The sequence below is a fragment of the Nicotiana tabacum genome, chromosome 24 (genome assembly GCF_000715075.1).
Source record: "Nicotiana tabacum cultivar K326 chromosome 24, ASM71507v2, whole genome shotgun sequence".
In the NCBI taxonomy this organism is placed as follows: domain Eukaryota; kingdom Viridiplantae; phylum Streptophyta; class Magnoliopsida; order Solanales; family Solanaceae; genus Nicotiana; species Nicotiana tabacum.
In genome coordinates, this window is record NC_134103.1 from 29,990,264 (window position 1) to 30,062,352 (window position 72,089).

Genomic DNA, 72,089 nt, shown 5'->3' on the forward strand with positions numbered 1-72,089 from the left:
GGCTAGATGATTTACCTGGTTACAGTTAGGGTGAAGCTGTTCTAGGTTACATGTATAGGTAGATGTGTCGGGCGTGCATGGGAACCCAGAGAGACGTTGCCAGATTTGTACCGCTGCTGCAAGTGAAAATATAGTCAATTCTTTTCATGATTATAACATAAATAGTAAAAATTATACCTTAAATTTGACGTCTACAATATGTGTTGTTTTTACTCATGATTTTTGTGTTTAATAAATAGTTCGTATGGAGGCCATACAACGACGCGCTCATAGCTGGTTTGCCCGATTATTGCTCCCGCGGCCGAGCTATGTGGAGCTCTTCCGTCCCACTGATATGTCTCGATATAGTCTAGAATCATGCCACCGAGCGAGTCCTTCACCAGTTTGGTCGACCATAACTTGTACCTATTCCGCCCACTTGTGTTAGGATACATTACCAGCGAGATGACCGTTGCAGGGATGAAGAGACATACTTGGCCTAGCTAGAGGCCCAGTTTGAGGTTTGGGACCAGGGATATGACCTGATTCCTCCACACCCTCAACCTGAGTGTACAAATGGCGAGCATGAGTATATGAGTTAGTATCACAGATTTACCCGCTTTTCCTCGAGAATCCCGTTCATCGCGCTGGTGGTCGGTGCATTCCATACGCTAGGAGGCATGAGGCACTGGTATGTTATTTGTTATACTTACTAATAAAGTTACATTATCATTTCGTAATTAATATTTTACATGTTATGCAGGCTATTGGCTTACATTAGTTCTACTAATTGGGAGTGCAGATGCTGCAGCATACTGGCGAGGGAGCGGCATCTTTGCATGTGTTTGGCCGTCGGGTTACTAAACTTGCTTCTGAGGCATTGAGACGTGCCCGAGATGATGAGCTCTTAGGATACGAGGCTGCATATGTGCCTATAGAGGAGCTTGGACATGGTAGACGTGGCAGGCGTGGCCAGAGATGAAGGGGTGTCCCACGAGGTTATGGTGGTCGGCAAGGACAGGGTCCCCAGCAAGCGGTGTTGAGGCACTTGTGGAGGATATTAGAGATGATCAGTCGGGTGACCACCCTGAGTCACACGATGCTCATTATGATACGCCATCATTCAGCCTTCAGATGTTGCCAAGGACTTCGCAGGTGACCCCGTCAACTCCATTGTTGATCAAGGGCACGACCATTACACGACAAGAGTGGGATCAGTATTTTATTGATCCCCTAGAGCCATTGACGGTTGCTAATGATCGTCCAACACGAGAGGTGCATAGTGGGTGACGGCTGAGTTATGGCTCATGACTGAGGGATGCTGATGATCTTTCACATACTTCATCTACTCTAGTGCACCTCGATGTTCCGACAGAGCCTTGTGGCGCTACTTAGGCGCATGCTTGTTTGTATTACTATTATTTCTATTTTTTTATCTCATTGATTAGTCAGTAATATCTTAAGTGTTCTTAGTTTTTCTAATGACATCATCATCGCCCGTCATGGAGGCCACATTGTGCGATACTGACATGCCGGAGACAGATGATCTTATTTAGGAGCCCGCTGAGACCATGGTATGACCACTAAAAGTTTTTTGCTAACACGTACGTTAGTAATTTATATTTCATAGTAGGTTACTGCTGGCCCGACGACCGCTTCTACCGAGTCTGCCAGCCTTACTAACGATCATGCTACAGCGCATCCTCTGATAAAGAGACGACGTGATGAGGATGATCCTGATAGCTTAGCCGGGGGGGGATGAGATGTGCCTCAAATTAAAAATAATGCATGACACATACAACATAAAAATTAAATACTACACTCAACGCATCAATGTGTTTGTTTAGTCACTATTGCCCATTATTTTGTGCTTCAACCACTTAAATTTCTCTTCCAACCTATTTGTTTTCTTCTTCTGCCTTTTTTAGTTTCTCCTGCAATGCCACACGTTGTTCTTGTAGTTTTACGATCTAGAGTTCGTATTCACCGGTCAGATTCCAAATGTTTAGCAAATATGATTTGAGAATATGGAAGGCATTTTTGTAAACAACTATTTTTCTTAAATATTATGCAATGCATTATAGTTTTAATATACCACACCAAACAACAACAACAACAACAACAACAACAACCCAGTATAATCCCACTAGTGGGGTCTGGGGAGGGTAGTGTGTACGTAGACCTTACCCCTACCCTGGGGTAGAGAGGCTGTTTCCGATAGACCCTTGGCTCCCTCCCTCCAAGAACTCCCCACCTTGCTCTTGTGGGTGACTCGAACTCACAACCTCTTGGTTGGAAGTGGAGGGTGCTCACCACTAAAGCAACCCACTCTTGTCCAATGAGAGAAGAACACAAGACTATTAATTAACATATTTTATATAAAGTATTAACAAACATTTCTTCCAAACTTAATAACTTACAACTTGTCTGATACCAACTTGTCACGAGCCCAAATCCACTTGTCGTGATGGATCTAACCCAACCCGCTAGGTAAGCCAACTAGTAACTATCCAATTCCAATGATATTAACAAGTAGTAATTTACTGAATTTTATACATTTCTCATGGACTGGTAGTACAAATCACGAGCTTCTAAGAATAGAGTTTACAAAACTGAAATAAAATACATAGTCTGTTTGAAAAGTACATAAACATGGTTTTATAGATCTAAGGCTACCACTAACAAGAGGCAGCTACAATCGGGACGCAGGTACATCTTCAATCCAGCTCCCATCGGACACAGCAACATCAACAACCAACATCTGCATGCAAGGTGTAGAAGTGTAGTATGAGTACAATCGACCCCATGTACTCAATAAATAACAAACCTAATCTTAGGTTGAAAGTAGTGACGAACTAACACAAGGTTGGGTCAAATACCAATATTGCACAACAGTTCATAACAACATAATACAAGTAATAAAAGATGTATCTCAGAAGTAAAATGCTCAGCTCGTTCACAGTTCCAAAAAATAGTCATGTTTTTCAAATATCCTAGTGAAAACTCAAATCATTTACCGAAAAAGCGAAAATACGAGTAAGTTTGAAAACTGTAATTTTGCCCAAATCTTGGAATTTATACATCACTGACCATCAGTCACTTAGTACCGAGGAAGGCCAATCCGGTCCCATGGAGAAGATCCATCTCCATGTATATAAATGCTTCAGACAAGATCCATGTTTAGGGAAGATCCACCCCTCAATATAATCAACCACGCTCACTGGGGGTGTACAGACTCCGGAGGAGCTCCTACAACCCAAGCGCTATAATCCTCACGGACAACTCACATGCTATAATATCAATATTTGGATCCTTACGGACAACTCATGTGCTGCACAGACAACTCACGTGCTATAGTATCAATATCCTCACATACAGACCCCCAGCCTCACTCAATCATCAATCTCTCCAGTCTCACTAACGGGCTCACAATGTGATGAAACTAGCCCGACAACACTAATATGATGTATCAATAAATAACAAATGAGATTGAGATATGATATGAATGCATGTATATGACTGAGTACGAAATATCAATGAAATGACACCAAGAAACAACCACTATGGGTCCTAACAGTATCGGCATAAAGCCTAAACATGATATCTAGCATGATTGACAACTTATTTACTTTATCGCATGGTGAAAACACATATATTAACAAAACATGAGTACTATACAGTGCCATGAAAATAACAAAGTCCCAAATCACTTGGTGCACGCCCACATGCCTGTCACCTAGCATGTGTTTCACCTCAATACCAATCATATAACACGTATTTTGGGGTTTCATGCAAATCAATACTAAGTTTAGAAGAGTTACTTACCTCGAACGGGACACTACCAATACCGAGCAATCCAAGCGATGCTCCAAAGATGACATCATGCGTGTTGTGATCTCCGAACGGCTCGAAACTAACCAAAAATAACTCAAGTACGACATTGCTAAAGGGACCAATCCCGATCGAAAAAGATCAAATCTTGAATCAAAACATAAAATTGGCCAAAATCTCAACCTGGGACCGCACTTCGAAACCCGACAAAATTTACAAAATCCAACGACACATTCAATTACGAGTCCAACCATACTAGTTTCACTCAGATCCGACTCCAATTCGATGTTCAAAACTTAAAAATTCGCATTATGAAACCTTAGACAAAAACCTTCAATTTCCTCTTTAAAATTCACAATTCAATTACCAAAAACGAAGATAGATTAATGTAATATAACCAAGACCGAGTAGAGAATACTTACCCCAATTCATATGGTAAAAATTGCTTCAAGAATCACCTCAATCTGAGCTTCATTGCTCCCTAAATTTAAAAATGGTTGAAACCCTCGAAATAGAGTACTTTATACTTCTGCCCAGGCATCCTCTTACGCGAACGCGATAGAAGGCTCGCGTTCGCGAAGCAAAAACCCACACTGCCTCACTTTGCACTACGCGTTCGCGGCAAAACCCTCGCGAACGCGATGAAACACACTACCAGACTTCCGTGATCGCAGACAGCTCACTGCGAACGCGATGAAGAATCCATATATACTGACCACCCCCGCTCAACACTACGCGAATGCATAGCCATGGACGCGGACGCGAAGACTACAATCTTCAATCCAGTGCGAACGCGACCTCAGAAGTGCGAACGCGAAGAACAAATAGCTCCACTGACCAAACACCTTTCGCGATCGCGGACAAGCTTTCGCGATTGCGAAGAATGTCAGAAGCAACATGTAACAGCAGAAAAACCAGCAGTGCAAAAACCATTTGAAGTGATCTGAACTACGTCCGAAACTCACCCGAGTCCCTCGGGACCCCGTCCAAATATACTAACAAGTCCCGTAACATAATACGAACCTACTCGAGGCCTCAAATCACATATAACAACATCAAAATGATGATTCGCACCTCAAATAAAAATCTATGGACTTTGAAACTTCTAACTTTCACAACCGATGCCGAAGCCTATCAAATCACGTCCGATTGACCTCAAATTTTGTACACAAGTCACATTTGACTTTACGGACCCGCTCCAACTTCCGGAATCGTAATCTGGCCCTGATATAAAAAATCCCACTCCCGGTCAAACTTTTTAAAATTTCAACTTTCACCATTTCGAGCCAAATTCAACCACAGACCTCCAAATCACAATCCGGACGCGCTCCTAAGTCCAAAATTACTCAACGGAGCTAATTGAACCATCAAAATTCTAATATGATATGAAATGCTAAAAAGTCAAACTTGGTCAAGTCTTTCGAATTTAAAACTCCCTAGTTGAGAATCATTCTTCCAAATCAGTCCCAAATAACCTGAAAACTAAAACCGATAATTCACATAAGTCATAATACATCATACGGAGTTACTCATGCCCATAAACTACCGAGCGAAGTGCAAATGCTCAAAACGACCGTTTGGGTCGTTACAAATAGATCATAGAAATATATTTCAAAATTACAAACCTTTACAAAATTTTGGAATTTACATTAAATAAATGGATCAAAGTAGAAATGCTCTCCTTTACTTTTCAATCGACTTCTTAATATGAAAGTTAGACTATATAATTTTCGTTTTAATTTGTCAGTTTTTAAAATTATAAATTATAGGTATTAGAGAAATAAGTAGTTAATAAATAAAAATAATATGCATTATAATATTTTTTGTAACAGATTGATATATGTTATTCTAATTGATTTTAAATTTTTTAATAATATTAGAACTTCAAACATAGTTTAAATTAAGAAATACTTAATAAATTTGAAAATTTTATTTGATTTCAAAGGGTGAACATTTTAATACATTACAACACTATTTTTCCTACGAATTGTTAAGTATTTGTAATATTAATCTTTGTAATTGTGATAAAAATTTATCTGTAAAATATTATTTTAGAGAAAAAGAAAGGATGTTGTCAATACAATTATTTAATTTGAGTGAATCTAAAATATTTATTTTGTATTTTATTTTTAGTTTTGAAATTGAACAAGAAGGTAAAGGGCGAAACAAAAAACAGTCAAAGACTAATATTACTCTTCCTTTTTCTCTTTAAAAATTGTTATTATTTTTATTTTTCATTTTTGTTATATTACACATAGTTCAACTAGGTAAGGTTTTGGTACACAAAATAGTTAATTTTGAGTCTTAAATATTAGAACAATAATTAAATTACTATTACTAAATATTAGGAAAATAATTAAAAGGACTATTTTGTCCGGTGTAATTTTTTTTTAAAGAAAAAAAAAATGCGAACGACATTTCGCTAAAGAGTTTCGTGCTAATATAGTACTAGTCAAAGGGTATAGTTCTTTCTTTCGTGCTAATCTGATGTACTGCAACGGTTATAGCGCATTAGATTGTCAAATATGAATTAGTTCTATTTATCAAAATTAAAGGTATAAAAAAGAATATTTGATATGTATAAAAAATGAAATAACTGTATATTGTGAAATTTTATTCTCAGTTCAAATTCAGCGACAGTTATGTCCATTTTGATCAAACTAAACGAGAAGAAATTAGGCATGCTTTGCTTGAGGAATGTGTAACTTTTGTGCGACCAAAGTGTAGATTCCTACTTTAATAAAATCTTGAAAAGTAGGTCTCTATCCTCTGCATCCTAACTGTAACGCTCAAGCAAGTTAGGCGTCTCGCTTTTAACCTGCTAAATGCTTTGCTTGGCCCCGTACCACAAGAAAGGAACAATTTTCTCATCAACAACAATACCATCTCTTTCAACTTCAAAAGTGAATCAATTAGAAAGTACTCCTGCCTGATTTAAATAAATTAGTCTGGTAAAAAAGTAGGTTTAAAAATATCTTTGGGTAATAAAACAAAAAGTAGGTTTCTTAAAAATGATAAATGTTAATCTTGGAATTTATACATCACTGACCATCAGTCACTTAGTACCGAGGAAGGCCAATCCGATCCCATGGAGAAGATCCATCTCCATGTATATAAATGCTTCAGACAAGATCCATATTTAGGGAAGATCCACCCCTCAATATAATCAACCACGCTCACTGGGGGTGTACAGACTCCGGAGGAGCTCCTACAACCCAAGCGCTATAATCCTCACGGACAACTCACGTGCTATAATATCAATATTTGGATCCTTACGGACAACTCATGTGCTGCACAGACAACTCACGTGCTATAGTATCAATATCCTCACATACAGACCCCCAGCCTCACTCAATCATCAATCTCTCCAGTCTCACTAACGGGCTCACAATGTGATGAAACTAGCCCGACAACACTAATATGATGTATCAATAAATAACAAATGAGATTGAGATATGATATGAATGCATGTATATGACTGAGTACGAAATATCAATGAAATGACACCAAGAAACAACCACTATGGGTCCTAACAGTATCGGCATAAAGCCTAAACATGATATCTAGCATGATTGACAACTTATTTACTTTATCGCATGGTGAAAACACATATATTAACAAAACATGAGTACTATACAGTGCCATGAAAATAACAAAGTCCCAAATCACTTGGTGCACGCCCACATGCCTGTCACCTAGCATGTGTTTCACCTCAATACCAATCACATAACACGTATTTCGGGGTTTCATGCAAATCAATACTATGTTTAGAAGAGTTACTTACTTCGAACGGGCCACTACCAATACCGAGCAATCCAAGCGATGCTCCAACGATGACATCATGCGTGTTGTGATCTCCGAACGGCTCGAAACTAACCAAAAACAACTCAAGTACGACATTGCTAAAGGAACCAATCCCGATCGAAAAAGATCAAATCTTTAATCAAAACATAAAATTGGCCAAAATCTCAACCTGGGATCGCACTTTGAAACCCGACAAAATTTACAAAATCCAACGACACATTCAATTACGAGTCCAACCATACTAGTTTCACTCAGATCCGACTCTAATTCGATGTTCAAAACTTAAAAATTCACATTATGAAACCTTAGACAAAAACCTTCAATTTCCTCTTTAAAATTCACAATTCAATTACCAAAAACGAAGATAGATTAATGTAATATAACCAAGACCGAGTAGAGAACACTTACCCCAATTCATATGGTAAAAATTGCTTCAAGAATCACCTCAATCCGAGCTTCATTGCTCCCTAAATGTAAAAATGGTTGAAACCCTCGAAATAGAGTACTTTATACTTCTGCCCTGGCATCCTCTTACGCGAACGCGATAGAAGGCTCGCGTTCGCGAAGCAAAAACCCACACTGCCTCACTTTGCACTACGCGTTCGCGGCAAAACCCTCGCGAACGCGATGAAACACACTACCAGACTTCCGTGATCGCAGACAGCTCACTGCGAACGCGATGAAGAATCCATATATACTGACCACCCCCGCTCAACACTACGCGAATGCATAGCCATGGACGCGGACGCGAAGACTACAATCTTCAATCCAGTGCGAACGCGAAGAACAAATAGCTCCACTGACCAAACACCTTTCGCGATCGCGGACAAGCTTTCGCGATTGCGAAGAACGTCAGAAGCAACATGTAACAGCAGAAAAACCAGCAGTGCAAAAACCATTTGAAGTGATCTGAACTACGTCCGAAACTCACCCGAGTCCCTCGGGACCCCGTCCAAATATACCAACAAGTCCCATAACATAATACGAACCTACTCGAGGCCTCAAATCACACATAACAACATCAAAATGATGATTTGCACCTCAAATAAAAATCTATGGACTTTGAAACTTCTAACTTCCACAACCGATGCCGAAGCCTACAAATCACGTCCGATTGACCTCAAATTTTATACATAAGTCACATTTGACTTTACGGACCCGCTCCAACTTCCGGAATCGTAATCTGGCCCTGATATAAAAAATCTCACTCCCGGTCAAACTTTTCAAAATTTTAACTTTCACCATTTCGAGCCAAATTCAACCACAGACCTCCAAATCACAATCCGGACGCGCTCCTAAGTCCAAAATTACTCAACGGAGCTAATTGAACCATCAAAATTCTAATATGATATGAAATGCTAAAAAGTCAAACTTGGTCAAGTCTTTCGAATTTAAAACTCCCTAGTTGAGAATCATTCTTCCAAATCAGTCCCAAATAACCTGAAAACTAAAACCGATAATTGACATAAGCCATAATACATCATACGGAGTTACTCATGCCCATAAACTACCGAGCGAAGTGCAAATGCTCAAAACGACCGTTTGGGTCGTTACAAATAGATCATAGAAATATATTTCAAAATTACAAACCTTTACAAAATTTTGGAATTTACATTAAATAAATGGATCAAAGTAGAAATGCTCTCCTTTACTTTTCAATCGACTTCCTAATATGAAAGTTAGACTATATAATTTTCGTTTTAATTTGTCAGTTTTTAAAATTATAAATTATAGGTATTAGAGAAATAAGTAGTTAATAAATAAAAATAATATGCATTATAATATTTTTTGTAACAGATTGATATATGTTATTCTAATTGATTTTAAATTTTTTAATAATATTAGAACTTCAAACATAGTTTAAATTAAGAAATACTTAATAAATTTGAAAATTTTATTTGATTTCAAAGGGTGAACATTTTAATACATTACAACACTATTATTCCTACGAATTGTTAAGTATTTGTAATATTAATCTTTGTAATTGTGATAAAAATTTAACTGTAAAATATTATTTTAGAGAAAAAGAAAGGATGTTGTCAATACAATTATTTAATTTGAGTGAATCTAAAATATTTATTTTGTATTTTATTTTTAGTTTTGAAATTGAACAAGAAGGTAAAGGGCGAAACAAAAAACAGTCAAAGACTAATGTTACTCTTCCTTTTCTCTTTAAAAATTATTATTATTTTTATTTTTCATTTTTGTTATATTACACATAGTTCAACTAGGTAAGGTTTTGGTACACAAAATAGTTAATTTTGAGTCTTAAATATTAGAACAATAATTAAATTACTATTACTAAATATTAAAAAAATAATTAAAAGGACTATTTTGTCCGGTGTAATTTTTTTTTAAAGAATAAAAAATGCGAACAATCTGATGTACTGCAACGGTTATAGCGCATTAGATTGTCAAATATGAATTAGTTCTATTTATCAAAATTAAAGGTATAAAAAAGAATATTTGATATGTATAAAAAATGAAATAACTGTATATTGTGAAATTTTATTCTCAGTTCAAATTCAGCGACAGTTATGTCCATTTTGATCAAACTAAAAGAGAAGAAATTAGGCATGCTTTGCTTGAGGAATGTGTAACTTTTGTGCGACCAAAGTGTAGATTCCTACTTTAATAAAATCTTGAAAAGTAGGTCTCTATCAAAAAGTCCACTTCCCCAAAGATATTTTTAAACCTACTTTTTTACCAGACTAATTTATTTAAATCAGGCAGGAGTACTTTCTAATTGATTCACTTTTGAAGTTGAAAGAGATGGAAGTGGAATTTTTGGAGATTTTGACCGGAAGTGAACTTTTTGATATCGGGGTCGGATTCTGATTCCGAAAGTTGGACTAGGTCCATAATGTTGAATATGACTTGTGTACAAAATTTGAGGTCAATCGGACGTGGTTTGAAAGATTTCGGTATCAGTTGTAAAAGTTTGAAGTTTCAAAGTTCATTAAGTTGAATTGGAGGGTGATTCATGTTTTTAGTATAGTTTGATATGATTTGAGGACTCGATTAAGTTCGTATGGTGTTTTAGGTCTGATTGGTATGGTTGGTTGAGGTCCTGGAGGCCTCGAGTGAATTTCGGATACTTAACGGATCAAAATATTTGGTCGGATATTTGGGACTTGCGGTGGGATGACCGCAGGTGCGGACACACACGTGTGAGAGGCCAAGCGCAGAAACGAGATTGAGGAGATGGCCAGGGGTCGCAGGTACGAGAGAATTTCCGTATCTGCGAGCCCGCAGATGCGCTTGAAGTGCCGCAGATGCAGAGAGTGAGCTGGAAGGGGAGACCGCAGAAGCGGACCATTGTCCGCAGGTGCACACACGCAGGTGAGACCACCTGATCACAGAAGCGGTCCCAGTCACCTTAAGCCATTTCCGCAACTACGATGGAAATTCCGCAAGTGCGGTGTCGCAGGTGCGACTGGTTGTCCGTAGGTGCGCGATCGCTGGGCAGAAAAGAAGAAATCTCGAGGGTTTGGTCTCATTTTCATTTTAGAACTTTGAGTGTTAGGATTTGGGCGATAATGTCACGACCCAAAATACCAACCTGCCGTGATGGCGCCTATCTCGATACTAGGCAAACTGAAAATCTCGATAAACTATAATTTCTCTTAAGTTTGAAAATACCATAATTTAATACAATACAGAATCCCATAAATACTAACAGGAACACTCCCCAAAATTTGGTGTCACTGAGTACATGAGCATCTAATATGGATACAAATCAGGAACATAAGGTCTATAATAGTCTAAGACCAAAGTACAATAAACAATGAGATAGGTAAAGAGAAACAAGGTCTGCGAAACACGACAGCTACCTCTGCATCTCTTGAAAATCAACTGCGCGAAATGATCAACACCCGCTATGTCCGGGAATACCTGTATTTGCACACGAAGTGCAGGTGTAGTATGAGTACAACCAACTCAGCAAGTAACAATAATAACTAAGGAACTGAATATAATGACGAGCTACACAGTTACAGTTCACTTTTAATAATTCCGGCAAAGAATATCATGCTTTCAAATCCGACAGTTTAAGTCAAATCAATTTTATACAGTTCGATTTCATGATATCCGGATATAAAATCTTTCAGAGATTTCACAACAATGACAGATAAAAATCAAGTGCAATAACAAATGCAAAGCAAGTACAGCCTCTCAGGCAACAGTCACTCAACTCATCACTCGGCTCTCAGCCTCAGCACTCACACTCAATGGGTACCCGCGCTCACTGGGGGTGTATAGACTCCGGAGGGGCTCCTATATCCCAAGCGCCATAATCTGCACGGACAACTCACGTGCTATAATATCATGCGCGGACAACTCACGTGCCATAATATCCTTACCTCACCGATAGGCCCTCGGCCTTACTCAGTCCTCAACCTCTTTAATCTCTCGGGCTCTCAGAAATCACAAAGATCAGCCCAAACAAAGATAACATAATGCATCAACAAATATCAAGAAAGACTGAGATATGATACGCAAGTAAAATCATGACTGAGCACAAGATAGAAATTAGCAATTAATTCAATACGTATGTGCCCTCTGTGTTCCCAACAATACTATCACTTAGCCTAAACATGATTTCTAACATGATTTATAGTCAAATTTCTTCAACTCATAGAGAGCATATAGCTAACAACAAATTATTCAACTTTATAGTTTCACGGGACGGACCAAGTCACAATCCCCTCGGTGCACGCTCACACGCCCGTCACCTAGCATGTGCGTCACCTCCAAAATAATCACATGACACAAAATTCTGGGGTTTCATACCCTCAGGACCAGATTTAAAACTGTTACTTACCTCAGAACGTGAAATTCTTTACTCGGCTATGCCTTTGCCTCACAAATCGGCCTCCGAATGCCTCGAATCTAGTTACAAATAATTCATTTCAGTCAATAAAATTTATTGAAATTAAATCCATAAGAAAATGCTAATTTTTCATAAAAATCTGAATTTTAGCTCAAAACTCGCCTGTGGGGCCCACGTCTCGGAACTCGACAAAAGTTAAAAAAATCTGAAAGCTCATTCCATCACGAGTCTACCCATTTAAATTTTACCAAAATCCGACCTCAACTCGACCTCCAAATCTTCAAATATTATTTTTAAATCCCTAAGTTCAAACCCCCAATTTGCACCTCAAAAACATATTATCTAATCGGATTATTCGATGATAATTCAATATTATGGAGTAGAAATGATCACAAGGTACTTACCTCAAGTTTTCCCGTGAAAACCTTGCTAAATATAGCTCAACTCGAGCTTGAAATGCCCAAAAATGGCAAAAGCTCGGAACCCCTCTGTTTTTGTATTGCCCAGGGGTTTTCGCACCTGCGACAACTTGGCTGCTTCTGCGCCAACCGCATGTGCCGAAAAACTCCCGCATGTGCGCCTTTGCCCGCATGTGCGCGCCTGTGTGCGCTTCTGTGCAAGCCGCTTCTGCACGCGTCCTTCCGCATATGCGCTCATGCAGGTGCGGAATTTCCCTCGCACCTATGACCACCGTCCCACAGTCCATTTTTGCATCTTCGCTTGCCAGGCTCGCTTCTGCAAGCTCGCACCTGCGATAGAATTTCCGCAGGTGCGATTGCATCAGAGGGTAGAAACTTCAGCTTTTTTTTCTTCCAAGTCCGAATTGATCCGTTAACCATCGAAAACTCACCCGAGCCCCTCGGAACCTCAAACAAATATACCAACAAGTACTAAAATATCATACGAACTTAGTCGAACCCTCAAATCACCTCAAACAACGGTAAAACCTGGAATTACACTCCAATTCAAGCCTAATGAACTTTGAAATTTCTACTTTCTACCAACGACTCCGGAACCTATCAAATCACATCCGATTAACCTCAAATTGTGCATACAAGTCATAAATGACATAAGGTAGGTATTCAAATTTTCAGAGTTGGATTCCGACCCCAATATCAAAAAGTCAACCCCCCGGTCAAACTTCCCAAAAATTAAACTTTCGGCATTTCAAGCCTAGTTCCACTACGAACCTCCAAATAATTTTCGGACACGCTCCTAAACCCAAAATCACCATATGGAGCTATTGGAATCATCAAAATCCAAATCCGAGGTGTTTTACACATAGGTCCATATCCGGTCCACTTTTATAACTTAAATTTTTAATTATGAGACTAAGTATCTTATTTCACTCCGAATTCCTTCAGGACCCGAACTCATTAACCCGGTAAGTCATAAAACAACTATAAAGCATAAATTGAGCAGTAAATGGGGGAACAGGGTTATAATACTCAAAACGACCGGTCGGGTCATTATATTCTCCCCCTCTTAAATAAACGTTCGTCCTTGAATGTGTTTAGAACAATACCTGGAGTCTCAAATAAGTGTGGATATTTGCTCTGCATCTCCTGCTCAATCTCCCAAGTAGCTTCTCCGACTGGCTGGCTTCTCCCCTGTACCTTCACTGATGCTATGTTCTTTGACTTCAGCTTTCGAACCTGCCGGTCTAAAATAGCCACCGGTTCCACGTCATAAGTCAAATTACCGTCCAACTATATTGTACTGAAATCCAGAATATGAGACGGATCCTCGACATATTTTCGGAGCATGGATACATAGAACACTGGATGAACACCTGATAGGCTAGGAGGCAAAGCAAGTTCATAAGCCACCTCTCCAATTTTCTTAAGTATCTCAAAAGGCCCAATATACCGAGGGCTCAACTTGCCCTTCTTCCCGAACCTCAACACACCTTTCATGAGTGAAATCTTCAGCTGAACCTTCTCCCCCACCATGTGAACAACATCACGAACCTTCCTGTCGGCATAACTCTTCTGTCTAGACTGTGCCGTGCGAAGTCGTTCCTGAATCACTTTGACCTTCTCTAAAGCATCCTGAACCAAGTCAGTACCCAATAGCCTAACCTCACCCGACTCAAACTAACCCATCGGAGATCGGCACCGTCTCCCATACAAAGCTTCATACGGAGCCATCTGAATGCTTGACTGGTAGCTATTATTGTAAGCAAACTCTGCGAGTGGAAAAAATTGATCCCAAGAACCCCCAAAATCAATGACACAAGCGCGTAGCATATCCTCCAATATCTGAATAGTGCGCTCGGACTGTCCGTCCGTCTGAGGGTGAAATGTTGTACTCAACTGAACCTGTGTGCCCAACTCTCGCTGCACTACCCTCCAAAACTGTGAGGTAAATTGCGTACCTCGATCTTGAATAATGGACACCGGCACGCCGTGTAGGCGAACAGTCTCGCGAATATAAATCTCAGCCAACCGCTCCGAAGAATAATTAGTACCGACTGAAATAAAATGCGCAGATTTGGTCAACCGATCTACTATCACCCAAATAGCATCAAGCTTTCTCAAAGTCCGTGGGAGTCCAACTACTAAGTCCATGGTAATACGCTCCCACTTCCACTCCGGAATTTCAAGTCTTTGTAGCAATCCCTCAGTATCTGATGCTTGTACTTTACCTGTTGACAATTTAAACACCGAGATACAAACCCAACTATATCTTTCTTCATCCGCCTCCACCAATAGTGCTGCCTCAAATCCTGATAGATCTTCGCAGCGCCTGCATGAATTGAGTACCGCGAACTGTGAGCTTCCTAGAGAATCACCTCTTGCAAACCATCTACATTAGGCACACATAGCCTGCCCTGCATCCGTAATGCGCCGTCATCTCCAATAGTGACATCCTTGGCATCACTGTGCTGAGCTGTGTCCTTAAGGACAAGCAGATGTGGATCATCATACTGGCATTCTCTGATGCGATCATATAAAGAAGACCGAGAAACCACACATGCCAAAACTTGATTCGGCTCGGAAACATCCAATCTAACAAACTGATTAGCCAAGGCCTCAACATCCAAGGCTAAAGGCCTCTCTGTTACTGGTAAGTATACTAAGCTGCCCAAACTCTCCGCCTTACGACTCAAGGCATCGGCCACTATATTGTCCTTTCCGGGATGATAGAGAATGGTGATATCATAATCCTCAAGCAACTCCAACCCCCTTCGCTGCTGTAAATTAAGATCCTTATGTTTAAACAAATGTTGTAGACTCCGATGATCGGTATATACCTCATAATGGACACCGTACAAGTAATGCCGCCAAATTTTCAAGGCATGAACAATAGCTGCTAACTCAAGATCGTGGACTGGATACCTTTAACTGTCCGGATACATAGGCAATCACCCTAACATCTTGCATCAGTACTGCGCCGAGACCAATACGCGACGTGTCATAATACACAGTATATGACTCTAAACCTGTAGGCAGTACCAATACTTGAGCTGTAGTCAAAGCTGTCTTGAGCTTCTAAAAGCTCTCTTCACATTCATCTGACCACCTGAACGGTGCACCTTTCTGGGTCAATTTAGTCATTGGTGATGCAATAGACGAGAAACCCTCCACGCAACGACGATAATAACCGGCCAAGCCTAGAAAACTACGAATCTCAATAACTGAGGATGGCCTGGGCCAACTCTGAACTGCCTCTATTTTCTTTGGATCCACCTTAATTCCTTCACTGGACACTATATGTCCCAAGAATGCCACCGAACTGAGCCAGAACTCACACTTAGAGAATTTGGCATAAAGTTTCTCATCTCTCAGCCTCTGTAATACAATACCTAAGTGTTGTGCATGCTCCTCCTGGCTACGTGAGTAAACCAGAATATCATCAATAAATACTACGACAAATAAATCAAGATATGGCTAAAATACATTATTCATCAAATGCATAAATGCTGCTGGGGCATTGGTTAGCCCAAAAGATATCACAAGAAATTCATAGTGGCCATAACGAGTTCTGAATGTCGTCTTCAGAATATCTGAATCCCGAATTTTCAACTCGTGATACCCAGATCTCAACTCAATTTTTGAGAACACCCTCGCTCCCTGAAGCTGGTCAAATAAGTCATCAATATGCGGCAAAGGATATTTATTATTGATCGTGACTTTGTTCAACTACCTATAGTCAATGCACATCCGCATAATACCATCTTCCTTTTTCACAAACAGAACCGGTGCACCCCAAGGTGACACACTAAGTCTAATAAACCCCTTTTCAAGGAGTTCCTAAAGTTGCTCTTTCAATTCTTTTAACTCAGCTGGTGCCATACGATACAGAGGAATAAAAATAGGCTGAGTTCCCTACACCAAGTCAATACCGAAATCAATATCCCTATCGGGTGGCATACCCTGCAGGTTTGCAGGAAATACATTCGAAAAGTCTCGAACGACCGGTACTGAATCAATATTGCAGGAAATACATTCGAAAAGTCTCAAACGACCGGTACTGAATCAATACTAGGAGTATCAATATCAATATCTCTCACAAAGGCCAAATATGAAAGACATCCCTTTTCAATCATACGTTGGGCCTTCAAATAAGAAATTACCCTACTAGGAACAAAATCTAGAGAACCTCTCTATTCAACTTTTGGCAACTCCGGCATCGTCAATGTCATGATTTTTGTGTGACAGTCTAGAATAGCATGACATGGAGACAACCAATCCATACCCAGGATTACATCAAAATCAACCATTCCAAGTAATAAGAGATCAGCTTTAGTCTCCAATTTCCTAATAGTCGCCACACACGACCGATACACACGGTCCACAGTAATAATATCGCCCACCGGTGTAGATACACAAAGAGGTGAAACTAAGGACTTACAGGGCATATCCAGGTAATGAGCAAAATATGATGATACATATGAATAAGTGGAACCAGGGTCAAATAGTATAGAAGTCTCCCTATGGAACATTGAAACAATACATGTGCTCACTACGTCTGAGGCAACAATATCTGGCCTGGCAGGAAAAGCATAGAGTCGAGCCTTCCCGCCACCTGATCGGCCTCCCCCTCTTGGGCGACCCCTAGCTACCTGACCCCCACCCCGAGCTGGCTGGGCGGGTGATGTAACTGTTGGCGCTGGTGCCGTTGGTCGAGAACTTTGATGTGGAGCCCCACTCAACAGCCTAGGACAATCTCTCTTGAAATGACCCAATTCTCCGCACTCAAAACAACCCCTCCTCTGACGGAACTGCTGCTCCTAGTAACCCGAAGAATTACTTGTAGAAGCCTGAGCATACGAGGCATGATGAGAACTCTGTGCTGGTAGTGCACTAAGTGAGGACTGGCATGAGTGAGCACTGTAAGAACCATGGCTAGCTGATGCACCACGATGAGCTGGACGACCCGCCTGAGCGTGTCTGTAAGAATGGCCCCTACCGCGGTAAAACTGACCCCTTGAAGAAACACCGTTGAAATCATCGGAACCACGATGCCTCTTAGCCTCTCTCTCAACCCGCTCCTGGCTACAAACCATCTCAATCTGACGAGCAATGTTGACAACCTCGTTGAAAGTAGCACCAAACACTCTCTCTCTAGTCATGAGTAATCGCAGCTGAAAAGTGAGGCCATCTATGAATCTCCTAATCCTTTCCCTATCTGTGGGAATCAACCAGATAGCACGACGGGCCAATTCTGAAAATTTCTGATCTCATATTTTGTCATGAACATATCACCCTGACGAAGCTGCTTAAACTGCCTGCACAGCTCCTCTCTGCGGGACTGAGGCACGAACTTCTCCAGGAATAGACCGAAGAACTACTACCAGGTAAGAGGTGCTGCACCAACCGACCTACACCTCTCGTAAGATTCCCACCATCTGAAGGCAGCCCCAAAAAACTGAAAAGTAGTGAATGATACCCCACTGGTCTCTAAAATACCCGTTGTCCGAAGCATCTGATGACACTTATCCAGAAAACCCTAGGTATCCTTTGACTCAATACCGCTAAATGGTGGAGGTCGAAGCTTCTCAAATCTCTCAAGCCTCTTCTGCTCATCATCTTCCATAACATGAACTACTGGGGCCTAAGCAGCTGCAACAGCTGGGTTGGTAGTTCCCCCGGTATCTGAAGTCCCTGTACTACCTGGTCTGGAGTACGGGCAACGAGGGTATGATTACCTCCCCTGGCCTGAGAAGCGGAAGGTGCAGCCTGAGCCGAAACCACCTGAGCAAGACCAGTGCAAGCTATCAATATGTGGGCCAAAGTCTCCTGAAGGCCTGGAATCTCAATGGGCACAGTTGGTGCCTGAGCTGATTTTGTCGGCTCAGCTATATCTGGAATCTGCTCCTGAGCTGGAGCAACTGGTGGTACTATAGGTGCTGGTCCAACTGTGGTATGAGACACACCTCTACCTCGGCCTCTACCATGGCCCCGGCCTCTCGCGGCCCTAACTGGTGGCACTGGTGGCTGACCGTCCGATCCGGTAGTACGTGTCCTCACCATCTATGAGAGAATAGAATAACAGAAATTTAGTTTCCAGAATCAACAAATTCGCACGGCAGAATATAAGAAAGTGAAATTTCCCTAAGGGTTCCGCAATTTCTCGAAGATAAGTACACGTGTCTCCGTACCGATCCACAAGACTCTACTAAACCTGCTCATGACTCGTGAGACCTATGTAACCTAGGCTCTGATACCAACATGTCACGACCCAAAATCCCAACCTGTCGTGATGGTGCCTATCTCGATACTAGGCAAGCCGAAAATCTCGATAAACCACAATTTCTCTTAAGTTTGAAAATATAATAATTTAATGCAAATCAAAATCCCATAAATACTGACACGAACACTACCCAAAATCGGGTGTCACTGAGTACATGAGCATCTAATATGGATACAAATCTAGAACATAAGGTCTATAATAGTCTAAGACCAAAGTACAATAAACAAGGAGATAGGGAAAGAGAAACAAGGTCTGCGAAACACGGCAGCTACCTCTGCATCTCTTGAAAATCAACTTCGCGAAATGATCAACACCCGCTATGTTCGGGAACACCTGGATCTGCACACGAAGTGTAGGGTGTAGTATGAGTACAACTAACTCAGCAAGTAACAATAATAACTAAGGAACTGAAGATAATGACGAGCTACACAGTTACAGTTCACTTTCAGTAATTCCGGCAAAGAATAGACATGCTTTCAAATCCGGCAATTTAAGTCAAATCAATTTTATACAGTTAGATTTCATGAAATCCGGATATAAAATCTTTCAGAGATTTCACAACAATGATAGATAGCAATTAAGTGCAATAACAAATGCAAAGCAAGTACAGCCTCTCAGGCAATAGTCACTCAACTCATCACTCGACTCTCAGCCCTCAGCACTCACACTCAATGGGTACCCACGCTCACTGGGGGTGTAGAGACTCCAGAGGGGCTCCTACAGCCCAAGCGCCATAATTTGCACGGACAACTCACGTGCTGCACGGAAAACTCACGTGCTGCATGGACAACTCACGTGCTATAATATCCTGCACGGATAACTCACGTGCCATAATATCCTTATCTTATCGACAGACCCTCGGCCTTACTGAGTCCTCAACCTCTCTAGTCTCTCGGGATATCAGAAATCACAAAGATCAGCCCAAACAAAGATAACATAATACATCAACAAATATCAAGAAAGACTAAGTTATGATACGCAAGTAAAATTATGACTGAGCACAAGATAGAAATTTGCAATTAATTCAATAAGTATGTGCCCTCTGTGGGTCCCAACAATACTATCACATAGCCTAAGCATGATTTCTAATATGATTTATTGTTAAATTTCTTCAATACATAGAGAGCATATAGCTAACAACAAATTATTCAACTTTACAGTTTCACGGGACGAACCCAGTCACAATCCTCTCGGTGCACGCTCACACGCTCGTCACCTAGTATGTACGTCACCTCTAAAATAATCACATGACATAAAATTCCGGGGTTTCATACCCTCAAGACCAGATTTAAAACTGTTACTTACCTCAGAGCGTGAAATGCTTTACTCTGCTTTGCCTTTGCCTCGCAAATCGGCCTTCGAATGCCTCGAATCTTGTTACAAATAATTTGTTTCACTCAATAATATTTATTGGAATTAATTCCATAAGAAAATGCTAATTTTCCATAAAAACAAGAATTTTAGCTAAAATATCACATGTGGGGTCCACGTCTCGTAACTCGACAAAAGTTACAAAATCCGAAAGCCCATTCCACCCGAGTCTACCCATACTAATTTTACCAAAATCCGACCTCAACTCGACCTCCAAATCTTCAAATCTTATTTTCAAATCCCTAAGTTCAATCCCCCAATTTACACCTCAAAAACATCTAATCTAGTCGGATTATTCGATGATAATTCAATATTATGGAGTAGAAATGATCACAAGGTACTTACTTCAAGTTTTCTCGTGAAACCGTTGCTCAAAATCGCCCAACCCGAGCTTGAAATGCCCAAAAATGGCAAAAGCACGAAACCCCTCTGTTTTTGTATCGCCCAGGGGTTTTCTTACCTGCGTCAACTTGGCCGCTTCTTTGCCAACCGCATGTGCGGAAAAACCCCCGCATCTGTGCCTTTGCCCGCATGTACGCGCCTGTGTGCGCTTCTGCGCAAGCCACTTTTGCGCGTGTCCTTTCGTATCTGTGCTCACGCAGGTGCGGAATTTCGCTCGCACATGCGACCACCGTCCCACAGTCCATTTTCGCATCTGCGCTTGCCAGGCTCGCTTCGTTGAGCTCGCACCTACGATGGAATTTCCGCAGGTGCGATTGCATCAGAGGGCAGAAACTTCAGCTTTTTTTTCTTCTAAGTCCGAATTGATCCGTTAACCATGCAAAACTCACCCCAGCCCCTCGGAACCTCAACCAAATACACCAACAAGTCCTAAGACATCATACGAACTTAGTCGAACCCTCAATCACCTCAAACAAATCTAAAACCCTGAATTACACCCGAATTCAAGCCTAATGAACTTTGAAATTTCTACTTTCTACCAACGACTCCGGAACCTATCAAATCACGTCCGATTGACCTCAAATGGTGCACACAAGTCATAAATAACATAACGGAGGTATTCAAATTTTCAGAATTGGATTCCGACCCCGATATCAAAAAGTCAACCCCCAGTCAAACTTCCCAAAAATTAAATTTTTGGCATTTCAAGCCTAATTCCACTATAGACCTCCAAATAATTTTCCGGACACGATCCTAAGCCCAAAATCACCATACGGAGCTATTGAAATCATCAAAATTCAAATCTGAGGTTGTTTACACATAGGTCCATATCCGGTCCACCTTTCTAACTTAAATTTTCAATTATGAGAGTAAGTGTCTCATTTCACTCTGAATTTCTTTTGGACCCAAACTCACTAACCCGGTAAGTCATAAAACAACTATAAAGCATAAATTAAGCAGTAAATAGGGGGCATGGTTATAATACTCAAAACGACCGTCCGGGTCGTTACAGATAATTTGGGAGATTTTCAGAGAAAGCTTTTAGGTAATGATTCTTAACCCATTTATGGTTATATTCCACTAATCTATCATTAATTCCATCATTTAATTATGGAATTTGGTTGAAATATTTGGGAAAAATGGGAGAAGTTCTTCAAATAAATGTTTGAGTCTTGATTCGGATTTTTATAGCAGATTTGGACAATTTTGGTACGAGTGAACTCGTGAGTTAATGTGTGTTCATATTTTGTGACTTTTACCCAATTCCGAGACGTGGGCCTGGATCGACTTTTTGGGGAGATTTTCTAAATTCTTTCTTTATCTTTGATTACGTTAATTAGATTAATTTCTTGTAGTTGTATTTATGGTATGTAATTGATTTTGGCTAGATTTGGGCCATTCAGAGTCGGATATTAGTGGAAAAGGCATTGTTACCAATTGATTGAGCTTGGTTCGAGGTAAGTGGCTTACCTAACCTTGTGTGGGGGAAATCCCCTTAGGATTGGTATTGTTGTGATGTGTGAGCGTCGTGTACGTGAGGTGACGGGTACGTACACGAGCTATTTATTGTAAAACCCGATTTGTTTTACTGAGTAACAACTTGTTCTCATCTTAATTAAGTTATACCAACATGTGTAGTTATCCTGTCTAGTCTAATATAGCATGTCCACGTGCTTTAACTGCTTATTGAATTTTGTGTAGCATGCCTAGATGTTTTCCTGTTTTTCCTTCATCTTTATCAGTCTTAACTGTTGTATCGATCGGTTTGAGCTGTGTGTTTAATTTGAGACTGTGAGGCAGTTCCTCGGGAGTTCTTCCTCCACATTTACTTTTGAGACTACAAGGCGATTCCCCGGGAGTTCTTCCTGCACATTTACTTTTGAGACTACGAGGCGGTTCCTTGGGAGTTCTCCCTGTACATTTACTTTTGAGACTACGAGGTGGTACCTCGGGAGATCTCCTCGCATATTTACATTTGGGATTACGAGACGGTATCTCGGGAGATCTATTATTGAGTATTTACTTTTGGGACTACGAGACGGTATCTCGGGAGTGCCCCTTTTTTTAATCACATTATTTGTGTGTTGTTATTTCTCTATGAATTCTTTCTGTTAAATTCTCCGTTTTACGTCATTTCTTTTATATCACCTATCTTATTATTATATCCCAGTAGGGCCCGGACCTGACCTCGTCACTACTCTACCGAGGATAGGCTTGACACTTACTGGGTACCATTGTGGTGCACTCATTCAACTCTTTTGCACATATTTTGTGTGAAGATCCAGGTACTTCTTATCGCCCCGCTATTAGTTGAGAGTGTTTGCTGTTGTACGGAGACTTCAAGGTACATCTGTCGCGTCCGTTGTGAAGACCCAAAAGGTCATCTTTAAATTTAATAATTAATTCTGTATTCTAAGACCTCAAAAAATACTATTTATCATTCTTCGACTTGCGTGCGCAGTTCGTATAATTTTCCGAAAAGTTTTTATGTGAAAAATGGATTAAAATATAAAATAGAGCCTTAAAATCCAACTGAGTTGACTTGGTCAACATTTTTAGCAAACGAACCCGGATCACTGTTTTGACCATTTTGGTAGGTCCGTATCATAATTTGGGACTTGGGCATATGCCCGAAATTTAATTTTGAGGTCACTAGCTCAAGTTATGGCCATTTAACGGAAACTAGAAATTTAAAGGCTAAAGATTTCCAAAGTTTGACCACGAATTTGACTTTTTGATATCGGGGCCGGAATCCGATTCTGGAAATTGGAATAGCTCCGTTATGTCATTTATGACTTGTGTGCCAAATTTGAAGTCATTCCGAATTCATTTAACATGTTTCGGCACAAGATTTGTAAATTGAAAAGTTTGAAACACAAAAGTTCGAATCAAGGTGTGAATTATAATTTTTGCGTTGTTTGATGTGATTTGAGGTCTCGACTAAGTTCGTATGATATTTTAGAACTTGTTGGTATATTTGGTTGAGGTCCCGGGGGCCTCGGGTGGATTCCGTATGGTTAACGAATCAAAATTTGGACTTAAGGAAAAATGTGAAATTTTGGCCTTCTAGTGTAATCGCACCTGCAGATTTTAGACCGCAGATGCGAGCTCGCAGAAGCGAGTTTTGGCTCGCAAAAGCGAAAGGGAAGGGGTTGGGCAGTGTGCGAAGGTGCAGAACGTTTGCCGCATCTGCGAAGCCGCAGAAGCAGCTTCTTGTCTGCAGAAATGCCCCATTCTGTAGAAGCGGCCCCATTTCCGTAAAAGCGGAAACCGCAGATGCGGTCAAGTGTCGGTAAATGCGGAAAGGCCTGGACAGAACCCATAAAATCGGAAGTTAGCCATTTTTACTCATTTTTGAGTTATGAGTATCAGATTTTGGCGATTCCAAGGGAATTTGTTATGACTTTAAATTGAGTAAGTGTTCTATAACCAAAAGTGATTATATTTCATAAATCCATGTCTATATTAATCATTTATTTCGGATTTAGATGGAAGAAATCGGAATTTTTGTAAAACTTTTCAAAAACGAAAATTTAAGATTTGAAGGTCCATTTGACATCGGAATTTGGTAATTTTTGTATAGCTGGACTCCTCTCGGAACGGGTGTTCGAATTTCGTATGTTATTCTGAGATTCGAGATGTGGGCCCCACTGATGATTTTTGGGATGAATTTCAGATTTTAATCCGGAAAATTTGTAAATTCATATGGAATTAATTCCTACAATTTGTATTGAATATATTGAATTGTTTATGACTTGAATTTAGGATTTCAGACACTAATTCGCGAGGCAAGGGTGTATTTGAAACTTGAATTTGGTTGCGAATCGAGGTAAGTATCGTGGTTAACCTTGACTTGAGGGAATAGAACCTTTGAATTATTTGCTACGTGAATTTCATGTGTAACGATGTATAGGCAGGGTGAAAAGTACCTATACTTTATCAAATTAATTGTTTGCTTAATTATTTAAAAATCTTAAATTATTTTAAGATACGAATTAATTGTTATAATAATTGTTTCTCTCATATTCCTTCTCAAATATTAATTCTTGAATCCCTGCAATAATTGTTACATGCTTATTTGAATATTGTGTCTTAATTGCTACTTGGCATTTAGCATAATAAATATTGAACTGCCTATGTTCTCCCTGATTTTCACAATTAATTGCTACTTGTCATTATTTATTTTATAAATAAATTATGATTATTGTATGCCTTGATGCTTAGTAGTTTCTCATTGAACGTGGTATTTATTGGAGTATTTTTATTACATTTAAGAGTTGTTTAAATATATTATGGGATCGGGTTGCATGCCGAAACGAAAATAAAAATAAATATATTGGGGGAATGGGTTGTACGCCGCAACAGATTTATTTAAAGTTTATATTGTTGGAGCGGGTTGCACGCCGCAACGAAAATTTATTGAGGAATTATATTGGAGGAACAAGTTGCACGCCGCAACAAGATTGATTGAAATGGATATATTGGAGGAACGGGTTGCACGCCGTAACCGAATTGAATATAAATATATTGTGGGATCGGGTTGCACGCCGCAACGGAAGCTGATTGAAATAATAATTGATTATGACTGCCGAGTTGGCTTCAATTATTGAAAAACGATACGTGAATTTATTTATACTATTATTATTATTATTATTATTGCGTACAAGTTAATGTAAGTGACTTGCCTTAGCCTCGTCACTACTTTGTAGAGGTTAGGCTCGACACTTATCAGTACATGGGATCGGTTGTACTGATACTACACTCTGCACTTCTTGTGCATATTTCAGAGTTGGTCCCAACGGCGTTTTGTAGATTTGCCCGGATACAACTACTAGTTGAGACTTGAGGTATAATTCTCAGCGTTCGCAGTTCTGAAGTCCCCTTCTATCTTATCTCAGCCGTGTATTAAATTTCATACAACTTGAATTTTATTCAGACCTTTATTTGTATTATTTTAAAATCTTGTGCACTTGTGACTCCGGTTCTAGGATGGTAATTAGATATCGCGAGTATTATGGATTATTCACTTTATTTCATACTTTATTTTCGCATTTGTTTCTTTGTTATTAATTAATTTAAAATAGTGTTAAAATGGCTAACTATGTTCTAACGTTCGCCTGCCTAACAAGTGAAATGTTAGGCGCCATCACGATCCCGAAGTTGGGAAATTCGGGTTGTGACAGTTGGTATCAGAGCACTAGGTTACATAGGTCTCACGAGTCACGAGCAAGCTTAGTAGAGTCTGAAGGATTGGTAAAGAGACGTATGTACTTATCTCTCAGAGGCTGTGAAGTTTAGGAACAATATCACTTCTTTCTTATCCTGTCGTGCAATTTTATTCTGTCATCGATGATTGAACTATTTTATTCTTATTTTCTCGAAAATGGCGAGAACACGTAATACATCTACTGACGGACATGGACCAGAGCCCCCAGTGGAAACTATGGCCAGGGGTTTAAATAGAGGTCGAGGTCGTGCTAGAGGCCGAGGCAAAGGTAGAGCTCAGTCTAGAGCTCGAGCAGCAACACCTATTGTAGAACCTCAGGTCGATCTTCAGGAGGAGGTTCGAGTTCAGACAGTACCAGTTGGACCATTCCAGGTTCGGGAAGGATTCATAGCTACTCCAGTACTTCAGGATGCTCTAGTCCGTATGGTGAGTGTTATGGAGGGCGTGGCCCAGAATGGTACATTTCTAGTGGCACCAACCATCTCACAGGCTGGGGGAGGAGCACAAACTCCTACTATTCCCGCACCGAAGCAGATGGCTCCCCAAAATAAGGCTCCAACAGCCCCGCCAATTGGGGTAGTTCAGCCAATCGTTGCGGCACAGGCCGGTGATAGGTCCGCCATGTCTTCTGAGGCCTTATTGATACTGGATAAGTTTACTAAGCTCTTTCTAGTTCACTTCAGTGGTAAACCTTCCAAGGACCCATAGGATTATCTTGACCGCTGACATGAGGTTCTGCGGAACATGGGTATAGTTGAGACCAATGGGGTTGATTTTACTGTATTTCAGATGGCGCATTCCGCCAAGAGGTGGTAGAGAGATTTTATGTTGTCCAGAATAGCTGGATCACCTACACTGACTTGGGAGCAGTTCTCACGGCTATTTCTAGAGAAGTTCCTCCCTATTACATTGAAAGAGGATTACTGTAGGCAATTTGGGCATCTCCAGTAGGGAAGTATGACTGTTACTCAGTATGAGTTTGTGGATTTAGCCCATCATGCTCTCCTTTTACTACCTACCAAGGAAGAAAGAGTGAGGAGGTTTATTGAGGGACTTACTCACCCTATCAAGCTTCAGATGGCCAAGGAGACCGAAAGTGAGATTTTCTTTCAGGCGGCTGCAAATGTCTCGAGGAGGATCGAGATGGTTCTTGCACAGGAGAGAGAGCAGAGTGTGACAAGACATCGGCCTCGTCAGTTTGGTGGTTTTAGTGGTGCCTTATATGGAGGTAGGGGTCATCCTCCCAGACCATTTCATTCAGCACTTTAGGCATCTCCCGGTGCTTCAGGGAGTCACGGTCCTATTATGCCTTACTCCGGGCAGCCAACATTTAGTGCACATTCAGCTCCTATCAGTGCACCACCACTCCAAAATCACTACAGGGGTTATCCGGCCCGTTCGGGTCAGCTTCAGCTTCAGTAGCCACGACATCAGGATGAATGTTATGAGTGTGGGAACATTGGTCACATCAGAAGGTATTACCCTAGGTTGTCGAATAATAGAGCTCGATAGGATTCTCGTGCCATCACACCAGCACCGGTTGCTTCACCGCCTGCTCAGCCAGCTAGAGGTAGGGGTCATGCAGTTAGAAGTGGAGGCTAGCCAGTTAGAGGTCATCCCAGAGACACAGTTCAGAGTGGTGGGGCCCAGCCCCAATTTTATGCATTTCCAGCTATGCCTGAGGCCGATTCATCCGATACTGTGATCACACGTATTATTCCAGTTTTCCATAGAGATGCTTCAGTTCTATTTGATCCAAGATGTACTTATTCTTATGTGTCCTCCTATTTTTTCTTCATATTTGGTTGCGCCTCGTGATTCTCTGAGTGCTTCTGTGTGTGTATCTATACCGGTGGGACACTCTGTTGTAGTAGACCATGTCTATCATTCATGTGTGGTTACTATTGGTAGTCTTGAGACTAGTGTAGATCTTCTACTTCTTGATATGGTAGATTTTGATGTCATCTTGGGTATGGATTGGCTGTCACCTTATCATGTTATATTGGATTGTCATTCCAAGACGGTGACCCTAGCCATGCCGAGGTTACCTCGGTTAGAGTGGAAAGGAACTCCTGGTCATTCTACAAACAGGTTATTTCTTATATAAAGGCTCGGCGTATGGTCGAGAAAGGGTGTCTAGCCTATTTGGCCTATATTCGCGATCCCAGTGCGGATGTTATTTCTATGGACTCAGTACTAGTTGTTTCTGAGTTTCCAGAAGTATTTCCTGCATATTTGCCGGGGATTCCACCCGACAGAGATATTGACTTCAGTATTGATTTAGCTTCGGGCACTCAGCCCATTTCTATCCCACTATACCGTATGGCCCCACCAGAGTTGAAAGAATTGAAGGAGCAGTTACAAGACTTGCTTGATCAGGGATTCATAAGACCCAGTGTTTCGCCCTGGGGTGCATCAGTGTTATTTGTAAAGAAGAAAGATGGTTCAATGCGAATGTGTATAGATTATCGGCAGTTGAACAAGGCTACTATCAAGAACAAGTATCCACTGCCAAGAATTGATGACTTATTCGATCAGCTTCCGGGTGCCATGGTGGTTTCAAAGATCTAGTTGAGGTCTGGTTACCATCAATTGAAGTTTAGGGCATTTGATGTCCCTAAGACAACTTTTCAGACTAGGTATGGGCATTACGAATTCCTAGTGATGTCATTTGGGCTGACAAATGCCCCAACAACATTTATGGATTTGATGAATCGTGTGTTCAAGCCATTGTTGGATTCTTTTGTGGTTGTATTCATTGATGATATCTTGATTTACTCTAGCAGTTGAGAGGAGCATGAGCATCATCTTCGGAGTGTGCTTCAGACTTTAAAGAATAATCAGTTATATGTTAAATTTTCAAAATGCGAGTTTTGGTTAAACTCAGTTGCCTTTTTGGGGCATGCTGTATCGGTAGAAGGCATAAAGGTGAATCCTAAGAAGATTGAGGCTGTTCAGAATTGGCCTAGACCTACTTTTGTTATAGAGATCCGGAGTTTAATGGGTTTGATAGGTTATTATCGTCGGTTCATGGAGGGATTTTCATCTATAGCAAGCCCATTGACCAGACTGACCCAGAAAGGTGTTCCATTCGGATAGTCAGGTGAGTGTCAGTTGATTTTCAGAAGCGCAAGACTACTTTGACTATGACGCCATTGTTGGTATTACCCACAGGTTCAGGATCTTATACGGTGTATTGTGATGCATCTCGCGTTGGGCTTGGTGCAGTATTGATGCAAGATGGTAGGGTGATTGCATATACGTCGCTACAGTTGAAAGTTCACGAGAAGAATTATCCTGTTCATGACTTAGAATTAGCAGCCATTGTTCATGCACTGAAGATTTGGAGGCATTACCTCTATGGTTTCTCGTGTGAGGTATTTACTGATCATCATAACCTTTAGTATCTGTTCAAACAAAAAGATCTGAATTTGAGGCAGAGAAGATGGTTGGAGTTGTTGAAAGACTATGATTTCACTATTTTGTATCACCCCTGAAAGGCTAATGTGGTGGCCGATGCTTTGAGTAGAAAGGTTATGAGTATGGGCAGCCTTGCTTATATTCCGGCTAGTGAGAGACCGTTAGGTACAGATGTTAAGACTATGGCTAATTAGTTCGTGAGGTTAGATGTTTCAGAACCTAGTCGGGTTCTAGCTTGCACAGTCGTTCGGTCTTCTTTATATGAGTGCATCAGAGAGAGGCAGTATGATGATCCTCATTTACTTGTCCTTAAGGACACGGTACGGCACGGTGATGCCAAACAGGTTGCTATGGGGGAAGATGGAGTTCTTCAAATACAGGGTCGTATTTGTGTGCCTAACGTGGATGGGCTTCATGAATTAATTCTGGAAGAGGCCCACAGTTTAAGGTATTCTATTCATCTAGGTGCTGCCAAAATGTATCAAGATTTGCAGCAACATTATTGGTGGAGGAGAATGAAGAAGGATATAGTTGCACATGTAGCTCGACGTCTTCATTGTTAGCAAGTTAAGTATGAGCATCGGAGACCTGGTGGTTTGCTTCAGAAGTTAGAAATTCCTGAGTGGAAGTGGGAGCGTATAACTATAGATTTTGTTGTTGGGCTCCCACGGACTTAGAGAAAATTTAATGCAGTTTGGGTCATTGTGGATAGGCTGACCAAGTCAGTACATTGCATTCCAATGGCAGTTACCTATTCTTCAGAGCGGCTAGCTGAAATTTACATTCGTGAGATTGTCCGCCTTCACGGTGTGCCCGCCGTGTCTATTATTTCAGATCGAAGTACGCAGTTTACCTCACACTTCTGGAGGACTGTACAACATAAGTTAGTCATGCAAGTTGCGTTGAGTAAAACATTTCATCCACAGACAGACGGACAGTCAGAGCGCACTATTCAAATATTAGAAGATATGTTTCGCGCTTGTGTTATAGACTTTGGAGGTTCTTAGGATCGGTTCTTGCCACTTGCGGAGTTTGCCTATAATAATAGCTACCAGTCGAGCATTCAGATGGCTCCATATGAAGCATTGTACAGAAGGCGATGTCGTTTGCTACTTGGCTAGTTTGAACCGGGAGAGGCTCAGTTGTTGGGTACCGATTTGGCACAGGATGCCTTGGATAAGGTTAAAATTATTCAGGATCGACTTCGCACAACTCAGTCTAGGCAAAAGAATTATGCCGATCGTAAGGTTTGTGATATTGCATTCATGGTTGGAGAAAGAGTATTACTCCGGGTTTCACCTATAAAAGGTGTAATGAGGTTTGGGAAGAAGGTCAAGTTGAGCCCTAGGTATATATGACCCTTCAAAATTCTTGAAAGGGTGGGAGAAGTAGCCTATGGGCTTCCATTACCACGTAGTTTATCAGCGGTTCATCCGATGTTCCATGTGTCTATGCTCCGAAAATATCATGGTGATCCGTCCCATGTGTTAGATTTTAGCTCAGTCCAAATGGACAAAGATTTGACTTATGAAGAGGAGCCGGTAGCTATTCTAGCCCGACAGGTCTGACAGTTGAAGTCTGAGAGTTATCCTTCAGTTCGGGTGCAATGGAGCGGTCAGCCGGTCGAAGCATCTACCTGGGAGTCCGAGTCAGACATGCAGAGTAAATATCCACACCTTTTCACCAGCGCAAGTACTTTTCTAATTTCATTCGCGGGCGAACGTTTGTTTTAGAGGTGGAGAATGTGATGACCCAAAAGGTCATCTTTAAATTTAATAAATAATTCTATGTTCTATGACCTCAAAAAGTACTATTTATCATTCCTCGACTTGCGTGCACTGTTCGTATAATTTTTTTAAAAGTTTTTATGTTAAAAATGGATTAAAATGTGAAATAGAGCCTTAAAACCCAAATGAGTTGACTCTGGTCAACATTTTTAGCAAACGAATCCAGATTAGTATTTTGACCATTCCTGTAGGTCCATATCATAATTTGGGACTTGCGCGTATTCCTGAAATGTAATTTGGAGGTCCCTAGCTCAAGTTATGGCCATTTAACGGAAACTAGAAATTTAAAGGCTAAAGATTTCCAAAGTTTGACCACGGATTTGACTTTTTGATATCGGGGTCGGAATCTGATTCTGGAAATTAAAATAGCTCCATTATGTCATTTATGACTTGTGTGCCAAATTTAAAGTCATTCCGGATTCATTTAACATGTTTCGGCACAAGATTTGTAAATTGAAAAGTTTGAAACTCAAAAGTTTGAATCGAGGCGTGAATTGTAATTTTAGCGTTGTTTGATGTGATTTGAGGTCTCGACTAAGTTCGTATAATGTTTTAGAACTTGTTGGTATATTTGATTGAGGTCCCGGGGGCCTCAGGTGGATTCTGGATGGTTAACGGATCAAACTTTGGACTTAAGGAAAAATCTAAAATTTTGGCCTTCTCATGTAATAGCACCTGCGGATTTTAGACCGCAGATGCGCGAGCTCGCAGAAGCGAGTTTTGGCTCGCAGAAGCGAAAGGGAAGGGGTTGGGCAGTGTGCTCAGGTGCAAAATTTTTTCCGCATCTGCGAAGACACAGAAGCGACTTCTTGTTCGCAGAAGCGCCCCATTCCGCAGAAGCTGCCCCATTTCCACAAAAGCAGAAACCGTAGATGCGGTCAAGTGTCCGCAGATGCGGAAAGGCCTGGACAGAACCCATAAAATTAGAAGTTAGCTATTTTTACTCATTTTTGAGTTTTGAGTCTCGAATTTAGGCAAAAGTGATTATATTTCTTAAATCCATTTCTATATTCATCATTTATTTCGAAATTTGATGGAAGAAATTGAAATTTTTGTAAAACTTTCCACAAACAAAAATTTAAGATTTGAAGGTCCATTTGACATCGGAATTTGGTAATATTTGTATGGTTGGATTCGTCTCGGAACGCGAGTTCGTATTTCGTATGTTTTTTTGAGATTCAAGATGTGGGCCCCTTTGATGATTTTTGGGATGAATTTCGGATTTTAATCCGGAAAATCTGTAAATTCATATGGAATTAATTCCTACGGTTTGTATTGAATATATTGAATTATTTATGACTAGATTTGAGGATTTCGGACACTAATTCGCGAGGCAAGGGTGTATCGGAAACTTGAATTTGGTTGCGAAGCGAGGTAAGTATCGCAGTTAACCTTGACTTGAGGGAATAGAACCCTTGAATTATTTTCTACGTGAATTTCATGTGTAACGATGTATAGGCAGGGTGACGAGTGCCTATACTTTATCAAATTAATTGTTTGCTTAATTATTTAGACATCTTAAATTGTTTTAAGACACGAATTAATTGTTATAATAATTATTTCTCTCAAATTCCTTGTCAAATATTAATTCTTGAATCCCTACAATAATTGTTACATGCTTATTTGAATTTTGTGTCTTAATTGCTACTTGACATTTAGCATATTAAATATTAAATTGCTTATGTTCTCCCTGATTTTCACAATTAATTGCTACTTGTCATTAGTTTTTTCATAAATAAATTATGATTATTGTATGCCTTGATGCTTAATAGTTTCTCATTGAACTTGGTATTTATTGGAGTATTTTTATTATATTTAAGAGTTGTTTAAATATATTGGGGGATCGGGTTGCACGTCACAATGGAAATGAAAATAAATATATTTGGGGATCGGGTTGTAGGCCGCAACAGATTTATTTGAAATTTATATTGTTGGAGCGGGTTGCAAGCCGCAACGGAAATTTATTGAGGAACTATATTGGAGGAACGGGTTGCACACCGCAACAGAATTGATTGAAATGAATATATTGGCGGAACGAGTTGCAGGCCGCAATAGAATTGATTGAAATGAATATATTGGAGGAACGGGTTGGACGCCGCAACATAATTGAATGTGAATATATTGTGGGATCGGGTTGCACGCCACAATGGAAACTGATTGAAATAATAATTGGTTATGACTGCCGAGTTGGCTTCAATTGTTGAAAAGAGATACCTGTTTTATTTCAATTATTGTTGTTATTATTGTTATTGACAAGTTAATGTAAGTGACCTGCTTTAGCATCGTCACTAATTCATCGAGGTTAGGCTCGGCACTTACCAGTAACATGTGGTCGGTTGTACTGATATTACACTCTGCACTTCTTGTGAAAATTTCAGAGTTGGTCCCATCGGCGTTTTGTAGATTTGCCCGGATACAGCTACCAGTGGACACTTGAGGTATAACTGCTCAGCGTTCACAGTTTTGAAGTCCACTTTTATCTAATCTCAGTTGTGTATTATATTTCAAACAGCTTGAATTTTATTTAGACCTTTATTTGTATTATTCTAGAAGCTCGTGCACTTGTGACTCAAGTTCTGGGATGGTATTTAGATATCGTGTTTATTATGGATTATTCACTTTATTTCAGACTTTATTTCCGCATTTGTTTTAATTAATTTAAAATTTTGTTAAAATGGCTAATTATATTCTAACGTTGGCTTGCTTAGCAAGTGAAATGTTAGGCGCCATCACGGTCCCGAAAGTGAGAAATTCGGGTCGTGACATCCGTAGACCTCGGAGTCCCCCTCTATTATCTCCTATGTCATTTACCTTCCGTACTTCTTTTATTAGGCTCTGGTGTATAGAGATACTAGTTTCCTTCTGTAGCTTGTGACTTATGATGTTTCAGGTTTTGGGAATACTGTGTATTACTAGAGTGTTGGTTATTTTAAATGCCGAGCGGCATTGTTACCATTTATTTAGTTATATGTTGCAGTTAGTTGTTAAGTTTTGCTTCCATTTTTGTTATTTCCGCTTTTGTTAGGCTTACCTAGTCACAGAGACTAGGTGTAGTCACGCCGTATTACGGAGGGAGAATTGAGTCGTGACAAAAAATAATTAATAAATTTATTTAGAATACATAATATTGTCTTCTCCTATCTTATTATTGTTTCAAGTTCGTAATTTTACTAATTTGACACTAAATATTTCAATATAGTTAATATTTTTCTATTGTCTAAATACTTTTAGGGCCAATCCTCTCCCTTATAAAAATAAATTTATGTACCCTACAAGGTCTTTTGGTTCACAAAATATTATACTTGTATTATAATGCGAACATTATAATACAAAACTTAAACAACAACAACAACAACAACTCAGTATAATCTCACTAGTGGGGTCTGGAGAGGGTAGTGTATACGCAGACCTTACCTCTACCGCAAGGGAGTAGAGAGGTTATTTTCGAAAGACCCTTGGGTCAAGAAGATGAAAAGAGACAATATCAGTATCACCAATAGAAACCATAGGAAAAATAACATCATGTAAATGAGAAAGTAGATGCAAAGCAAACGTGATAGAGAGTACATAGATGCGACACTATAAAAAACAAAAGAGTAGTAAGACACAACATTGCCACTAGCTGACATCGGCAAAAACCGTACCATACTAGCCTCACAAAGGTACAAAGTAAGGTAGACTCAACTACCTCCTAACCTACAACCATAGTACTCGACCTCCACACCTTCCTATCAAGAGTCATGTCCTTGGAAATCTAAAGCCTCGCCATGTCCTGCCTGATTACCTCTCCCCAATACTTCTTAGGTCATCCTCTACCTCTTCTCGTGCCCTGCAAATCCAGCCGCTCACACCTCCTTACAGGAGCATCCGAGCTTTTCCTTTGTACGTATCTGAACCATCTAAGCCTCGCTTCCCGCATCTTGTCATCAATGGGAGCCACACCCACCTTCTCCCGAATATCTTCATTCCTGATCTTATCCATCTGGTGTGTCCGCACATCTACCTCAACATCCTCATTTCTGCTACTTTCATCTTCTGGATATGTGAGTTCTTAACAGGCCAACACCCAACCCCATACATCATGGTCGGTCTAACCACCGCTTTGTAAAACTTACCTTTGAGTATCGGTGGCACTCTCTTATCACACAAGACTCCAGATGCTAACCTCCACTTCATCCACCCTACCCCAATACGGTGTGTGACATCCTCTTCGATCGCCCCTCCCCTATGAATAACCGACCCGAGGTACTTGAAATTTTCACTACTTGGTATGACCTGTGATTCAAGCCTTACTTCCACGCCCACTTCCCTCGGCTCAGTGCTGAACTTACACTCCAGGTATTCCGTCTTCGTCTTGCTCAGCTTGAAACCCTTAGACTCAAGGGCATGTCTCCATACCTCCAACCTCTCGTTAACACTGGTTCGCGACTCATCAATCAAAACTATGTCATCGGCGAATAATATACACCATGGCACCTCCCCTTGAATATGGTGTGTTAACGCGTCCATCACTGGGCAAATTAGAACGGGCTGAGCGCAGAACCTTGGTGTAACTCCATAACAACTGAAAACTATTCAGAGTCGCCTCCTATAGTCCTAACCCGAGTCTTAGCCCCATTATACATGTCCTTAGTTGCCCAAATGTAGGCAGTCGTCACGCGTTTTGCCTCTAAGCATCTCCAGAGAACTTCTCTAGGAACCTTGCTGTATGCTTTCTTTAAGTCAATAAACACCATGTGCAGATATTTATTAGATATACTTTCAATTTATAAATATTTGGTACATTGGATTAAAAATAAAAAATATGGAGCATAACAAAAAAACCATATTTGATTTTTCCATTTATAAAACTTGGATAAAATTATTTTATCCCGGGATAACTAATTTTTAAATTATTATCCCACATGAATGTAGAATAAAAATAGCAGCTAAATAAGATTGTGGTATAACTATTCTTGCAATTTCTTATACTGAACAAAATTCAACCAAACATGAAATTGAATAATCTCACGTTATATCTTAGATTGGTATCCTACAATTTTGTCTAATATAAAATTTATTTTTAATTTTTTAAAATTTTAAATATACATATTTTTTGTAACTATTGGGTGTAATTTTAAAAATATTACATGTAAAATTAAGGAGGAGAAAATACTTAATTATTTGTTCTAATAGTTGAATGTAATTTTAAATATTATGCCTAAAAAGGTTGAAGAGAATATATTATTTGAATATGAAGGGAGTTTAAATATTATATGAAAGTGTATTATCTATTATCTATTTTTATTTATACTACTATTAAATGCTATAAAATATCTATAAATTAAAAGTTAAAATATTTGTACCTTTACTTTAAAGTTACACCATTGATTTTCGGAACTAAATGTTTGAGCCAATACAATTTTAATGATGTTATGTAATCGGATTGTTTTACTTTGTTGGAGAATCTTTTACATGTTTCCCTTTTTTTTTAGTATTCTTATTAAATCCTAAATATTAGGACTTCACATAGTTTTAATAAGGAATGATTTGATAAATAAAAGTTTAGTAATTTTATAATAAAGTCCTAAATATTAGGAAAATAACTTAAATTACAAGTTAGTCCAATGTGAAATATATATTTAAAGGGTGAAAAAAGCGAACGATATTTTGCTAAGAGTCTTCGTGCTTTTAATAGAGTATATATACTAGTCTTAGGGTACGCGCGTTGCGCGTGAACCTTATATTAATGAGTATAATGTTTTGATAATTATACAAATATTTTTAATTAATGTGTTTAAGTTATACAATATAAACTAAAAGATGGGATAAGTTCTTAAAAATAATATATATATCGATTCTATATAGCTATCTCAATAAAAATAAAGTTGTCCTACTGAAAGCATTGAATGCTTTATTGTAATTTTGTTATATGGGTTATTGTCACGACCCAAAATTTCTACCTTCGGGACCGTGATGACGCCTAACATTTCACTTACTAGGCAAGCCAACGTTAGAATAATTTTAACCATTTTTAACAATTCATTTTAATTAATAATAAAGACACCAAACAACTGAAATAAAGTCTGAATTAAAGTGAACAACAAAAATAATAACGATGCCGAAATAACATCCCAGAACTTGTGTCACAAGTGCAGGAGCTTCTAGAATAATACAAATAAGGGTCTGAATAAAACTAAAGTTGTCTGAACGAAAGCACACAACTAAGATAAAGTGGAAGGGGACTTCAAAGCTATGAACGCCATGCAGCTATACCTCAAGTCTCCTCTGATAGCTGAATCCGAGCAAATCTACAGTATGCCGCTGGGACCAACTCTGGTATCTGCACAAGAAGTGCAGAGTGTAATACGAGTACAACCAACCCCATATGCTCTGTAAGTGCCGAGCCTAACCTCGACGAAGTGGTGAAATTTTGGGTCGTGACATCTATATATAATAATAATAATAATAATAATAATAATAATAATAATAATAATAATAATAATAATAATAATAATAATAATAATAATAATAATAATAATAATAATAATAATAATAATAATAATAATAATAATAATAATAATAATAATAAGAATAGAGGTAAGACATGTAAGTCATATCAACAATCGAGGTCAATTCGGCAGTCACAACCAATTATTTCTTTTATCATTCTGTTGCAGCGTGCAACTCATTTCCATGATAAAATCCTTTAATTAAATTCCATTGCGGCATGCAATCCGATCCATCAATATAAAGTTAAAATAAAATCTGTTGCGGCGTGCAACCTGATCCAACAATATAATCTTTCAAATAAATTCCGTTGCGGCGTGCAACTCGATCTAACAATATAAATTAACAATACTTGTACGTAAGACTACTTCAATAAATGCCAAAATTAATATCAAACGATTAAGCAACAAGGTATACAACATTTATAAATTATGTAGGAAACAAATAGGGGCAAGTAACAAATAAGTGTGGAATCAGGGAGGAGATAAGCAATTAATATATGAAATGTTAATTATCAAGTAGTAATTATCGCATAAAAAGCAAATAAGAAGGTAGCAATTAAGGCATGAAATCAAGCATAATAGTAGGCAATGAAAATAAGAGAACTAATTAATTCCTGAAATGAGGCAATTAGTGGAATACACAGAAACATGGAAATAAATAATTTGACGGCGTATAGACACACGTCACCTCGTCTATACGTCGCTACACATGAAATTCACATAACATACAGTTCAAGGGTTCTATTCCCTCAAGTCAAGGTTAACCACAATACTTACCTTGCTTCGCAATTCAAGTGATCACTCGACCACGACTTTTTCTTTCGAATTAGTCCTCAAACTAATCAAACCTACCAATTTATTTACCAACAATTCAATTTGAGCTTAAGAAATTATTCACAATTCGACAGAGACTTAATTTAAGTCATTTTCGGAAAAGTCAACGTGGGGCCCACTTTTCGAAACCCGATGAAAATTTACTGAATCTGAACACCCATTCCGTTGCGAGTTAAACCATACTAAAATTACTCAAATTCGACCACAACTCGACCTTCAAATCCTCAATTAAAATCTATGAAAGTTTCTACCTTTTTCAACCCAAAATATTAATTTGTTGATAAAAATAATAATAGATTCGTGTAATTTAACAAAAATTGAGTTAGGAACTCTTATCCCAATGTTTTCCTTGAAAATCTCCCGAAAATCGCCTCTCCCTGAGCTCCAAATCATCAAAAATGGTCTCAGTTTCAGAACTTAAGTTCTGCTGTGCAGGTATTTACCCTTCGCGATCGCGAAGCACAAAATTTCGAGAACATTTTTACTATACATTTTGCACAAACATTCTTCTTAGACAACATGTAGTTTATTGGTCATAACATGTTTTTCAAAATTCTAAATGACAAATGGTTTAATTTTCTAAAAAATAGACATCTAGGGCTACAACTTTCATTTTTGGATCATCTCCAAATTCCTTATAGATTGCAAGATATATACTTTCAAAAGCAGGTCAGTGACAACAAGATTTTTCTCTACGCTATCGCGGAAGGCCTTCCGCGATCACGATTCACTGGCCAATTTTTCCCATTTTACTCATCGCGATCGCGGCCAATTCCATGTGATCGCACTGCATACTGCTGTAGCCAAAAACCAGCAACTAAAAATGGCCTAGAAATGATCCAAAACCACCGCGAAACTCACCCGAGCCACTCGGAATCCCGTCCAAATATATCAAGCAGTCCTGTAACATAACATGGACCTACTCAAGGTCTCAAATCACGACAAACAATGTTGATATTACGAATCGCACCTCGATTCGAACTTATGAGTTTATGAAATTGTTAATTCTATAACTCGCGTCTAAACATGTCAAATCAATTCAGAATAACCTCAATATTTGCAGGTAAGTTCCAAATGACATAACAGAGTTATTCCAACTCTCGGAATCTCAATCTGAGTCTGATATTGACAAATTCAAATCTACGGTCAAACTTTGGAAATCTTTAACCTTTAAGTTTTTAGCTTTTTTCAAATGGCGACAATTTTAGCTAGGGACATTCAAATTTAATTGCGGGCATATGCCCAAGTCCCAAATCACAATACGGACCCACCGGAAACATCAAAATACTGATCCGGGTGCGTTTGCTCAAAACGTTGGCCGAAGTCAAATTAAATGAGTTTTAAAGAACTATTTTATATTTTTATCAATTTTTCACATAAAAACTTTCCAAAAAATTATACGGACTATGCATAAGTCGAGGAATGTTGAATGGTGCTATTCAAGATCTAGTAGCATAGAATTGAATATTAAATATAAATATGACTTATCAAGTCATCACATTCTCCACCTCTAAAACAAACGTTCGTCCTCGAACGGAATTAGAAAAGTACCTGGGCTGGTGAAAAGGTGTGAATATCTACTTTGCATGTCTGACTCGGACTCCCAGGTAGATTCTTCAACCGGCTGACCTCTCCATTGTACTCAAACTGATAAATTTGGATCTCAACTGTCGGACCTGCCGGGCTAGAATAGCTACCTGCTCTTCCTCATAAGTCAAATCTTTGTCCAGTTGGACTGATCTAAAATCTAACGCATGGGATGAATCACCATGATATTTGCGGAGCATAGACACATGGAACACCGGATGAACTACTGATAAACTAGGTGGTAGTGCAAGTGTAATAACCCAACCGATCATTTTAACTTTTAGAATCCCGTTACCTAAAATAAAATATCACGTATGTGCTTTTATTGATTTATGACTTGCGGGGAGGGTTGGTTCGGGATTTGGAAGTGTTTGAGCTGAAATCGGAATACTTGGTTGCTTAACTTGGCTTTAAAAGGCCAAGTTTTATTTTGGTCAACATTTAGAGAAAACAACCCCAGAATTGGGATTTGACGATTTCAATAGGTTTGTATGATGATTTCGGACTTGGGCATATGTTCGAATCGGGTTTTGGATAACCCGGGAGCATTTTGGCGCTTAATAGTGAAAATCAACTATTTGAAGGTTTAAAGTTCTTTAAATTTATTTTGGAGTAGAGTTTTGAGTAATTGAAGTCCGTTTGGAATTCCGAGTTTGGGAATAGTTCTGTATAGTGATTTAAGACTTGCACACAAAATTTCGTGTCATTCCGAGTAGTTTAAGTATGTTTCGGCGCATTGGAAGTAAATTGAAGAACTTGAAGTTCTTAAGTTTGAATCAATTTGGTTTGGGATATGATTCCTAGATTTGATGTTGTTTTACACGTTCCGTGAGTTTGAGCGAGTCCGTTTTATGACTTCACACCTGTTGGCATGTCCGGGTGGGGCCCGGGTCCCGGGGGCCCGAGTGTTAACCGGACGAGGCTTGGACCAATTTTTTGAATTTTTAAGAAGAGCTGAAGCTCCCAGCTATTGTCAGAATCGCACCTGTGCTTGGCCAGCCGCAGGTACGAAGGAGAGGAGCTGCCCAGCAACTGCAGATGCGAAGTGTTTTGGCGCACCTGCGAACGCGCATGTGTGAAGGACTTGCGCGCAGAAGCGGAGGGATGTGCAGGTGCGAAGGAATGGGCGCACCTGCGCTTGCGCAGAAGCGAGCAATTTGTCCGCAGGTGCGGTGCCAGGCCAAAGGAGGAAATGCGCACCTGTGAGGAATTTCCACAGGTGCGAATGCCGCATGTGCAGCTCCGCATGTGCGAAAAACCTGTTTGGGCATAACCTTTAAATGGACGAAGCTTAGTCCATTTTTGTTCGTTTTTCTTCCATGTTTGGGCTATTTTAGATCTTTTTGAGAGGATATTTCAACTAGCAATTTGGAGGTAAGTTAATTCTACACACCTTGAGTTAAATACATAGATTATGGGTAGATTATAACTAGTAAATCTTAGAAATCAAAGGTTTAGATGAAAAACCTAAATTTTTATAAAAACGAGATTTTAACCATGAAAATGGTTATGGAATTGGATAGATATTATATATTTGAGTTCTTGAGATTATGGGTAACCTTTTCATCTAAAAATATTCAGAATCCGGGCAAGTGGGCCCGGGGTGAATTTTAGGAATTTTACTGCTTTGGTTAGGGTAATTTATTTAATTGCCTAAATTCGAATTATTGAATATTTTTTAATTATTTTGTATAATATTTGGATAGCTTCGGATATTTCGGCATCGAATTGTGAATTTAACGCAACGTGGTAATCAAAAGGTGGACTTTGAGACGGGGTAAGTCTCTTGTCTAATCTTGTGAGGGGGAATTCACCCCATAGGAGATTAAATTAAATAATTGTGCTAATTGCAGGGGCTACGTATGTATGAGGTGATGAGAGTCCGTGCGTAGCTACTATTTTATTCTAAAAGTTCGAGTAGTTTAGGACTCAAATCATGAATTACTTGTGTAAATTATATTCTTTGTTTAATTAAATTATTTGATATATATTATTTAATTACTTAATTTTCTGTTTAAATCAATTAATTGTTAAAAGAAATTGTTCATTCCTCTCGAATTGATCTTATAATAAATATACTCTCCTTCCGGAGGTACATAAGAAAATGTACCTCTTTTCTTGTGGAGCGGGCCGAACGTCTCGGCAGGATAGATGCATCTATGGATCACGCCGCACGTCCCTCGATAGTGTACACGAAACTTTGGAACGGGTCGTATGACCTCGGCAGAAATCGTGCCTAATAATTACATGATACCTTGCTATTTTTCTTGCAGTTTGTGGATTTAATTAATGGATTGGAAATTGTTGCATTTGAAGGATTTTTATTATTTCTGCTAATTGAATAAAATTATTGTTAACTCTGTGAATCATGTTGATTTAAATAATTCTATTTTATTCGATTTATGATTGTTGACCCTTTGTGAGTGTCAAACTCGATCATCTCGTCTCTACCACTACGAGATTAGGCTTGATACTTACTAGGTACACGTTGTTTAAGTACTCATACTACACTTGCTGTACTTTTTGTGCGGGAACTGAGGCAGGTACTAGTGGAGGACTTATCATCTTACACCCACGTTATCCAGAGGCATATTGGTGAGCTGTCTTTCTGAGCCGTTCTGCAGCTACCAATGTCTCTTCTTGTATTTACATTCTGTCTATTTTATTTCAGACAGTATTTGGAGTTTTATATAATCTACTAGATGCTCATACACTTGTGACACCATGTCTTGGCACACATATTGGTAAAATTTGGAATTGGTATTATTTTCTTGAATTTAATTTATCGGTATCTTTTCTATTTTCTTTAATATTTCTAGTAAAAGAATAAAATTACTTAGAAAATTATTCTGAAAATAATTAATATATGTTTAATTTATTTGTTGGCTTGCCTAGCTATAATGTTGGGCGCCATCACGACCTATAGATGAAATTGGGTCGTGACAGCAAGCCTGTAGGGTACTTCACCCACCCTTTCATGAATTTCAAAGGGTCTGATATACCTAGGGCTCAACTTGCCCTTCTTTCCGAACCTCGTTACACCCTTCATAGGTGAAACCCGGAGCAATAATCTTTCTCCAACCATGAATGCAATATCACAAACTTTACGGTTGGCATAACGCTTTTGCCTAGATTGAGTTGTGCGAAGTCGATCCTCAATAATCTTGACCTTATCCAAGGCATCCTGTACCAAATCGGTAACCAACAACCGAGCCTCTCCCGGTTCAAACCAGCCAACTGGGGAATGACATCGCCTACTGTATAATGCTTTATATGGAGCTATCTGAATGCTCGACTAGTAGATGTTATTATAGGCAAAATCTGCAAGCACCAAGAATCGATCCCAAGACCCTCCGAAATCCATGACACAAGCGCGAAGCATATCATTCAATATTTGAATAGTGCACTCGGATTGTCCGTCCATTTGAGGATGAAATGATGTACTCAACTCAACCTGCGTGCCTAACTCACGTTGTACAACCCTCCAGAAGTGCGAGGTGAATTGTGTACCTCGATCAGAAATGATACACGGGCACACCGTGAAGGCGGACAATCTCGCGGATGTAAATCTCTGCTAACCACTCTGAAGAATAGGTAACTGCTACTGGAATGAAATGTGCTGACTTGGTCAACTTGTCCATAATGTCCCATACTGCGTCGAATATTCACTGAGTCCGTGGGAGCCCAACAACAAAATCCATAGTGATACGCTCCTACTTCCACTAAGGAATTTCCAACTTTTGAAGCAAACCCCCAGGTCTATGATGCTCGTACTTGACTTGCTGACAATTTAGACACCGAGCTACATATGCAACTATATCCTTCTTCATTCACCTCTACCAATAATGTTGCCACAAATCTTGATACATTTTGGCGGCACCCGGATTAATAGAATACTGAGAACTATGGACCTCCTCAAGAATTAATTCATGAAGACCATTCATATTAGGCACACAAATACGATCGTACACTAGCATAACTTTATCTTCCCCCACAACAACCTGCTTGGCACCACCATTCCGCACCATGTCCTTAAGGACAAGAAAATGAGGATCATCATAATGTCGCTCTCTGATGTGCTCATACAAGGAAGACGAGCAACTGTGCAAGCTAGAACCCTACTGGACTCTGAAACATCTAACCTCACGAACTGATTGGCCAAAGTCTGAACATCTGCAGCTAACAACCTCTCACCAACCGAAATATACGCAAGGCTGCCCATACTCACAATCTTTCTACCCAAAGCACCGGCCACCACATTGGCCTTTTCGGGGTGATACAAAATGGTGATATCATATTCTTTCAATAGCTCCAACTATCTTCTCAGCCTCAAATTGAGATATTTTTGTTTGAACTAATACAGTAGGCGACGATGATCAGTGAATACCTCATACAAAACACAATAAAGGTAGTTCCTCCAAATCTTCAGTGCATGGATATTGGCTATCAATTCTAAGTCATGAACATGGTAATTCTTTTCATGAACTTTCAACTGCCGCGATGCATATGCAATCACCCTTCCATCTTGTATTAATACTGAACCAAGCCAATGCGAGATGCATAACAATACATTGTATAAGATCCTGAACCTGTGGGCAATACCAACAATGGCGCTGTAGTCAAAGCAATCTTGAGCTTCTGAAAGCTAAAATCACACTCGTCTGACCATTTTAATGGGGCACCCTTTTGGGTCAATTTGTTCAATGGGAATGTTATGGATGAAAATCCTTCCACGAACTGACAATAATAAGCTGCCAAACCCAGGAAACACCAGATCTCTGTAGCTGAAGTAGGTCTATGACAATTCTGAACTGCCTTAATCTTCTTAGGATTCACTTTTATGTCTTTTGTCGATACAACATGCCCCAAAAGGCAACTGAGTCTAACTAAAATTTGCATTTTGAAAATTTGGCATATAAATGATCATTCTTTAAAGTCTGAAGCACAATCTGAAGACACTGCTCATGCTTCTGTCGATTGCTAGAGTGAATCAAGATATCATCAATGAACAAAACTACAAAGGAATCCAAATAGGGCTTGAACACCCGATTCATCAAATCCATAAATGTTGTTGGGTTATTTGTCAACCCAAATGACATCACTAGGAATTCATAATGCACATACCGAGTCAGAAAAGCTATCTTAGGGACATCAGATGCCCTAATCTTCAACTGATGGTAACCAAGCCTCAAAAGGATCTTTGAAAACACCTTGACACACTAAAGCTGATCGAATAAGTCATCCATTCTTGGCAATGGATACTTGTTCTTAATAGTAGCCTTGTTCATCTGTCGATAATCTATACACATCCGCATTGAACCATCTTTCTTCTATACAAATAACATTGGTGCACCCCAGGGCGAGACTCTAGGTCTAATGAATCCCTGATCAAGCAAGTCTTGTAACTGTTCCTTCAATTCCTTTATCTTCGGCGGGGCCATACGGTATGGTGGAATAAAAATAGGCTGGTTTTCGATAGCCAAATCAATACAAAAGTCAATGTCTCTGTCGGGTGGCATCCCCGACAAATCTACAGGAAATACATCTGGAAACTCACTGATAACTAGGACTGAATCCATAGAAGGAACATCCACTCTGGGATAGCGAATATAAGCCAAATAAGCTAGACACCCCTTCTCGATCATATGCCGAGCTTTCACATAAGAGATAACCCTGTTGGTGGAATGGTCAAGAGTCCCTTTCGACATTATTGGAGGTAACCTCGGCATGGCTAAGGACATCGTTTTGGCGTGACAATCCAATATAGCATGATAGGGTGAAATCCAATCCATATCAAAGAGGACATCAAAATCTAGCATTTCAAGAAGTAGAAGATCCACGCTTCTCAAGGCTCCCAATAGTAACCACACACTAACGATAGACATGATCTACAATGATAGAATCCCTCACAGGCATGGACACGTGCACATAATAACTCAAACAATCATGAGGCACAACCAAATATGAAGCAAAGTAGGAGGACGCATAGGAACAAGTAGATCATGGATCAAATAGAACTGAAGCATCTCCATAGAAAACCAGAAAAATACTTGTGATTACAGCATTGGATGACTCGGCCTCAGGCCTAGCTGGAAAAGCATAAAATCGGGGCTAGACCCCAACACTATGAACTATATCTCTGGGAAAGGCCCTAGCTAGTTAGCCTTCACCTCTAACAGTTTGACCTCCACCTCTAACAGTTTGACTTCCACCTCTAGCTACCTGACCCTGCCCCTAGCTGGCTGGGTGGGCGGTGGAGAAACCGATGCCGTATGATGGTAGGAGAATCATGCTGAGAACTATTGCTCGATAACCTAAGGCAATGCTTCCTGATGTGACCAATGTTCCCATACTCATAGCACCCATCCCGCTGTCATGGCTAATGAAGTTGAAGTTTACCTGAAAGGGCCACATAACCCCTGTAGTGACTCTAGAGTGGTGGTACACTCATAGGAGCTGAATGTACACTAAATGTTGGCTTCCTAGAGTAAACATATAAGGACCATACTCCCCGAAGCACCGTGAGATGCCTAAAGTGATGAATAGAATGGCCCGGGAGGATGACCCCTACCATAAGTACACTGCCTTTAGATGGGGCGCCTCTGAAATTACCGAAATGATGGGGCCTCTTATCTGACACTGTCCCTCTCTCTTAAGCACGAACTAACTCGATCCGCCTAGCAACATTCATGGAAGTCTGGAAGGAAATATCACTCCCTGTCTCCTTGGCCATCTAAAGCCTGATAGTATAAGTGAGTCCATAAATGAATCTCTTCACTCTCTCCTTTTCATTAGGAAGCAAGACGATGGCATGATGTGCTAAGTCCACAAATCGAGTCTCATACTAGGTAACATACATACTACCTTGCTGGAGACGCTCAAACTGCCTGCAGTAATCCTCTCTCAATGTAATAGTAACAAACTTCTCTAGAAATAGCTGTGAGAACTGCTCCTAAGTAAGTGCAGGTGAATCAACTGGTCTAGTAAATACATAATCTCTCCACCACCTCTTGGCGGAACTAGTCATCTAAAACATAACAAAATTGACCCATTGCTTTATACTATTCCCATATTCCACAACACCTCATAGCAACCGTCAAGATAATCATGTGGGTCCTCAGAAGGTGTACCACTGAAGTGAACTGGAAAAAGCTTAGTAAGCTTTTCCAATCTTAATAAGGCCTCAGAATACATGGCGGGCCTATCACCGACCTGTACCGTAATAATCGACTGAACTACCCCAATTGACGGGACTATTGGAGCCTGATATTGGGGAGCTATCTGCTCGAGGGCGGGAGTAGTGGGAGTTTGTGCTCGTCTCCCAGCCTGTGAAATGGCTGGTGCCACTGGAAATGTATCATTCTAGGTCACACCCTCCATTAGGCTGACAAAACGGACTAGAGCATCTTGAAGTACTAGAGTAGCTAGGAATCCTTCTGAGACCCAAATTGGTCCAACAGGTACAGTCTGAGTTGGAACCTCCTCTTTGTAATCTACCTGAGGCTCCACAACTAGTGCTGCTACTCGAGCTCGAGGCTGGGCTCTGCCTCTTGTAACGACCCGATCGGTGGTTTCGAGAGTAATAGCCCCGATCCCCTATTTACTGCTTCTCACATATCTATTCCTGCTATTGTGACTTGCCGGGAGGCTTCGTTTTGGTTTTTGAAGTGTTTTGGGACATTTAGTCCCTAAATGGAGGTTTAAGCCTTAGGATTTAGACCGTAGTTGAAACTGTGTGAAGACGACTCCAGAATGGAATTCTGTCAGTTTCGTTAGCTCCGTAGGTGATTTTGGATTTAGGGGCGTGCCCGTATTGTGTTTTGGAGGCATGTAGCTCATTTAGACTTGAAATGGCTAAAATAAGAATTTAAGTTTGGAAGTTTAACTGGGGAGTTGACTTTTTGATATCGGGGTCGGAATCCAAGTTCGAAAATTTTCATAGCTCCGTTATGTCATTTATGACTTGTGTGTAAAAGTTTAGGTCAATCTGACTTGATTTGGTAGGTTTCGACATCGAATTTAGAAGTTGGAATCGGGGTGTGATTCATGATTTTAACGTTATTTAATGTGATTTAAGGCTTCGACTAAGTCCATATGATATTTTAGGTCTTGTTGGTGTATTTAATTGAGGTCCCGAGGGCCTCAGGTGAGTTTCAGATAGTTAACGGAGCAAAAGTTGGACTAAAACAGCTGCTGCAAATTTTCTTCTACTGGAAATGCAGAAATCGAGCCCAAGATCGAAGTGCAGAAATCGATGGCCAGGGTCGAGGGCCAGGGTCTAAGGCCAGGGTCTAAGGCCAGGATCGAGGGAAGCATGCCTACTTGCCTTAACTGTTTACTTGAACTACGTGCAACATGTTTAGTGAATTTACCTGTCTTTCCTTAACTAGTACTTAGGTTGAACTGTAGCATTTCGTGCCGTAACTATTGAATTCTATTGTTTGACTGTATATTTACTTTGGGACTACAGAACGGTATTCCGGAAGATCCCCCTATACTGCATATTTACTTTGGGACTACGGAACGGTATTCCGGGAGATCCCCATGTACTGCATATTTACTTTGGGACTATGAAACAGTATTTCGGGAGATCCCCCTGTACTTCATATTTACTTTGGGACTATGGAACGGTATTCCAGGAGATCCCCATGTACTACATATTTACTTTGGGACTACAGAACGGTATTCCGGTAGATCCCCTATTCTGCACATTTACGTTGGGACTAAGAGACGGTATCTCGGGATATCCTCAGTTGTTATCTCTGTGTACAGAGCAGTTGTCTTCTATGATTTCATTCTTGTTAAATTTCAGTCTTTATTTTACCGCAGTATTTCATTTTATCTTGTGTTATTATATATATACCAGTAGGTCCCTAACCTGACCTCGTCACTACTCGATCGAGGTTAGGCTTGGCACTTACTGGGTACCGATTGGGTGTACTCATGCTACTCTTCTGAACATGTTTTTTGTGTGCAGATCTAGGTACTCCTTATCAGCTACACTATCAGTGATCTGGGACAGCTTTGGAGACTTCAAGGTATATCTGCCGTGTCCGCAGACCTCGGAGTCCCCTTCTACTCTTTCCCATGTCCATTATACTCTATATTTTCTTTTGATAGACTCTGATGTATAGAGACACTACATTTTCCTTATGTAGTTTGTGATTCATGATGTTTCGGGTATTGGGAATGCTGTGTAGTATATTGAAGAGTTGGTTATTGTACATGCCAAGTGGCACGGTACTAAGTTATAGTGTTATTGCTATAGTTAATTGTTAAATTTATGTTTTCATTTCATTTATTTCGCAAAATGTTAGGCTTACCTAGTCATAGAGACTAGGTACCGTCACGACGTCATAAGGAGGGGAAATTAGGTCGTGACAAGTTGGTATTAGAGCTTTAGGTTCATAGGTGTCGTGAGTCACAAGCTAGTTTATTAGAGTATCGCGGATCGGTAAGGAGACTTCTGTACTTATCTTCAGAGGCTATGGAACAGTTAGGAAATTTGACTACTTTGATTCCTTGTCATGCGAAAATTGTTGACTTCAAAAAATAAATTTCAAAACTTCTGTATTCTATTCTCTCACAGATGGTGAGGACACGTACAAGCGAATCTGATGACCAGGCACCCGCGCCCTTGCTAGAGTCGCGAGAGGCCGAGGACATCCACGTGGTGCAGCCAGAGCACCCACACGAACTGCTACAGAGGAGCCCCCAGTAGCTCCAGCTGGAGGGCAGACACCTGAGGTACATGTTTCTGCATCAGCCCTCCAGGATGCTCTAGCCCAGTTTCTGAGCATGTTTAGCACCTTAGCTCAGGCTGGATTGATTCCACTTGCTCCTGCCGCATCTCAGGCTGAGGGATGAGCACAGACTCCCATCTTCGGTACTACAGAGAAATGGGTTCAGGTCGACCAGGTTCCAGAGATTGTACTAATACAGCCGGCAGCTTTATCTCAGCCCGAGGTTAGGGTAGCGACTTCTGAGTTGGAGTAGCTCAGACTTGAGAGGTACAAGAAGTACCACCCACCTACCTTCAACGGATTGGCTATAGATGTTGCTCGGGGTTTTCTAGAAGAGTGACATCGTATTCTCGGTACTATGGGCATAGCGGAGACGAGCAAGGTTTATTTTACTACATTCTAGCTTAGAGGAGCAGCCTATCAGTGGTGGCATGCTTATGAGCTGAGTAGTCCGGATGAGGCAGTTTCTCTTACATGGACTCAGTTCTCGGACATGTTTTTGAGTGAGTATGTACCTCAGAGCCTCAGGGACTTATGGTGCGCGAAGTTTGAGCAGCTGCGCCAAGGATCTATGACTGTGTCAGAGTATGCAGTCTGTTTCAGTTATTTGGCCCGACATGCACCGGCCTTGGTTGCCACAGTTCGAGAGAAGGTTCGACGGTTTGTTGAGGGACTCCATCCCAACATCCAGATTAGTATGGCCAGGGAGTTGGAGATAGATATTTCTTATTAGCAGGTTGTGAGTATTGCCAGGTGATTGGAGGGCATGCTTGCCCGGGACAGATAGGAGATAGAGGCCAAGAGGTCACGAGAGACTGGTTATTATTCGGGTGCTCGTGCCCCAGAAGCTCGCCATGGTAAGGGTTATATGAGTCGCCTCGTTCATTCAGCTCTTCCGGCCGCCAGTGGTGTCCCAACCCCTTTTAGGACCCAGGAGCCTTATTATGCACCACCAGTATCTAGTGTGCCTCCTACACGGGGTGTTCCTAGCGGCCAGTCTAACAGATCTGGCTCGAGCCAGCCACATCAACCACGCCCTCCCAGATATTGTTTTGAGTGTGGCGACACTCTCCATATGGTGGGGGATTGCCCCAGATATAGGAGGGGTGCACCTCCACAAACTTCTTAGCCACAGCGTGCACCACCGGGTCCTCAGGCTATGATTACAGCACCAGCTGCCACCCTACCTGCTCAGCCAGCTTGAGGTGGAGGTCAGGGAGGTCAATATCGCCCTAGAGGGGGAGGCCAGACAGGATATTATGTTCTTTCGGCTAGTACAGAGGCAGTTTCTTCTGACTCTGTCATTACAGGTACTGTTCCGGTCTGTCATAAATATGCGTCGGTATTATTTGACCCAGGATCTACATATTCCTATGTGTCCTCCTATATTTTCCCATATTTGGGCGTATCTCAGAATTCTTTGAGTTCCCCTATTTATGTGTCTACTCTTGTGGGAGATTCTCTTGTTGTGGACCGCATGTATCGGTCGTGTTTGATTGCTATTAGTGGTTTTGGGACCAGAGCCGATTTATTATTGCTCAGCATGGTGGACTTTGATATTATTTTGGGCATGGACTGGTTATCGCCCCATTATGCTATTCTTGATTGTCACGCTAAGACCGCGACGCTGGTTATGCCAGGATTTCTGCGATTAGAGTAGAGAGGTACCTTAGAGTATACTCCCAGTAGGGTTATTTTATTTCTTAAAGCTCAACGAATAGTTGAGAAGGGGTGTGACGCGTAGCTAGCTTATGTGAGAGATGTTAGCATTGATACCCCTACAGTTGAGTCAGTTTCAGTAGTGAGGGACTTTCAAGATGTGTTTTCAGCTGATCTTCCGGGCATGCCGCCCGACAGATATATTGATTTTGGTATTGATCTATTGCTGGGTACTCAGCCCGTCTCTATTCCTCCATACCGTGTGGATCCTCCTGAGTTGAAGGAGTTGAAGGAGCAATTATAGGAGTTGCTTGATGAGGGCTTCCTTCGGCCCAGTGTATCACCTTGGGGTGCTCCTGTCTTGTTTGTGAAGAAAAAGGATGGTTATATGCGTATGTGCATTGATTATCGCCAGTTAAACAAAGTCACAATGAAGAACCGATATCCTTTGCCAGAGTATTTTCCAGTTACAAGGTGCCAGAGGTGCCAGAGTATTTTCCAAGATTGACTTGAGTTCAGGTTATCATCAGTTGAAGATTCAGGAGCTCGGTATCCCGAAGACTGCTTTCAGGATCAGATATAGTCACTATGAGTTTCTTGTTATATCTTTTGGGCTGACCAATGCCCCGAAAACTTTTATGCACTTGATGCATAGTGTGTTCCGGTCTTATCTTGACTCATTCGTCATTGTGTTTATTGATGACATTCTGCTATACTCCCGAATCCGGAGGATCATGAGCAGCACCTGAGGATTGCACTTCAGACCTTAAGAGAAAAGAAGTTATATGCAAAATTTTCAAAGTGTGAGTTTTGGCTAGACTCAGTGGCATTCTTGGATCATATAGTATCAAGTGAGGGGATCTAGGTGGATCCGAAGAAGATTGAAGCAGTGTAGAGTTGGCCCAGACCATCCTCAGCTATAGAGATCCAGAGTTTTCTTGGTTTGGCGGGGTATTACCGTCGATTTGTAGAGGGTTTCTCATCTATTGCAGCTCCTATGACTAGGTTGACCCAGAAGGGTGCTCCGTTCAGGTGGACAGAGGAATGTGAGGAGAGCTTTCAGAAGCTCAAGACAACTTTTACTACAGCCTTAGTATTGATATTGCCTATAGGTTCGGGGTCTTATACTGTATATTGTGATGCATCGCGGATTGGTCTCGGCGTGGTGTTGATGTAGGATGGTAAGGTGATTGCCTACACGTCCAGACAACTGAAGGAGCATGAAAAGAATTATCATGTCCACGACCTTGAGTTAGCAGCTATTGTTCATGCCTTGAAGATTTGTTGGCATTATTTGTACGGTGTTCCTTGTGAGATGTACACCGATTACCGGAGTTTGAAGCATTTGTTCAAGCAGAAGGATCTTAATTTTTGTCAGAGGAGGTGGTAGGAGCTTCTTAAGGATTGTGATATCACCATTTTGTACCACCCTGGGAAGGCCAATATGTTGGCCGATGCTTTGAGTTGCCGGGCAGAGAGCTTGGGGAGTTTAGCATATCTACCAGCAATAGAGAGGCCATTGGCGTTGGATGTTCAGGTCTTAGCCAGCCAGTTTGTGAGATTGGATATTTTTTAGCCGAGTCGAGTATTGGCTTGTGTGGTCTCTCGGTCTTCTCTTTATGATCGTATCAGGGAGCGTCAGTATGATGACCCCATTCTGGTCGTCCTTCAAGACAAGGTTCGGCGAGGTGATGCTAGAGATGTGACTATTGGTGATGATGGTGTATTGAGGATGCATGAACAGATATGTGTGCCCAATGTAGATGGTTTGCGTGAGTTGATTCTCCAAGAGGCTCACAGCTTGCGGTACTCCATTCATCCGGGTGTCGTAAAGATGTATCAGGACTTGAGACAGCACTACTGGTGGAGGAGAATGAAGAAAGACATAGTGAAGTATGTTGCTCGGTGCATATATTTCCAGCATGTGAAGTATGAGCACCAGCGGTCGGGCGGGTTGCTTCAGAAGTTGGAGATTCCGTAGTGTAAATGGGAGCGAATCACTATGGATTTTGTTGTTGGGCTCCCACGGACTCAGCAGAGGTTAGATACAGTTTGGGTGATTGTGGATAGGCTTACCAAGTTGGCTCATTTCATTCATGTGATGACTACCTATTCTTCTGAGTAGCTAGCTCGAATCTACATCCGTGATATCATCAGGCTTTATGGCATACCCGTATCTATCATCTCTAACCGGGGTACACAGTTTACATCATGGTTTTGGAGAGCTGTATAGCATGAGTTGGGTACTCGGGTTGAGTTGAGCACAACATTTCACCTTCAGATGGATGGGCAGTCCGAGCGCACTTTTCAGGTATTAGAGGATATGCTTCGTACGTGTGTGATAGATTTTAGGGGTGCTTGGGACCAGCTCTTGCCACTTTCGGAGTTAACTTACAACAATAGTTATCAGTCCAGCATTCAGATGGCACCGTATGAAGCTCTGCATGGTAGGCAGTGTCGGTCTCAAGTGGGATGGTTTGAGCCGGGTAAGGCTAGATTATTGGGTACAGACTTGGTTCAGGATGCCTTGGAGAAGGTTAAGGTGATTCAGGATAAACTTCGCATAGCCCAGTCCAGACAGAAGAGTTATGCGGACATGAGGTTCGTGATATTGCATTTATGGTTGGTGAGCGGGTAGTGCTCCGGGTTTCGCCTATGAAGGGTGTTATGAGGTTCGGGAAGAAGGGCAAGTTGAGCCCTAGGTATATTTGGCCTTTTGACATTCTTGAGAGGGTTGGGAAGGTGGCTTGTAGACTTTCCCTACCACCTAGTCTCTCTGCAGTTCATCCAGTGTTCCATGTTTCCATGCTCCGGAAGTATCACGGTGATCCGTCTCATATTTTAGACTTCAGTTTAGTTCAGTTGGACAAGGATCTATCTTATGTTAAGGAACCGGTGGCTATTTTGGATAGGAAGGTTCGAAAGGTGAGGTCAAAGGACATTTCTTCCGTGAAGGTTCAGTGGAGAGGTCATCCAGTCGAGGAGGCGACTTGGGAGACTGAGCAGGATATGCGCAGCCGATATCCTCATCTTTTCACCACTTCAGGTATGTCTCCGTATTCATTCGAGGGCGAACGATTATTTTAAGAGGGGGAGGATGTAATGACCCGGCCGGTCATTTTGAGACTAATAGCCCTGATCCCCTATTTACTGCTTCTCCCATATCTATTTTTTCTATTGTGACTTATCGGGAGGTTTCATTTTGGTTTTTGAAGTGTTTTGGGACACTTAGTCCCTAAATGGAGGTTTAAGCCTTAGGATTTGAACCATAGTCAGAACTGTGTGAAGATGACCTCAGAAAGGAATTTCGTTAGTTTCGTTAGCTCCGTTAGGTGATTTTGGGTTTAGGGGCGTGTCCGGATTGTGTTTTGGAGGTCTGTAGATCATTTAGGCTTGAAATGGCTAAAATGGGAATTTAAACTTGGATGCTTGACCGATGAGTTGACTCTTTGATATCGGGATCAGAATCCAGAAATTGAGGGCCAAGGTCAAGGGCCAGGATCTAAGCCAGGGTCGAGGGCCAGGATCGAGCGCCATGATCGATGCAGGACCAAGGGCTGTCTGGTTAGAATTGTAAAACAGGGGACTTCGTCCCATTTGCCATTTTTGACAAACTGGATCTTGAGGAGAGTCGATTTTTGATAGATTTTCAAGGAAAAACATTGGGACAAGTGATTCTAACTCAGAATTGGTCAATATACACGAATATATCATTGTTTTCACCATTTAATTAGTGTTTTGAGATGGAAATTTGGGAAAATTTTAGCAATCTCATAGAAACGTATTTTTGAGATTCCGGTGTCAATTCAAAGTCGTATTTGAGTGAAACTGGTTTGGTTGGACTCATAATTGAATGCGTTATTCTATTTTGAGAGTTTCTCCGGATTTCGAGATGTGGGCCCCACGAGCGATGTTTGAGTTAATTTCGGATTTGTATTGAAAAATGTAGTATTTTGCTTATGAAATTAATTCCTATAATTTTGTTGACTGTATCGAATTATTTTTGGCTAGATTCGATCCATTAAGAGTCGGATATTAGTGGAAAAGACATTCTTACCGATTGATTGAGCTTGGTTCGAGGTAAGTGACTTGCCTAACTTTGTGTGGGGGAACTCCCTGTAGGATTTGTACTATTTTTGATATATGAGCGTCGTGTACATGAGGTGTCGAGTACGTACATACGGTAATTATGTAAAACTCAAATTTTCTACTAAGTAATAACTTGATTTCATTCTTATTTGAGTTCCATCAGCATGTGTGGTATCCGTTTAGACTAGAATAGCATGCCTACTTGCCTTAACTGTTTACTTGAACTACGTGCAACATGTTTAGTGATATTTCTTGTCTTTCCTTAACTAGTACTTAGGTTGAACTGTAGAATTTCGTGCCGTAACAATTGAATTATATTGTTTGGCTGAATATTTACTTTGGGACTACGGAACGGTATTCCGGGAGATCCCCCTGTACTTCATATTTACTTTGGGACTACGGAACGGTATTCCGGGAGATCCCCCTGTACTGCATATATACTTTGGGACTACAGAACGGTATTCCGGGAGATCCCATTGTACTGCATATTTACTTTGGGACTACGGAACGGTATTTCGGGATATCCCCATGTACTGCATATTTACTTTGGGACTTCGGAAAGGTATTCCAGGAGACACCCCTATTCTGCACATTTACATTGGGACTAAGAGACGGTATCTCGGGAAATCCCCAGTTGTTATCGCTGTGTACCGAGCTGTTGTCTTCTATGATTTAATTCTTGTTAAATTTTAGTCTTTATTTTACTGCAGTATTTCATTTTATCTTGTGTTATTATATATATACCAGTAGATATATAACAGTAGGGCCCTGACTTGACCTCGTCACTCCTCGATCGAGGTTAGGCTTGGCACTTACTGGGTACCGATTGTGTCACGACCCAATTTTACCTATAAGTCATGATGGCGCCCAACACTACAGCTAGGCAAGCCAACTTGTGATTTAAACACATATTCAACTCTTTAAAAATTAACCGAGTAATTAAACTCGTATGACTTGCAAGAATTAAGACAATAAAAAAATCTAGTAAATTAAAATAACCAAGGAAAATAATTAAATCCAAAAATAAATTCAACTAGTGTGTGCCAAGACCTGGTGATGGACACATTAACACACCATATTCAAGGGGATGTGCCATGGTGCATGCTATTCGCCGATGGCATAGTTCTGATTGATGAGTCACGGGCCGGTGTTAACGAGAGGCTGGAGGTTTGGAGACAGGCTTTTGAGTCTAAGGGTTTCAAGCTGAGTAGGACGAAGATGGAATACCTGGAGTGTAAGTTCAGCTCTAAGATTAGGAATGTGATATTCGGGAGAAGGTGCATGTGGCTCCCATTGATGACAAGATGCGGGAAGCGAGGCTTAGATGGTTCAGACATGTTCAAAGGAGAAGCGCAGATGCTCCGGTACGAAGGTGTGAGCAGCTGATTATGGAGGGCACGAGAAGAGGTATAGGGCGGCCTAAGAAGTATTGGGGAGAGGTGATCAGGCAGGATATGGCGAGGCTCCATATTTCCGAGGACATGACACTTGATAGGAAGATGTGGAGGTCAAGTATTAGGGTTATAGGTTAGGAGGTAGTTGAGTCGTGCCTTACTTTGTAACATGGTGGGACTAGCCATGTAGGGTTTTTGTCTAAGATAACTAGTGGGAATGTTGTGGCTTACTATTTCGCTTTTCAGTGCAGGTCCTATTTACTAGCTATCTCTTTTTCTTTACATCTTTCTTCTAGATTTCATGGTGTTCCTATTTTTCTTATGAGTGTTGTGGTGATACTAATATTTACTAATATTGTCTCCCTTTACTTTGCATCTTTCTTCTGGATTTCATGGTGTTCCTATTTATCCTATGATTGTTGTTGTGATACTAAAATTGTCTCCCTTTTTGCCCTTTTGTCCTTTTGTTTTTTTTTTGAGCCGAGGGTCTTTCGGAAACAGCCTCTCTACTCTTTCGGGATAGAGGTAAGGTCTGCGTACACACTACCCTCCCCACACCCCATTAGTGGGATTTTACTGGGTTGTTGTTGTTGTGCCAAGACCTAGTGTCACAAGTGTATGAGTATCTAGTAGATTATACAAAAAAATCCAAATACTGTCTGAAATAAAATAGACAGAACAAAATTTCAAGAAGAGGCACTAGTTGCTGCAGAACGGCTCAGAAATGCAGCTCACCACTAAGCCTCTGGATAACGTAGATGCGCTCTGGTAGGTCCTACTATAGCACCTGTCTCAGGTCCTGTACAAAAAGTGCATCAAGTGTAGCATGAGTACGTAAACAGCGTATACCCACTATGTATCAAGACTAATCTCGAAGAGGTAGTGACGAAATGTCGACTTCGACACTCACTAAGGGTCAATAATAATAAATAAAGTAAATATAGAACTATTTAAATAAACATGATTATAGAATTAACAATAAGTTTTTTTAACCACCAAAAATAATTTAATTCCTTCAAATGCGACAATTTCCAATTTATTTAACTTCACAAGTTGCAATTAAAATATCAAGGTATCGTGCAATTATTATTATTTGGCACGATTTCTGCCGTGGTCGTACGGCCCAATACAGAGTATCGTGTACACTGCCGAGGGACATGCGGCGCGATCCATAGATGCATCTATACTACCGAGGCGTTCGGCCCGCTCCATAAGAAAGGAGGACATTTTCTTATGTACCTCCGGAATTAGAGTATATTTATTAAAATATTAATACGAGAGGATACACAATTTCTTTTAACAATTAATAAATTTATACAAAAATTCAAGTATATGAGATTTCAATCTTTTACTATTTTCTCTAACAATTCACAATATAGTTCCAATACTTTAATTAAATAAAGGATAAAATTATCACACATAATTCATGATTTGAGTCCTAAACTACCCGGACTTTAGCATAAATAGTAGCTACGAACGGGCTCTCATCACCTCGTGCGTACTTAACCCTCGTAATTAGCAACAATTATTAATTTAAATCACCCTTATAAGGTTAGACAAGAGACTTACTTCGACTTGCACCAATTTAATCAACTAGTAAGCCTTTCCTCGATTATCCAACTCTGAATGGCTCGAATATAGCCTGAATAATTCGAAACAGTCACCAAAAATTATAGGAATCAATTTCATAAGTAAATACTACATTTTTCAATAAAAATCCAAAATTGACTCAAATATCATCTGTGGGGGCCACGTCTCTGAATCTGGCAAAAGTTACAAAATATGAACGCCCATTCAACCACGAGTCTATCCATACCAAAATTACTAAATTCCGATAACAATTCGGCCCTCAAATCCTCAAATCTATCCAAGAGGGTTTTCAAATTTTTTCAATTTAATTCACCAATTAAATATTCACCAATTCAAATTAATAAAAACAGTGATGGATTCGGGTAATTTAACAAATATTGAGTTAAGAGCACTTACCCCTTTGTTTCCTCTGAAAATCTTCCAAAAATTGCCTAAATCCGATCACCAAATAGGTAAAAATGAAAAATGGGACAAAGTCCCATTTTCAGAACTTAAATTCTCTGCCCAGTCATTTGCTCTACGAGATCGCGAACAATCACACGCGATCGCGAAGAAAAATTTTCCACTGCCCAGATTTAACCCTACGCGATTGGGATGCACAAAATTCCAGCTCTACGCGATCGCATCCCTCTTCACGCGATCGCATAGAGCAAACACATGGCTAGCTTCCTCTCCAAGTTTCCCCTACACGATCGCGGCTTGTTCCACCCGTTCGCGTAGCATAGACTGGAACAACCTACGCAATCGCGGTTGACCTCACATGATCGCGAAGAACAAAATCAACACTGCCTCAACTAAGCCTTCGCGATCGCATCCCAATCTTCGCGATCCCTAAGAAGGTTTAAAACACCAGCAAACAGCACCTACCAGCCGTGCCAAAATAAAGGAAAATAATCTGAATACCATCCGAAACACGCCCGAGTCCCTCGGGACCTTTACCAAATACACCAACAAGTCCTAAAATATCATACAAACTTAGTCGAAACCTCAAATCACATCAAATGATGCTAAGACCACAATCATACCCCAATTCAAGCATAATGAAACTTAAAATTTCCAACTTCTATATTCAGTGCCGAAACCTATCAAATCAAGTCTGATTGACCTCATATTTTGCACGCAAGTCATAAATGACATAACAGAGCTATGAAAATTTTTTGAACTGGATTCCGACCCCGATATCAAAAAGTCAACTCCCCGGTTAAACTTCCAAACTTATATTCCTATTTTAGCCATTTCAAATCTAATTTAACTACAGACTTCCAAACGAAATTCCGAACACGCTCCTAAATCCAAAATCACCATACGGAGCTATTGGAGTCATCAAAATTCTATTCCGGGGTCATTTTCTAAAAATGTTGATCGAAGTCAAACTTAGTATTTTAAGGCCAACTTAAGGAACCAAGAGTTCCGATTTCAACTCGAACACTTCCAAATCCCGAACCAACCATCTTCGCAAGTCATAAATTAATAAAAGCACATACAAGGAGTTTTATTTAGGGGAATGGGGTTTTAAAAATCAAAATGACCGGTTGGGTCATTACATTCTCCACCTCTTAAACAAACGTTTGTCCTCGAATGGGTTTAGAATTGTACCTGAAGTGCTGAATAAGTGTGGATCTCTGCTCCGCAGGTCTTTTTCGGCCTCCCAAGTCGCTTCCTCGACTGGTTGGCCCCTCCACTGGACTTTTACTGCAGAAATATTCTTGGACCTCAATTGGCGAACCTATTTATCAACAATGGAAACTGGATATTCTTAGTAACCCAAACTATTATATAGTTGAACTGTACTGAAGTCTAACACATGTGACAGGTCGGCATGATCCTTCTGGAGCATAGATACATGGAAAATCGGATGACCTCCCGATAGACTGGAAGGCAAAACAAGCTCGTAAGCAACCTCCCCAACTTGTCTCAACACCTCAAATGGGCTTATATAACTTGGGCTCAACTTTCCCTTCTTGTCGAATCTCATGATTCCCTTCATCGACGAAACCTTCAAGTGAACTTTCTCACCCACCATAAATGATAAATCACGCGCTTTCTGATCCATATAACTCTTCTGTCTGAACTGTGCTGTATGGAGTCGCTCCTGAATTAACTTTACCTTTTCCAAGGCATCTTTCACCAAATAAGTACAATATAACTTAGCCTCACCGTGCTCAAACCATCCGATGGGTGAACAACATCCCCGACCATATAAAGCCTCAAATGGAGCCATCTCGATGTTGGATTGGTAACTGTTATTATAAGCAAACTCGGCCAAAGGCAAGAAACGATCCCACTTTCCTCCTAAGTCAATCACACATGCCCCGAGCATATCCTCCAAAATCTGAATTGTCCGCTCTGACTGCCCGTCGGTCTGTGGATGAAAGGTTGTGCTGAGCTCTACATGGGTCCCCAATTCACTTTGTACTACTCTTCATAAATGTGAAGTAAACTGAGGGCCTCTATCTGATATGATGGAAATTGGTACACTGTGCAACCGAACTATCTCCTAAATATAAATTTGGGCCAACCTCTCTGAAGTATACGTCGTCACAACCGGAATGAAGTCTGCCAACTTGGTCAACCTGTCTACAATGACCCAAACTACATCAAACTTCCTCAAGGTCCACGGCAACCCAACTACAAAGTCCATAGTAATGCGTTCCCATTTCTACTCCGATATAGTCATTTGCTGAAGTAGGACACCTGGCCTCTAGTGCTCATATTTAACTTGTTGGCAATTTAGACACCTAGCTACACACTCAATTATATCCTTTTTCATTCGCCGCCACTAATAATGCTACCTCAAGTTACGATACATCTTCGTAGCACCTAGGTGAATAGAATATCGAGAACTGTGTTCCTCTTCTAGCATCCTTTTCCTCAGTCCATCCATATTAGGAACGCATAGACAATCCTGGAGTCGCAGAACACCATCCGCACCAATAGTAACTTCCTTGGCACCACCCCTCAGTACCTTTTTCTCGAAGAACCATTAAGTGTGGATCATCATACTGACGAGCCTTGATCTTCTCAAATAGTGAAGACTGAGCTACAACAAATGCAAGAACTCGACTGGGTTTTGAAATGTCCAATCTCACAAGTCGGTTAGCCAAGGATTGAATATCCAAAGCTAATGGCCTCTCATCTACTACAATAAAAGCCAAACTACCCATACTCTCCGCCTTTCTACTTAAGGCGTCTGCAACTACATTTTCTTTGCCCGGATGACACAGGATAGTGATATCATAATCTTTCAGTAACTCCATCTATCTGCACTGCCTCAAATTTAGGTTCTTCTGCTTGAACAAATGCTGCAAGCTACGATGGTCAGCGTAAACCTCACAAGACACCCCATAAAGATAATGCTTCGAAATCTTAAGAGCATGAACAATCGCAGCTAACTCCAAATCATGCACCGGATAATTCTTCTCGTGAGGCTTCAGCTGACGTGAAGCATATGCAATAACTCGCCCTTCCTGCATCAATACACAACCCAAGTCAATGCGTGAAGCATCACAATACAAAATATACATCCCTGAACCGGAATGCAACACTAACACCGGTGCTGAAGTCAACGATGTCTTGAGCTTCTGAAAGCTCACCTCACAATCATCGAACCATCGGAATGGAGCACCCTTCTAGGTTAATTTGGTCAAAGGTGCTGTAATAGATGAAAAGCCCTCCACGAATCGACGATAATAACCTGCTAAACCTAGGAAACTCCTGATCTCAGTCGCCGAAGTGGGACGATTCCAATTCTGAATTGCCTCAAAAATTTTGGGATCAACCTTAATACCCTCGCCCGATACAGTATGCCCCAAAAATGCTGCAGAATTTAGACAAAACTCACATTTGGAGAACTTAGCATATAGCTTTTATTCCCGCAAGGTCTAAAGCACTACCCTCATATGCTGCTCGTGCTTTCCTTACTGCACGAGTAGATCAGAATATCATCAATGAAAACAATGACAAACGAATCCATATATGACCTGAATACCCTGTTCATCAGATCCATAAACACTGCCAGGGCGTTATTCAAACCGAAGGATATCACCAGAAACTCATAATGACCATATCTAGTCCGGAAAGTAGTCTTCGAAACATCCGAATTCCGAATCTTCAACTGATGGTACCCTGACCTCAAGTCGATCTTAGAGAACACCCTTAACTTGCCGGCAATATAGTCATCTGTTGAAGTAGGCCACCTGGCCTCTGGTGCTCATATTTAACTTGCTGGCAATTTAGACACCTAGCTACATACTCAACTATGTCCCTTTTCATTCGTCGCCACCAATAATGCTGCCTCAAGTCACGATAGAACTTCGTAGAACCTGGATGAATAGAAAACCGAGAACTGTGTGCCTCCTCCAGGATCTTTTTCCTCAGTTCATCCACATTAGGAACACACAGACGATCCCGAAGTCGCAGAACTCCATCCGTACCAATAGTAACTTCCTTGGCACCACCTCATAGTACCATTTCTCGAAGAACCATTAAGTGTGGGTCATCATACTGGCGAGCCTTGATCTGCTCAAATAGTGAAGACTGAGCTACGACACATGCAAGAACTCGGTTGGGCTCTGAAATATCTAGTCGCACAAGTCTGTTGGCCAAGGACAGGATATCCAAAGCTAATGGCCTCTCTTCTGCTGAAATGAAAGCCAAACTACCCATACTCTCCGCCTTTCTACTCAAGGCATCTGCAACTACATTTGCTTTACCTGGATGATATAGGATAGTAATATCATAATCTTTTAGTAATTCCAGCCATTTGCGCTGCCTCAAATTTAGGTCCCTCTGCTTGAACAGATGCTGAAAATTGCGATGATCAGTGTAAACTTCACAAGACACCCCATAAAGATAATGCCTCCAAATCTTTAGAGCATGAACAATCGCAGCTAACTCTAAATCATGTACTGGATAATTCTTCTCGTGAGGCTTCAACTGACGTGAAGCATATGCAATAACTCACCCTTCCTACATTAATACACAACCCAAACCAACGCGTGAAGCGTCGCAATACACTATATACATTCTCGAACCGGAGGTAACACTAACACCGGTGTTGTAGTCAATGTTGTCTTGAGCTTCTGAAAGCTTGACTCACAATCATTGGACCATCGGAACCAAACACCCTTCTAGGTTAATTTGGTCAAATGTGCTACAATAGATGAAAAACCTTCCACAAACCGACGACAATAACCTGCTAAACCTAAAAAACTCCTGATCTCAGTCGCCAAAGTAGGTCGATGCCAATTTTGAACTACCTCAATCTTTTTGGGATCAACTTTAATACCTTCGTCTGATACAATATGTCCCAAACATGCTACGGACTCTAGCTAAAACTCGCATTTAGAGAACTTATCATATAGCTTTTTTCCCGCAATGAAGCACTACTTTCATATGTTGCTCATGTTCCTCCTTACTGCGCGAGTAGATCAAAATGTCATCAATGAAGACAATGACAAACGAATCAATATATGGCCTGAATACCCTGTTCATCAAGTCCATAAACGCTGCCGGGGCATTAGTTAAACCAAAAGACATTACCAGAAACTCATAATGACCATATATAGTACGGAAAGCAGTTTTCAGAACATCCGAATCTTGAATCTTCAACTGATGATACCCCGACCTCAAGTCGATCTTAGAGAACACCCTAGCACCCTACAACTGGTCAAATAGGTCATCAATACGCGGCAACAGGTACTTGTTCTTAATAGTAACTTTGTTCAATTAGCGATAGTCAATACACATTCGCATTGTGCCATCTTTCTTCTTCACAAATAATACTGGTGTACCCCAAGGTGATACACTCGGTCTGATGAACCCTTTGGCTAGTAACTCTTCAAGTTGTTCTTTCAACTCTTTCAATTCTTTTGGAGCCATGTGATACGGTGGAATAGATATAGGCTGAGTATCTGGAGCCAAGTCAATACAAAAATCAATATCCCGATTAGGTGGCATACCTGGAAGATCTGAAGGAAATACATCGGAGAACTCACGAACTACTGGCACTGAATCAATAGCCGGAGTCTTTGCAGTAGTATCTCGAACATAGGCTAGATAAGCCAAACAACCCTTTTAAACCATGTGCTGAGCCTTCATAAAAGAAATAACCCAATTAAATGCACTAACAGACGAACCCTTCCACTCCAGCCTAGACAATGATGGAATAGCCAAGGTAATAGTTTTGGCATGACAATCTAAGATGGCATGATATGGAGATAACCAGTCCATGCCCAGGAGTATTTCAAAGTCGTTCATTTTAAGCAGTAGAAGATCTGCTCTAGTTTCATAACCACATAATGTAATAATGCAGGATCGGTAGGTCCGATCCACAATAATAGAATCGCCCACAAGAGTGGACACACAAACAGGAGTACTCAAGGACTCACGAGAAGCACCAAGGAAATGAGAAAATAGAGATGACACATATGAGTACGTAGATCATGGATCAAATAATACGGAGGCATCTTTGCCGCAAACAGAAATAATAGATGTAATCACGGTATCTGAGGCCTCTACATCAGGTCAGGCCAGAAAAGCACAGAACCGAGCTGGAGCGTCAACTAGCTGGCCTTCACCTGGCTGACCTCCACCTCTAGGACGGCCCCTACCCACCTGTCATCCACCTCTTGGTGATCGGACGGCTGGTGGAGCAACTGGTGCGGTAATCATAGGCTGCTGACCCTGCTGCACATGTCTACCCCGAAGCCTGGGCATAATCTCTGCATGTGACTGGGATCCCCAAACTCATAACAACTCTTTGGTGCGATGTGATACTGACATAAGAGTCTGGCCCTGGTGACCTGAATACCTACTGGAAGAATCCTAAATAGCTGGTGGGCGATAAGAACTTTCTGGCATAACACTGAAATAAGGGGGCCTGCCGGACTGCCTTCTCACGAACTGACCTCTACCCCCAAACGGAGCACCTCTTAACTCTGCAGAATATCTAAACCGCTTATCTCTCATAACCTGCTCTCGGCTCCGCTGACGCACACCCTCAATCCTCCGAGCTATCTCCATGACTAGCTCATAAGAAGTACACATTTCAACCTCTCGGGCCATAGTGGCCTGAATGCCAGTATGTAAACCCGTAACAAACTTCCACTCTCTCCCCCTCATTAGGGAGTATCACAAGTACACGACAAGATAACTCAGAGAACCTCACCTCATAATCGGTCACTGACATCTGACCCTGCTGGAGCTGCTCAAATTGAAACTGCAACTCTTCCCTCTTGGAGGGTGGAATATACCTGTCCAGGAAAATACGGGTGAATCTGTCCCAAGTCATGGGAGGAGAATCTGCTGATCTACCAAGAAAATAAGACTTCCACCATCTATGGGCTCTGCCCTCTAGATGAAAAGTAGCAAAGTCTATCCCATGAGACTCTAATATCCTCATATTGTGCAGTATGTCCCTGCACCGATCAATGAAGTCCTGGGGATCCTCATGTCGCTCACCCCCAAAGACAGGAGGATGCAGTCTAGTCCATCTGTCCAATAGCTTCTGCGGCTCGGCGGCTACAGCTGGCCTGGGCTCAGGTATAGCTGCTACCACTGGCTGGGCTCCACCCACGGGTAGTGCACCCTGGGTCTGATATACAGCAGCTGCCTGTCCATGAGTCTGTGCGGTAGGGGTCTGTGCTCCCCCGCCCGCCTGAGATGTGGCTGGGTCTACCGAAAATAAACTGGCCTGAGTCATATTGTCCATGAACCGCAGCACACGACCCATGACCTCTTGTAATCCCGGTGCAGACGTGAAATCCACCGGAGCTGGCTCAGCCATGGGCACCTCGCCTTGTTCCTCAATAATGGGTCCTCTGCTGGACCCACGGTTGGCATAACTTGAACAATCCTAGGACGTCCTCATCCCCTACCACGAGTTGGAGCCCTCCCTCGGCCTCTGCCTCGTCCTCTACCAGTAAGGGGAGTAGCTCTTCCCTGGTCTGGAACCTCATTAGAGCGCGTTTTCACCATCTGTGAGAGAATAAGAGAAAGATATTTAGTTCTACATCAATTTCATGATGGAAGATGAAGAAAGGTAGTTTCCTAACACCCTATAGCCTCTCGAAGATAAGTACAGACGTCTCTGTACCGATCCGCAAGACTCTATTAGGCATGCTCATAACTTGTGAGACTTACGTGAACCTAGTGCTCTGATACCATGTTGTCACGACCCAATTTCACATATAGGTCATGATGGTGCCCAACACTACAGCTAGGCAAGGCAACTAGTGATTTAAACACATATTCAACTCTTTAAAAATTAACGGAATAATTAAAATCTTATGAATTGCAAGAATTAAGACAATAAAAAAATCTAGTGAATTAAAATAACCAAGGAAAATAATTAAATCCAAAAACAAATTCAACTAGGGTGTGCCAAGACCTGGTGTCACAAGTGTATGAGCATCTAGTAGATAATACAAAAATTCCAAATAATGTCTAAAATAAAATAGACAGAACAAAATTTCAAGAAGAGGCACTAGTTGCTGCAGAACGACTCAGAAAGGCAGCTCACCACTAAACCTCTGGATAACGTGAATGCGCGCCTATAGGTCCAACTATATCACCTATCTCAGGTCCTGCACAAAAAGTGCAGCAAGTGTAGCATGAGTACGTAAACAACGTGTACCCAGTAAGTATCAAGCCTAATCTCGAAGAGGTAGTGACGAGAGGTCGACTTTGACACTCACTAAGGGTCAATAATAATAAATAAAGTAAAAATCTAACTATTTAAATCAGCATGATTATAGAATTAACAATAATTTTCTTTAACCAGCAGAAATAATTAAATTCCTTCAAATGCGATAATTTCCAATTTATTTCACTTCACAAGCTGCAATTAAAATATCAAGGTATCGTGTAATTATTATTATTAGGCACAATTTCTGCTGAGGTCGTAAGACCCGATCCTGAGTGTCGTGTACACTGCCGAGGGACGTGCGGTGTGATCCATAGATGCATATATACTGCCGAGGCGTTCGGCCCGCTCCACAATAAAGGAGGGCATTTTTCTTATGTGCCTCCAGAATGAGAGTATATTTATTAAAAGATTAATACGAGAGGATGCACAATTTCTTTTAATAATTAATTAATTTATACAAAAATTCAAGTATATGAGATTCCAATCTTTTACTATTTTCTCTAACAATTCACAATATAGTTCCAATACTTTAATTAAATAAAGGATACAATTATCACACGTAATTCATGATTTTAGTCCTAAACTACCTGGACTTTAGCATAAATAGTAGCTACGCACGGATTCTCGTCACCTCGTGCATACGTAACCCCCGCAATTAGCAACAAATTATTAATTTAAATCACTTATGGGATAAATTTCTCCCTAATAAGGTTAGACAACAAACTTACCTCGACTTGCTCTAATTTAATCTACTAGTAGGCCTTTTCCTCGATTATCCAACTCTGAATGGCTCGAATCTGCCCTAAATAATTCGATAAAGTCACCAAAAATTATAGGAATCAATTTCATAAAAAAATACTATATCTTTCAATAAAAATCCGAAATTAACTCAAACATTGTCCATGGGGCCCACTTCTCGGAATCCGATGATAGTTACGAAATATGAACGCCCATTCAACCACCAGCCTACCCATACCAAAATTACTAAATTCCGATAACAATTCGGTACTCAAATCCTCAAATCTATCCAAGAGGATTTTCAAACTTTTCCAAATTAATTCACCAATTAAATGATAAAAACAGTGATAGATTCGGGTAATTTAACCAATATTGAGTTAAGAACACTTACCCAATTATTTCCTCTAAATATCTCCCAAAACTCGCCTTCATCCGAGCTCCAAAACGGTAAAAATGAAAAATGGGACTAAGTCCCATTTTCAGAACTTAAACTCTCTACCCAATCATTTTCTCTACGCGATCGCGAACAATCACACACGATCACGAAGCACAGTTTTTCACTGCCCATATTTAACCCTACGCAATCGTGAACAATAACACGCAATCGCGATGCACAAAATTCCATCTCTACGCGATCGCATCACTCTTCACGCGATCTCATAGAGCAAACGCGTGGCCCAGCTTCCTCTCAAGTTTACCCTACATGATCATGGCGTGTTCCACGCGTTCGCGTAGCGCAGACTGGCACAACCTACGCAATCACGGTTTACCTCAGGCGATCATGAATAACAAAATCAACACTGCCTCAACTAAGCCTACGCGATCGCGTCCCAATCTTTACGATCACCAAGAAGGTTTGAAACACCAGCAAACAACAGCTACCAGCAATGCCAAAATGAAGGAAAATAATCCGGATACCATCCGGAACACGCCCGAGTCCCTCGGGACCTCAACCAAATACACCAACAAGTCTTAAAACATCATACGAACTTATTCAAAACCTCAAATCACATCAAACGATGCTAAGACCTCAATCATACCCCAATTCAAGCTTAATGAAACTTAAAATTTCCAACTTCTACATTTGGTGACGAAACCTATCAAATCAAGTTCGATTGACCTCACATTTTGCACGCAAGTCATAAATGATATTACGGAGCTATGAAAATTTTCGGAACTGGATTCCGACCCCGATATCAAATAGCTAACTCCCCGATCAAACTTCCATACTTAGATTCCTATTTTAGCCATTTCAAGCCTAATTTAACTACGGACTTCCAAACAAAATTCCGAATGTTCCTAAGTCCAAAGTCACCATACGGAGCTGTTGGTGTCATCAAAATTCTATTCCAGGGTTGTTTTCTAAAAATATTGACCGAAGTCAAACTTAGCATTTTAAGGCCAACTTAAGGAACCAGCTGTTCCGATTTCCACCCGAACACTTCCAAATCCCGAAACAACTATCCCCACAATTCATAAATTTATAAAAGCACATACAGGGAGTTTTATTTAGGGGAATGGGGTTTTAAAGTAAAAATGACCGATTAGGTCATTGCAGATTGTGGTGTACTCATGCTACTCTTCTGCATATGATTTTCATGTGCAGATTCAGGTACTCCTTATCAGCCACACTATCAGTGAGTCGGGACAAATTTGGAGACTTCAAGGTATATTTGTCGCATCCGCAGACCTCGGAGTCCCCTTCTACTCTTCCCCATGTCCATTATCTTCTGTATTTTCTTTTGATAGACTCTGATGTATAGAGACACTAGATTTTCCTTCTGTAGTTTGTGATTCACGATATTCTGGGTTTTGGAAATGCTGTGTAATATATTGAGGAGTTGGTTATTATACATGCCAAGTGGCATGGTAGTCAGTTATAGCGTTATTGCTACAGTTAGTTGTTAAATTCATGATTTCATTTTATTTATTTCGCAAAATGTTAGGCTTACCTAGTCATAGAGACTAGGTGTCATCACGACGTCATAAGGATGGGAAATTGGGTCGTTACACCTCTGCCTCGGCCTCTGAACCTAGTCGCAACTGTTACTGGGGGATCTGGCTCCTGTCCGACAGTATGTGTAGTGCGTGTTCTCGCCATCTATTAAAGAACAAGAATAGAAGAGTTCAATCATTAATGATAGAATTAAATCGCACGACAAAGAAGAATAGAAGTGAAATTGTTCCTAAATTCCATAGCCTCTGAGAGATAGGTACATACGTCTCTGTACCGATACTTCAGACTCTACTAAGCTTGATCATGACTCGTGAGACCTAGGTAACCTAGTGCTCTGATACCAACTTGTCACGACCTGAAAATATCACCTTCGGGACCGTGATGGTGCCTAACATTTCACAGACTAGGCAAGCCAACATTAGAATAATTTTAACCATTTTTAACAATTCATTTTAATTAATAATAAAGAAACCAAACAACTAAAATAAATTCTGAATTAAAGTGAACAACAAAAATAATAACGATGCCGAAATACCATCTCAGAACTGGTGTCACAAGTGCAGGAGCTTCTAGAATAATACAAATAAGTATCTGAATAAAAATAAAGTTGTCTGAAAGAAAGCACACAACTAAGATAAAGTGGAAGGGGACTTCAGAGCTACGAACGTCGTGCATCTATACCTCAAGTCTCCTCTGATAGTTGAATCCGAAAAACTCAACAGTACGCCGCTGGGACCAACTCCGGTATATGTACAATAAGTGCAGAGTGTAGTATGAGTACAATCGACCCCATGTACTCTGTAAGTGCGGAGCCTAACCTCGACGAGGTAGTGACGAGGCTAAGGCAGGTCACTTACATTAACCTGTACGCAATAATAATAATAATAATAATAATAATAATAATAATAATAATAATAATAATAATAATAATAATAATAATAATAGTAGTAGTAGTAGTAATAATAATAATAATAGTAATAATAATAATAGTAATAATAATAGTAATAATAATAGAGGTAAGACACGTTAGTCATATCAACAATCAATGTCAATTCGGTAGTCACAACCAATTATTTCTTTTATTATTTTATTGCGGCGTGCAACCCGTTCCCACGATAAAATCCTTCAATTAAATTCCGTTGGGACGTGCAACCCGATGCATCAATATAAACTTAAAATAAAATTCGTTGTGGCGTGCAACCCGACCCAACAATATAATCCTTCAAATAAATTACGTTGTAGCGTACAACGCGATCCAACAATATAAATTAACAAAACTTATATGTAAGACTACTTCAATAAATGCCACAATTAATATGAAACTATTAAGCAATAAGGTATACAACAATTATAAATTATGTAGGAAACAAATAGAGGCAAGTAACAAATAAGTGTAAAATCAGGGAGGAGATAGGCAATTTAATATATGAAATGCCAATTATCAAGAAGCAATTATGGCACAAAAATCAAATAAGCAGGTAGCAATTAAGGCATGAAATCAAGCATAATAGTAGGCAATGAAAATAAGAGAATCAATTAATTCTTGAATTGAGGCAATTAGTGGAATATGTAGAAACATGAAAACAAGCAATTTGACGACGTATAGACACTCGTCACCTCGTTTTTACGTCGCTACACATGAAATTCACATAACACATAGTTCAGGGGTTCTATTCCCTCAAGTGAAGTTTAATTACGACACTTACCTTGCTTCGCAATTCAAGTGATCACTCAACTATGACTTTTCCTTTTGAATTAGTCTCCAAACCAATCAAACCTAGCAATTTATTTCTCAACAATTCAATTTGAGCTTTAAAAACTATTCACAATTCGATAGAGACTTAATTAAGTCATTTTTGAAAAAGTCAACCAAAAGTCAACATGGGGCCTAAAGTCCCCTACGGCCAATAGAGTGCTCGAATTGATTGCCTGACGGAGACTTGAGGTACAACTGCTCAGTGTTCGCAGTCCTAAAGTCCCCTTCTACCTTATTTTATCTGTTCATTTCA